Source organism: Cornus florida, unplaced genomic scaffold, assembly GCF_030987335.1.
Source record: "Cornus florida cultivar Cherokee Brave unplaced genomic scaffold, ASM3098733v1 CherokeeBrave_3.0.0_Hap2_Chr06, whole genome shotgun sequence".
NCBI lineage: Eukaryota > Viridiplantae > Streptophyta > Magnoliopsida > Cornales > Cornaceae > Cornus > Cornus florida.
In genome coordinates this window covers 98546621-98618709 of record NW_026775576.1, presented here as the reverse complement: position 1 = coordinate 98618709, position 72089 = coordinate 98546621, and the positions used below count along the sequence as shown (strand labels likewise).

At 34.2% G+C, this 72089-nt stretch overlaps 6 protein-coding genes across 6 annotated transcripts; 5 read left to right on the top strand and 1 right to left on the bottom strand.

The window, feature by feature from the left end:
- Positions 1 to 8770: 8770 nt before the first annotated feature.
- On the top strand, positions 8771 to 11290 carry LOC132313265 (glycerol-3-phosphate 2-O-acyltransferase 6). The gene is made up of 2 exons (XM_059811960.1): positions 8771 to 9527; positions 10278 to 11290. The coding sequence occupies exons 1-2, from the start codon at positions 8910 to 8912 to the stop codon at positions 11163 to 11165; spliced, it is 1506 nt and encodes a 501-aa protein (XP_059667943.1). The 5' UTR covers positions 8771 to 8909; the 3' UTR covers positions 11166 to 11290.
- A 5608-nt stretch (positions 11291 to 16898) lies between these two features.
- On the top strand, positions 16899 to 18952 carry LOC132313264 (protein ENDOPLASMIC RETICULUM-ARRESTED PEN3). The gene has a single exon (XM_059811959.1). The coding sequence runs from the start codon at positions 17205 to 17207 to the stop codon at positions 18606 to 18608; it is 1404 nt and encodes a 467-aa protein (XP_059667942.1). The 5' UTR covers positions 16899 to 17204; the 3' UTR covers positions 18609 to 18952.
- Positions 18953 to 34719: 15767 nt separating this feature from the next.
- Positions 34720 to 43745, top strand: LOC132313263 (26S proteasome non-ATPase regulatory subunit 7 homolog A-like). Its single transcript, XM_059811958.1, has 10 exons — positions 34720 to 35006; positions 37737 to 37829; positions 37934 to 38015; positions 40134 to 40230; positions 40497 to 40572; positions 40703 to 40761; positions 42363 to 42485; positions 42638 to 42695; positions 42816 to 42901; positions 43323 to 43745. The coding sequence occupies exons 1-10, from the start codon at positions 34820 to 34822 to the stop codon at positions 43392 to 43394; spliced, it is 933 nt and encodes a 310-aa protein (XP_059667941.1). The 5' UTR covers positions 34720 to 34819; the 3' UTR covers positions 43395 to 43745.
- Positions 43746 to 44906: 1161 nt separating this feature from the next.
- LOC132313261 (putative tRNA (cytidine(32)/guanosine(34)-2'-O)-methyltransferase) lies at positions 44907 to 53839 on the top strand. Its single transcript, XM_059811955.1, has 12 exons — positions 44907 to 45040; positions 45834 to 45870; positions 45963 to 46056; positions 47119 to 47168; positions 47689 to 47738; positions 48406 to 48514; positions 49106 to 49166; positions 49281 to 49333; positions 50501 to 50593; positions 51295 to 51358; positions 52551 to 52658; positions 53339 to 53839. Exons 2-12 carry the CDS (start codon positions 45844 to 45846, stop codon positions 53578 to 53580), a joined length of 951 nt encoding a protein of 316 aa, XP_059667938.1. The 5' UTR covers positions 44907 to 45040; positions 45834 to 45843; the 3' UTR covers positions 53581 to 53839.
- A 1070-nt stretch (positions 53840 to 54909) lies between these two features.
- LOC132313262 (josephin-like protein) lies at positions 54910 to 56081 on the bottom strand. The gene has a single exon (XM_059811957.1). The coding sequence runs from the start codon at positions 55419 to 55421 to the stop codon at positions 55047 to 55049; it is 375 nt and encodes a 124-aa protein (XP_059667940.1). The 5' UTR covers positions 55422 to 56081; the 3' UTR covers positions 54910 to 55046.
- A 3743-nt stretch (positions 56082 to 59824) lies between these two features.
- Positions 59825 to 67864, top strand: LOC132313260 (sulfoquinovosyl transferase SQD2). The gene is made up of 11 exons (XM_059811954.1): positions 59825 to 60384; positions 62706 to 62772; positions 63393 to 63463; positions 64616 to 64733; positions 64853 to 64926; positions 65147 to 65202; positions 65297 to 65380; positions 65644 to 65731; positions 65826 to 65903; positions 66505 to 66561; positions 67133 to 67864. The coding sequence occupies exons 1-11, from the start codon at positions 60017 to 60019 to the stop codon at positions 67626 to 67628; spliced, it is 1557 nt and encodes a 518-aa protein (XP_059667937.1). The 5' UTR covers positions 59825 to 60016; the 3' UTR covers positions 67629 to 67864.
- The last annotated feature ends 4225 nt before the right edge of the window (positions 67865 to 72089 follow it).

Sequence of the window (72089 nt, the reverse complement as noted above, 5' to 3'; positions counted from 1 at the left end):
ATAGAAAAAATAATTATGAGTAAATTGTGCTACTACGTAATTGTTTAATGCAAATTGACATCAGATCTCATATGGTACATATAAAGGAGAAAAAGAGTAAATGAAAGGGCATGCATGCTCATACACAAACACAAGTTCACAACTATATATGTATATATACATATATAAAGAGTACTTATGAAGGAGAAATAAATAAATAAAAAGATTGGAAGATTAAATGAGCCAACAACTTGTTGCTAAACGATTAGCAGTACACGTGGTTTTCGTTGGCAACATCTTATATTTAATGAAAAAAAATATGAAGAAGCGGAGAGTTCCTAATCTCAACTACAAAATCTACATGGTTTTCATCGTCTCTCATGGTCATTGTTTATTTCACACACACACACACACACGAGATATCTACTGTGAGAGAGAGAGAGAGAGAGAGAGAGAGATAGTTATTAAAGGGTAGTTGATGCTGATGTCTACCAGTTTGAAACTCTGGCGACAGGTAATTCCAAAGTCATTTATAGAAATTAACATATTACTATAAAACCACTGGAAGCTAGGAAGTTATCCATGGTTTTGTTCAAAGTCAAGCACCCATTTTATTTGTTAGGTCATTCATTAACTCGAGCCAAGACTCGGCCCGGCTACTAGCTCTCACTTGGCTCAACCCTCCTAGCTTTTTGGCTTTTGATTCAAATACAAACTAATTGCCCATTACTGTATATTCTTCGGATCATTGTTACATATATAAGATAACTGAATTCAGAAGATATATTTTACCATAATTATTAATTACCATCGAGATAAGGAAGTTATGAAATGTTGACCCTCATATCTTTCTGGTGAAAGTTAATTGTGCTTTTACTATGATTTTGCTTGCTGGTGAATCGGTGATGGAGTTATACATTTAGTATTGAATTCCCCCCAAAGCACTATTTAGTCAAGGTGGACCATATTACAAGGGAAATGGTTGGTATACAATTTATCACCTTCTTAGCAGCTCTTCATTATAGAAAAATATATATATTGCAATTTTTTAACTTAAGTGCTTGCCCTAGCCTTCAGGATAATTGTGACAGATGGACATTTGTCCATTTATTTAATAGTTTAAATTTTTCGACAGCGCCACATATTCATTCATTTATACTCAATCATTTTTTCATTCGAATCTAATTTGGGATAAATGACCCTTGTTATCTTCTCTTTCACCCAAACTCGCAACCCTCTCGTTGCGGCTCGAGCCACCCTGCCTATCTGAGTTGCAAACTCGGACACCCTCCGAACCAAACGCTTGGCGTGACACCGGATTAAGGATTGAGTCTAACTCTGATACTAATTGTAATGGGTGGGCGCTTACCCATTTACCCAAAATCTCAAGTTGTTGGATAGTACTGCATACCCATCCATTTACACCTAATCACTTTTCTATCCGGATCCGATGTGAAACAAATGACCCTTGTTACAATAATCCTTTGTAATATGTCGGGTTTGGAAGAATGGATCTAGTAGGATTCTCAAGAAATTCTCCAAGAAACAAATGATCTGATCACGTTCCGTGAATAGTTGAGTTGTCGAGGAATAAACAAAAGATTATTTCTGGAATCCATTTGATGATTATTGGCTACCTTGGAGTACAAATTGTGTAATACTACTTACCAATAAACACTTAATTATTTATTGAGAAAAAAATTAACACTAATTATTTTATTTGATGATAGGAAATAGTTACTCAATATTGATAGGACTATTATGTTGTTGTTACTCCTGAAATAATCTAATTCTTTGTCGTCACGGAGTGGGCTAGGTAGCTCAATTGACAGAAGTACTCTTCTGAATTGTGTGGAGTTCAAGTTCAACTCACTTCATCCTAACTCTCTCTAGACTCTAGCTCCTCCCCCACCTTGTCAAATAAAAAATTAAAATTAAAATAATTCCTCATTTGCAAGAAAATTAGTGCTACCCAATAATGTATATTGAAAGAGGAGAAGATCGAGGTTAAGAAGATAAAACAGTCTCCAATTTTGTTTGGCCTTGTTTCCATATTCGTGCGGTTCCAGTTACATTAATGTGAATCACATGCATCTAATTAAAGTGAATTAACTGCACTATAAATTAAAAAGGCCATTTAAAGTGTGATGAAGTATACCCACAGTCTTGTCACTCTTTAATACTTGATGAAAATCAGTGGTCCAGGTACGAAAAATGGCCTAGAAGGACAAGAGGATCATTTTAACAGAAATTGACTTATCGAATAGTAAGAAGTGGTGTGGATATATAAGTTTATCTATTTATTTTTTAAAAAATAGAGTGTTATATAAGCAAAAAAATAATGATGTAATACTCTAATGTTTTTTTATCTATTTCATAATGTGGAACCTAATTATTTCATTTTTTATTTTTTATTATTTTATTATTTTAATTTAAAAATAAAATAAAAAATTTGATACAAAACAATAGTCGCAGCCAATTAAACAAACAAAAAAAATTGTAGCGTATTCTCCAAAGCCCACTCCATCAGTAGACAATCTAATAGATAGTCATTGTAGGCAACACTCCACTTGTTTCTGCATACCGCCCCTCTCTCTTTTTACACTGACACACTATCTCTCTAAAACTACTTGCGCCGCCATGTTCTAAGAGGATTCAAAGCTTTCAATTCTTACAGCTTTTACTCTGGCTTTTTCCTATTTCTGAGAAAGGACTACCAATTTAATTGTAATGCATGATAAATCAATTACCTTCTTCTTTTTCTTTTTCTTTTTTCTTTTTTTTTTTTTTTTTGTCAATCAATCGGATCTCATTAAATCTTTCATTTAAACATGTACTATACATAACTGTCAAGAAATTATATATTTGCATCAATTAAGTGAAGCCACATTGAATGTGCGTGTACATGGCATGCCCATTTTGTGACTGAACATGCTGAAATGCATTTACTCATGGGGGCACTCAGATAAAAAGGAAAAAATATTTTTATACCATGACTTTTTACTATAAAAAAAAGGTCATGACTCTTTTACTTATATTGGGTATTAAAGTGCCAAAGCATTGTCACTTCATATTCATATATGGGTCAGGATCAATCAAGAAAACTAAGCGACCTAATCCATTAGCCCATTTTTAGATATAATCTTATACCCGGCCACTAATATTCATGCTGTGTTCAACTTTCGTATCTAGTAAATTAATATGTAGTATAAATTTTTAAGTCAATAAATTTCTAAGGACTTATTTTGTGAAAATGATACATCTTTCGGATTCAAAAATACAGAAATGCAGAAAGGAATAAATGTGATAAGAGAGCTCACCACTAACTCTAAAGTCATGTCATGAGTTAGGGCTCACACCCCATCTCACATATGCTATATGGTATGAGTTTGCAAGAAACACCTCCAATTTTTTTAAAATATATATAAATTTCTGTATTTTTTAAAATTTGTAGAAAATTGCCGTCTGATCGTTGAGTTTAAACAATTTTTTTATAAAAATCCGAAAATACCCTTAAGGGAATTTTAGATATTTTTTTAATAAATAAAAAAATAAAATTAAAGGGTTTTATAAATTAAAAATACCCTTTTATTGTTTTTGTTTTTGTCTTAAGAATATTTTAGGTATTTCAATCTTCAAATTGAAGAATTATCCTTATTCGCTCAATTTAAAAAATGTAAGAATTTTTTTAATCACCAATGGAGTATTTACAAATTCTATATCTATATATATATACATATATATATATGAATCATAATATGTATAATATTGAAGAGAGTAAAGTTGTGCTATTGAACTTTGATGTGTTTTTACTTACTCAATATTAACATAATTAACTTTCTATTTGTTTTGTTAAAAAAATCAATATATATATATATATTGAAAGGTTCTATATATCTATAGATTCCATAGTCATTTCTGTAACTTTCTACCGTTTACTTTTTACAGCCTTCAATATGTTTATGTTAAAAAGCCTTCAATGTGTTTTTTTTTTTTTTTTTTCTATATTCATGCAAGTCGTATTATGTTAGTGCCGATCACATGCATCAAAAAGTGGAGTATAAATAAGACTACAAATTTTAAAAAGGCTCCATATTCTCGAACCACCAGAGTGTTTGGATTTCTTTAATAGACTGAAAGTCGGGTTAATTTCTTAGAAAATAGATGAAATGACTTCTAAGAATAAAAAGAAGATTCAAAGCTTTCAGTTCTGGGGCTCTAGTTTTGTCCTCTACTCTGACGTGGCCCTGTAAAAACTTAACACCTGTCCCAAAAAAAATGGATCAAATTAGTTACCCGTTAGTTACCCGGATTAAGATCCATCACAGAAACCCATTTTCTCGCTCCTTCAGTCCTTTGTTTTTTTTGGGAAAGTCTCTCCTTCAGTACTTTCATCTTCGTCGGTCACCATTCTGAATCCTCCATTCCACCAGCCAAGTTCAACCCACCTTGCCGCAAGTCAGCCGCAGTTCATCCACAACCGAGCTTCTCCTTGCTCTCCGGCGTCGCGCCACAAACCCACATAAGAGTAGCCTCGTGATTTTTTTATTTTTGTCCCCAACAAACTCTTCTTCCCAACTAAAACTTTTCTATAACTGCTAGAAGAAGGCATGTGGGTCAGATGACGGCGAGAAGAACCCAGACAATATAGGAGCTAGAGTTGCCGGTGCCGACGACAAGATCACCGGATTCTGAGAGGATCCCCGGCTGAGATCGGGTCGGCGATGAAGTTAATCAACGGCGTGAAGATGATCCCTCTGGTGACTCCGACCCCTGAGTTTGGCGACGGCAGGGATGTCACCGTTGAAGACGGAGACAATGATTCTGTCGATGGTGGAGTTAGGCGATGCTGGAGTTAATGAAGGTAACAGATCTGGAAGCGGTGATGGATCCGGTAGAGATAACTGGTTCGGCCGGCTGTGATGATCTCTGTAGCCGGCAAAGATGGAGATGGTGGTTGAGACAGATCCGGTGACTAGATAGCGGGTCGTCGACTGAGCAAAGAGTTGAAGTGGCGAGGGTGTGAGAGAACAGATCACCGTTGGCGATGGCGACAGATCGCGACAGCTACACAAGCTCTGAATCCCTCGAATCCGACCAAGGTGGAGCCGGATCCCGGAACGATGGGGTTTTCTGGTGGTTCCTTCAACGGCGGTTGATATATATCAATCGGCAGCTAAGGCTCCGGAGCTGAGAGTTTGCGGCGGCTAATCGAGGTGGAGACGAGAGAGATCCGGCAGAGGGTTTTAAGATCGAAGGCTCGATCGTGATGGAGCCAGTCAGAGGTAAGCTTGCCGGTGGAGGGCTTGGCTTCGGATGATGGCGGCCATGATGGGAGTGGCTGACTGACAACGGCGGCGACGGGCTAACTTCGAACGGTGGCAAGGACGGTTCGGTTAAGGATAACTCGAATGTGGAGAGCTTAGCCATGAATAATCTGACCGGCGGTGGCGCTAGCAGACCGGCGAGGATGAAGATGGTGTGGGCTTGCAACGGTGCTTGGAGAGAAGAAAAGAGAGGAAGAACTGAAGGAGAGAAAATGGGTTTGTCTGATGGATCCTACCCAGATAACCCAATTTGATTCAGTATGATTCATTTTTTATATTTTGGATAGGTGTCAAGTTTTCATAGGGTAGAGGACAAAACTTGTCCCGATAGGGCAGAATCCAAGCATTGCTCTTCTTTTTACATCTTTTTCCATACCGTCGCAGCTCTTGTTTAACTGACAAGATTAGCTGTGAAGTGACATGGAATATGTGTGTACATGGAAATGATGTGATTTGAGCATCATGCATTTAGTCATGTAGGACACTCAAATATAAAGGATGTAAACTAAATTGCTCAATTCATGACTTTTCACCTAAATCATGAGATACTTTACCACTCTATTACTTTTCATTGTATCATAAAACCATGTCGTTTCGATACACGCTTAACTCCTTAATTATATTAAGACACAATAAATAAATAAATAATTTATAGGGCAAGATTGTTAGATTAGAAGTTACAGGTTCAAAGAGTCGAAGTCAAACTCACAAGGACAACGAAGAGCAACCCAATCGTTGGGCTACGAAGGTATTCACGAAGATACAATACTTTACCATCCAAAAAAAAAAAAAAAAAAAGAAGAAGAAGAAGAAGATACAATACTTTACTTATTACCGAGATGCAACATACCGCAATATCATTTTATCAAAAATTAATATAAGTATGAAATACTATTACACCGAAAATGTGATACTATTACATCGAGAAGGTTGCAAGCGTTACATTCTCAATATAATAGCATTGAGTGGGCTCATATAAATTCGTGATCATAGGGCTCGTATTGGCTCACAAAAGGGGATGGTCATTTTGTCCACTCTGCCCAGATTTACTCTTCTTGTCCTAATGGTGTATTTATGCTCTAAATATACTCGATCATAAAGAGGATATATATAATATATAAATTTTCATCTTCAATTGTTTAACAACTTTTGAGAAAATAAATAAAGGATTTTATGATGATGCAATAATTACAACTTCCTGTCAAATTTTATTTTTGAGGGTTAATTTAATAAATAAATAAATAACCTTTGCAAGCCTTAATTACTAAAATGTAAACGCTCAAAAATAACTCCCTCTAAAAACAATTTAGACAATAATTATTAGAAATATGTCAATTTTCACTGTTAGTGAATACATGAAGATCAGATTACTCATAAATACCTTCTTAAATTTACTAAATAACCATTATTTACATTATTACTTCTTTTTTTCATCTTATATCTCCTCCTTTAATTAGCAATCTCTTTGTCTTTCTTCTCCTTCTCTCTCTCTCTCTCTCTCTATCGATCGATCGATCTTGCGCACCGGCAAATACATGGAGACCTAGGGCACATCACTCAGTCGAGCAATTCCATCTCTCAAACCGGCAAAGGCACACCTAAGGCATATCACTCAGGCCGGCGAAGACACAACTAGGGCACATCACTCAGTCACTTTCCATTGCGCTGTCATCGCTCAAGTATATAGTTAAGATTTTATTTATTTAACCCTTTTGACACACACTACAACTCCTCTTTCCTCCGGCAAATTGTCTCCTTTCTCTTGCCGAAATTTACAGTATGACAGATTATTTTTTGTTACAATGCACCGACGTAGCAAAACCTGCATAATTTTTTTTTTTTTTCAATATTGTAGAATGTAAAACGTGTATTGCACTAATGTAAAACTTTTACTGCAATAAAGTAAAATGTTTACCGCATGTTGTCAAAGTTCAAAATATTTCATAGTATGGATACTCGGGTTTGAACGAGAGCAGAAAACGAAGACAAAGAGGAGTAATATTTGCCCTAGATGTGCCTTCGCGGGACCGCAAGGGAGAAGAAAACGAAGACAAAAGAGTAATGAGTTCTTAGATTGGTAAAGTGCACTGATGTAGGAAAACCGCAGAATTTTTTTTTTCAATGTTGTAGAATGTAAAACGTGAACTTCACTAATGTAAATCTTTTACTGCAATAGAGTAAAAAGTTTACTGCATGTTGTCAAATTTCAAAATATTTCACAGTATGGATACTCGGGTCTACAAGAGAGAAGAAAACGAAGACAGAGGACTAATACTTGCCCTAGTTGTGCCTTCGTGGGTCTGCACGAGAGAGAAAAAATGAAAACATGGATAGGAGTGGTGGGTTCTCGGATTGGTAAAGTGAAGTAATGATGTAAAGGGTTATTTAGTAAATCTCTTAAGGTATTAGTGGAGTAATTTGGTCTCTATGTTTTCATGAAAAGTGAAATTTGACATATTCGTAATAACTTTTGCCTAAATTATTTGTAATCACTCAGACCGGCGAGTAATTGTTGAGTGTTTATATTCTAGTAATTAAAGATTGCTAATGTGCTTTTTATTAAATTAACCCTATTTTTAATTGGTGCTACTTAGAATCATCTTACAAATATATTTATTCCTAGTTCTCTTCTTTCTTGATTTACCGATAACACATGTTCACAACCCTCCTTTTCTAGATTTGGAACCAACAATGTAAAGATAAAATTTTAAACATGATATGGTAGGTATTGGTCATCTCATTTGATATTTTAATACGACGATTTTTTTGGCCAAGGTAAATTTTAATTTGATGATTTTTGAAATGGGCCACTTAATATTCAACAACAAACAGTGTATTTATGATCACAAATGGTGTATTTATGCTCTAAATATACTCATAAAGAGGATGGTATTGTGGGTGTAATTAAGGTGATATACATAGTATGAGTATTAACTTATTATACTCCCCAAATTTCATTTGACTTTTCCATGTCCAAACCAAACCAATAAATGTCGCTATAATTTTACAAAAAGACCACTGACATTCGCATATAATATAAAGAAAACAACATAAAATTCACTAGGTACCATACACCCAAATATACTTAAAACTCAATAAAATCATTGTCTCACCATCCGTAATCAATCTTTTCATCATTCACATGCATAATAAATGGATATATATCTCAGTTGCTAGAACATCTTGGTTAGGATTAATTTATTCGGTGAAATTAGCTTCTTTCCAAGCCAAATACAATAAAACTTGGCCAAAGCCATAATGGAGCAGCAAGGGCGGCGCCTAAAAACTAAAATGTAGGCTAATTGAATGTACGTTGGGCGTTGGTATCGACTTTCAACTACTTGGACCCCTCTTCACAACTGCCCCTAATTGAACCGTCAAAACTATCTTGCTTATCTTACAAATTTTGTTACCCTCTCTCTCCTCTCTCTCTCTCTCTCTCTCTCACAACCACATGATACTATCATGCTATAGTGCCACCACCAACAACATGACCATCTTGCTCCATTCCTTTTTAAACCCCTCCTCCTTTCTCCATAACATAACACAGCTCACACCCGAAAAAAAAAAAAATTCCTCACACCACCTCTCTCTCTCTCCCTCATGGGTGCTCATCGCCATTTCGAACCGATCACAAAATGTAGCAATGAGGGACGATCCAATCAAACAGTGGCAGCAGACCTAGATGGCACACTTCTTGTGTCAAGAAGTGCTTTTCCCTGCTTCATGCTTGTTGCTCTCGAAGCCGGTAGCCTCCTAAGGGCATTAGTCCTTCTTGCATCGGTCCCATTCGTATATTTCATGTACTTGTTCGTATCAGAATCCATTGCCATCCAAACTTTTATCTTCATTTCATTCGCGGGCTTGAAAATCCGCAACATTGAGCTTGTTTCAAGGTCAGTCTTGCCCAAATTCTACGCGGAGGATGTTCATCCCCAGACTTGGAGAGTGTTCAATTCCTTTGGTAAGAGGTACATTATTACTGCGAGCCCTAGAATAATGGTGGAGCACTTCACAAAGAACTTTTTGGGGGCTGATAAGGTTCTTGGGACCGAGTTGGAAGTAACAAAATCAGGGAGAGCAACTGGATTTGTGAAGAAACCAGGTGTTCTTGCAGGAGAAAACAAAAGGGCGGCCATCCTAAGAGAATTTGGAACAAATTTGCCTGATTTAGGCCTGGGAGATAGAGAGACTGACCATGATTTCATGTCAATATGCAAGGTACAATGTCACAGATATAACTATTTTTATTTTATATCCTAATTTTTTTTATAAAAAAAAAAATTCTAATTAGTAGTTAAATATACAAGTAGAGCAGTACTTTACTACTTCTCCGTAAATGCATGTTCATATATATATATATATATATATATATATATATATATATATTGTGATACATTGATAGGCATGTGAATTCTTTTATGGTTAAAATTATTTGTCCATGAACATACATCTATCTTGTCACTTTTTACTGCCAAGCTGTTTCTTAGCTCAGTTTGGGTACAACAATTAAAACTTTTGTCATGACATATTTTTAATTGATATGGTTGGTGAGAGATTTATGAGCTAAATGCTTTGTTCATGAACTCTCTCTCTCTCTCTCTCTTGATGGAAACTTCATGCTTATTCTATTGGTCCACGTCTATTGCTTATTCTCCTCAATGGAAACTTCATGCTTATCCCATTGGAAACACAATTGGACAATGGATACCCACATGCACCTTCCATGACCAACCCACTTTTTCATTCAATCCAAGCCTTGGATTCTGTTTTTCGCTAAAAAAATGTTAAGAGAATAATAAATATTTTTTTTTCCCAAAATTTCTCTCCCCTTAATTAATTTAATTAATTGTGCATGAAGAAACACCTAATGGGTTTTATTTGAAAGAACTACATATATATTACATGCCTTGATTTATTTGTTCTTCTGAATGTTGATATATATATAGATGTTAATTTTGTTAATGACAGGAAGGATACATGGTGCCAAGAACAAAGTGTGAGCCACTACCAAGAAACAAGCTTCTAAGCCCTGTCATCTTTCATGAGGGCCGTTTGGTTCAAAGACCAACACCTCTTGTTGCTCTCTTGACCTTCTTATGGATGCCAATAGGCATCATTCTCTCCATCCTCAGAGTCTACCTCAACATTCCTTTGCCGGAGAGAATTGTCTGGTACAACTATAAGATCCTCGGAATTAAGCTCATCGTAAAGGGCAACCCTCCCCCCCCACCCAAGAAAGGCCAAAGCGGTGTCCTCTTAGTTTGCAACCACCGGACTGTCCTAGACCCCGTGGTCACTGCAGTCGCCCTAGGACGAAAAATTAGTTGTGTCACATATAGCATAAGCAAGTTTTCGGAGCTAATTTCGCCCATCAAAGCCGTGGCATTGTCAAGGGAGAGAGAGAGAGATGCAGCTCACATCAAGCAATTGCTCGAGGAAGGTGACTTGGTCATATGCCCCGAGGGGACTACTTGTCGCGAGCCATTTTTATTGAGATTTAGTGCACTTTTTGCTGAGCTCACGGATAGGATTGTCCCGGTAGCCATTAACACTAAGCAAAGTGTGTTTTATGGAACCACGGCTCGTGGGCATAAGTTTTTGGATCCATATTTTGTGTTCATGAATCCAATGCCAACTTATGAGATCACTTTCTTGAATCAACTACCCACTGAGCTGACTTGCAAAGGTGGTAAATCTGCAATTGAAGTTGCAAACTATATTCAAAGGGTGTTGGCTGGGACATTAGGGTTTGAGTGCACTAATTTGACTAGGAAGGACAAGTATGCGGTGATCGCCGGAACGGATGGCCGTGTTCCAAGCAAGAAGGAAAAGGATAACGAAAAGGAGAAGTCCTAATTAAGGAAAGACAGGAAGAAACTGGAAATTGAAACCATTGATTCTCTCTATTGTTTTCTCCGTGTGTTTTGAAAGTTTATCAAAACAATAAAATTAAGTATGGTCGATTGGGATGTTAATTATTACTCACTCCGTCCCTAAATAGAAGTTCATATTTAGAAATTAAAATTTTTAAGAGGACATACAATTAATGCATTATTTTTTTTTAAAAATTATCAAATTATCTTTTTTAATTTAAATATGTACAATTACAAAGTTTGAAATTTTTTCAAAAAAGTAAAGGACAATAAAGAAAATATAATGAAAAGATGTTTTGAGTTTTCAAAGACGACAATTAATTTGGGACATGTAAAAAGAAAAAATTGAACTACTAATATAGGACGGAGGGAACATACAATAACAGTTCTTGTAAATTGCCATTTGAAATATATAGATATATTAAATTAATGTGACTGAGAGTGAAAAATCTGAATGCTGTTTTTCTGATAAATGCTTTCCTGGTGGTTGCGATCGCGATAGATATATTGTTGGTGTGTGGTGGTTAAGACATAAATTCATACATATATAGAGACATGCCTATGTACAATCCAGTTGCAGTCTTAAATGTTTTGATTATGTAGGCATTTGAATAATTGATAATTTAACAGTAACCAAAAGCAATTGCTTTGTTTTTCTGCAGTGTCACCCCATTTTGGATCATATGTAGACCAAGAAGAGAAAAGATAAGATTAAATAAGAACCACACACTTAACTGCATGTGTTATGTTTCTAATTAACCAAGTCACCTTCTTCTCAGTGTAAGGACAAAATACGACGACTTTCAGTTTCAACTGCATGTTAAATTTGGCCCAAATAAAACATAAAATAAATGAACAAAAGTGGTCATATTTTGTTGCTTCAAAATTAGAGTTACACTAGCCTTGACTTTTCGCTTCAGATTGAGAATAACACTCAACCATAATTTGCAGAGTACGATTTCTTTTGATTTCGCCGGTAATAGGTTGCAGATGGTTGTACAAAACACAAAATAAATCTTCCCACCTAATTGTTTTAGGGGACAATTCGTTTCAATTACTTCTGTTTATTTAATGTCCCACGTTGTGTCAATTTATACGGAAGAAATTTTTTTTTCTCTCTTTTACTGAATCTCATTCGTCAAGGTTTGATTGCTATTAATTTCATTTTTTTTACTGAATTGTAAGAATAAACTTATAATGATAATGTGAAAAATTTATAAGAAGTAAATTTAAAAGCATTTAAAAAAATAAATAAATAATAAAAAATAAAATTAAAATTAATATTTTTGTAGGGTAATTATTCTCCACTTCCCAGGCAAGTTCTGGGATCAATCTTGTTTTGGTGAATAAAAAGGTTTTGATGAAGCTTATAGCAAAAGTACTGCTCTTCAATGGGTGAGGGACTTTCTTAATTCAAACAGCTCATCTTCGAGGGTCCCTCAATACGGACCCTCCTTTCTTGCCGAACAGCACGTGGTCCGACATCCGCACTCTGCTTGTATGTGTAGCTGTTGGGCCCAAATTGTCCTTATCATATCAAGGCTCTTAAATTGGACGCCGTATTTATCTATCAAATCAAGGCTCTGTTTAGATAGTGGACCCTATCGTCGCATGGGATTATCAACTGGTGGTTGAGTACGAATTATGGATCCAACGGTAAAAAGTTAAATTATTCAAATCTACGTAGAATCATCCGATGGTTAAAAATATCTCAATCTCATTCTGCCGCCTAAGTGTTGTAACGGACGAACGTTTATTTATTTATTTATTTAAAAATTTAAATTATTAAATAATATTACATATTTATTTATTTATACTCTTTTTAATTTTTATTCGAATTTGATATAGGACAGATACTCTTTATAATACTAAGAAACCATTTTTGTTAATACTCTTGGAGAATAGCGGCAGCGTAGAATCATAGCTAAAAAAATTTAATAGGCAAAAATTACTCTCAAACACCATGCTCATTTTTGTTCTTACTTTAAAAGATAATAATGTACATATACTACAAGAAGGCCCTTTATGGTTTTCATTCACTAATTTTTAAGTTCAAAAGAGATGTATAGTGTCTTTTATTAAATAAGAAATAGTAGGATACTACATAACCGTGATATTGAATATTTTTTCATTCTTGACATTAGACATCTATTTTTACCTATTTATTCAAATATTAAAAAACTTTAGAGTTGGTCATTTTAACATTATGACAATTATGATTGAAATTGAATCTATTGTTCCTTCTCAACCATGGATGAAATGAGTTTTGTTCCACCAAATATTAAGGTTAAAAATATAATTCTATTATTTAAATACATCAATTAATAAGTCAAGAGATAATAATGTCAATTTACTATGCACAAATGATCATTAGGTTAGTTAACTTTATCAAATTTAAGGGATGTCATTGTTAAAAAAGATCCAACTTATATATAATTATAATTATAACAAATTTTAGAGAACGTCAACATAATTTACCTAGTGTTTTATGTAAGTTGTTACATCAATTGATATCTGAAGATAGAAGAAAATTCTCTCTTTCTATTTTGACAGAGTATCATTACATTTTCAGATTTCTCCCCTTATTTTATGTCTATTTATAGAATGTTATAGGCGTTCCTGTAGTTTCATAATTTACCCCTCCTGTTGGACTCTATAATTGGGCTTCCCTTTGTTATGGGTTTAGTTCTTTCGTTATTAAGCTGGGCCTCACAATTGCTTTCTCTCTGTAATTGGGCCTGGTGATGAAAACTTAGTTTTGCCCAACTTCATTTGTTCGACCCGCTTCCAACCCGTTTATGACGATCTGGACCGTGTCCAACCCACGCCGATTTTGGCATCTTCAATATCACACAAAATTTAATATATTTTATTTTTATTGCTAGTGATAATAGTCGAATTTTTATATTCACTAATCCCTGCCCTTTAGATGTAAGTATGAATGGCCCAGTCACTATTTCATCTTGAGGAAGCCCAGCAGAACACATCCTGCTTCAGATTTGGTCTCAAAAGGTCCATCATTGGTTGTTTCATGGACGGCACCGTTGAAAGCGTTGCAAGTGTTGGAACGACCGTGCTAAAAAGGCTAATAAGGGTAATTTATCTTACATGCAATTCGGATAGGAAAGTAATTAAATATAAATGAGTAGATATGTAATATTATCCAAGAGTCAACCCATTACTGTTAATACCAGAGACAGACTCTGAGACTTAATTTTTGATCCGATATCAAGCCAAGCGTCCCGTCCAAAAGCCGTCCGGATGAGCCAGACTTAATAAGTAAGGTAACTCGAGTCGCAACGAGAGCGTTGCGAGTTTGAGTAGAAAATAATACATTTTGAAAGTTTGAATAAATGGGTAAACACCCACCCATTACACTAAAGTTTCATTTGTTTTGAAGCATCTAATCCACACATTACACTAGAGCTCCATCTTTTTTTGGAGCATCTAAATTAGAGATTTTCGGAAGTACTTTAGTTCTTAGCATACCCAAATAAAATCATTACATCACTCTGAACGTATTGTAGTGGTAGATGCAATTGGCCTCTAATACAAAAAAATAATTTATCTTTTTATTTTTAATTATATCAAAAAATTTGTCCCAATTAAAAAATTATGTAATATTATTATTATTAATTTTTTTTACATTATTCACCCTGAACCACCATAAATAAATTTAATAGTAATCCATTTGACTGACCGGACAAACTATTGAAAGAATATTTAATTTATCTTAGATTGAGACTGAGAGTTACCAAACTCAATATATTGAGATAGGGGGTGAATTTATTTGGGGTATAGTGCAGAAAACACCCCTAATATATATTTTTGGTAGCACTTTTACTTTTTGTTTGAAAAAGTGTGCAAATAACACTCTTAATCTTTTAATATGGTGCCAAAACACCCCTTAAATAAAAATCTGACTTAAAATTATGTTGTCATGCCCATTTTACCCTTTTAATTTTCCAAAAATACCCAAAAAAAAGTTTTGTGTATATTTTTTAACTTGATGGGTTGGCCCGTTTCAATCTGGGTCAGACCCAGATCAAAGTGGGCTTACCACATGAGATGGGATCTGTTTTGCTAACCAGAGAGCCCTCCCTCTCGGACATCAAGGTCGTCGCCGGAAACTGACCCAACACCACTGGCCTCATTCTCGGGCTGACAAACACCTCCCCTGTCACATTACTTCTCACAGCCTCCACGCCGGGAAAATCTTCGGACCCAGCAGAAACGTCCCAATCCTTCTAACCAGATCGTCGCCGCTGCCTCTGCCATTAGAGACTCCCAACACAACTCAAGCCTATTTATGACTCACTCATGGAACGATAACATCCCACCATCTATTAATCCTTCGTTGTCCTGGTACACCACCACGTATGGTGAAATTCGTTGGATATCAGTCAAAATTCCGATTCCGACAGTTGATTGGATAGTCGGAGAAAAAATAAAGACTGTTTTCTCACCATCCATGAGTCCGATTACTTTGAAAGATAAGAATTTAAAGGTACGAATCGAAACAAACTCGATATCGAACCCAATTTTCAACTCACAAACAAACTGACCTAGATTGTCTTTGACCAATCCCGATTCGATTCCCACTGTGAGCACCTCGCTACAATGTCTTCAATCTAACATTGTCGCCGATCAAGTCCAATACATTGCCGTAGAGAACAAAATCTTCCTCAAAGATCCATTTTTCACTCTACCAAACTCTTCAAATACCAAGTTGTGATAAGACAATCAAGCATTCCTCGCCCCATTCAGTGTGTCCATATTCAGATCCTGCCATCTTAAGCGTTGTTGTCCCTTTCTTCACTGTCTCATCGTTGTTGCCGGAGTATTCACTGGCCATCGTATTCTCTGACCGTCGTATTTGTCGTCATCAGAGCTTCCTTCAGTCACCGTCGGTTAGAGAGAGCAAGAAAGGGGAGAGATAAGGAGGCCCCAGTAACAAAAAAAAAAAAAACTCAGGTTGCTGTCACGTGGGCTAATGGACCAGTCCTCACTGGTTTTCATTTTTGTGTCCTTTTCTGTAATTTTACAAAATAATGTATTGTAAAATAATTTATTAAATGTCTCATAAAGGGCAATTTAGGCAAATTCTAACTTAAACTTGCAAGGGGGACTTATTTGCACCAAATCAATACTTTGAGGGTGTTTTGTGCACGTGAGGGGGTGTAATATGCACTGTAAACTTAGTATAGGGGTATTTTCTACACTTCACCTATTTACTTGTGCCAAAATAAGGAATATGTTACTTGTATTGGCAACATCAGACATTTTGAATTTGTTATTAACCCACAAATTCTGAAAGAAATGTAATATAATTGATTGTTGGAAAGGATTTATTATTCTCCGTTAGATGCGCCTATAATATTTGACATCATAATATAATACATAAAATGTAAGTCTATAATGAGATCTATTACAGTAATATGCTCTCTGTTAGATTTAGATTTAAATAATAAGCATCATCAAAAGGAGTGTATGTTGCGCAACACACGTACTTTGAGCATGAATACAATTATTTAAAAAAAAAAAAAAAATGAAACATGAATGTAATTTGTAAATGCAACATGAGGTTGTAACTTGTAACACGATTAACCGATTATGTACATTATTATTTTGCTCATCAATTGTGTTTAAACCTTGAAATAGTTGTGTTTTGTGTTAGAAATAAGTGTATAAAACACAAATACAAACACCGCGTTTTTTAAACAAAGACACTGCTGAGTGCTGTGTGACGATGATCCGAGTTCTCCAAACGACTGGGTGTCTTTTGTTCTTTCTACAAACAGGATAAGAAACCAGTTAAATTAAGCTTACCCATTTACCCTCCATTACCATCCCATGTAACCATCCATTGTCGCTACTCTCCACTTCAAAGTTTTTCAGCAAGATCGGGGCCACTTCAGTCATTAAACACAAAAATCATAGTCAGCTTCGACTGCCAAGTGTAACCCATCTTCTCTCACTCTCTGGCCATACATCCCTCCCCTTCCAATTGATCTTTTCCCCAATGGACGGAAATTCCAATATTGCCCTCGGGTCTCAACCAGCCGATCGTATCAAGCTCAACGTCGGCGGCAAACTCTTCGAAACTACCGTGTCGACTATCCAATCCGGCGGGCCGGACTCACTCCTCGCCGCCCTCTCCAACCGTCCGAGACAGAACCCTACCCCGGTCTTCATAGACCGCGACCCCGAGATCTTCTCCGTCCTTCTCTCTCTCCTCCGATCCAATCACCTGCCCTCCACCGCCTCCCGATTCTCCAAGCAAGAACTCGTCGACGAAGCTTCCTACTACGGTATCGAGTCACAGCTCAAATCGGCGATGTTGCCGTGTCCGCTCATGGGCATCGACGCCTCGTTAGTCGCCACCATCAAGCCCGCCTCCGACGGAATCGTCTCCACGTTCACTGCCGGCGACGAAGACGGATCGGTTTGGGCGGCGCACGGAGGTCAGATCACCGTCTACGATTGGAATCTGACTCACGCCGGTACAATCCGCACACACGTCGAGGATATAACCTCCATCCGCCGCGTCTGGCCGGACGTCGTTGCCGTCGGATCTGACATCTCCGCCGGCCTCCACTTCTACGACTTTTCTAACTGTAGTCGTGTCGGTTCAGCCCACTGGACTGATAAGTCGGATCCGAGGATCTACAAAGCTCGAGCGATGGCGATAGCCGATTCACCTTCTCAAGTCTTCGCGTCCTTCGATTGTCCCCACAGAGAGAACTGTATTCTCGTGATCGACAAATCAAATCTCAAGATTGTGTCAGAATTCGGCCGGCAAACCGGCGGTTCTGTGAAATCCATGGTCGCCGGGAAGCTGACGTACGTGCCGGACTCCGGTTTGCTCGTCGGAAGCGCCATCACGTCCGGTGCATTCGGTTACTCCGGTTACATCCGGTTGTGGGACCCTAGGTCCGGAGACATGGTGTGGGAAACGATTGAGCCAGGCTCGGGCCGAACCAGCAGGTTCGGGGACTCGTTCGCTGACATGGACGTCGACACGAACGAGTCGACTCTGGTCAAGATCTGTTCCAAATCGGGCGATTTGGCGATGGCAGATTTACGTAATTTAGGCGACGATCCGTGGGTGTATTTGAAAGAGAAGAATCCGAGCATGAGCAACGCGGGCGGCGGGGGTAACAATGTGATACATTGTTATAGAAAGCAAGTGTTTGTAAGCAGAGAGGGTGGGTTGGAGGTTTGGTCTAGAATGGATGAGAGAGACAGAGAGTTACTTGAAGGGTCATATAGGAGAAATTATGTGGACAAAGTGGAGGACTCAAAGAGAGGGATCATAAAGAAAATTGAAGGTGGTGGTGATAGGCTGTTTGTTTCCAGAGAAAATGTCGAAGGAATTGAGGTGTGGGAAAGCTCTAAATTTTCCGGTGCAGTTTCAATCTTGTGACCCCCAAATCTATAGATGTACCAAAATTCAATTTTCAATAGGATGAGACTTTATGTCCTCTACATTTTGTGATCTTCTGCAATTTAAATTTGGGTTCATGGTGACCAATTATGGGACATCTTATAAGTTTCAAGGGAAAAAGGGGGAAAGAAAAAGGTGTACAATAGAAAATTAAATTTCTTTATGTTTCGAGCCATTGATTGCATATGAGCATAGGTTCAATGATGTGAAATGAGGCTTTGTACCAAACTCTTATAGGAGTAATATAACACCATCTTTCATCCATCTCACAAGATATGTGATAATTCATCTCAAGTAATGGGATTATTCGTATTTCTTATTCATTTCATGTATTTCGTTGCTTTGTTTTTCATTATATTTTTTGTTTGCATATGTCTAGGTGGGTTAGTACTTTCAGTTGGTTAGTATTTTATTTCTGCTTCTATTAATTTAACTTTTAACATTTTTTTTCTTAAAATAATAATAATAATAATAATAAATTATATTTTGTATTTTCATGTTTGCTGGAAATAATGTTATGCGTTTATGGAATTAAGCCTGATTTTACGTTCCTAAGGTAAAATAAAAAAAATTCTTAGGGTCCATAAAATGAAGGAAAATAAAATTATTCTAAAATTTATTTGGTTAGTATGAATTTTTATTAATAAACTTATGTGAAAAAATCTCATTTCATAGTTTGGATAGTATGAAAGTTAAATACAAAATAGGGTAAAGTACAGAAACACCCCTTGAGGTTTGTTAAAAAGACACACAGAGAAAAGTTTACCTATTTTGAAACAATAACACCCCCTAAAGTTTGATACATCTACCAAAGAAACCCAATGGTATTTTACTTTTTGATTTTTATATTGACTAATTTAAATACTGAAATGACTTTTCTAACCTCATACCCATAACAATTTCTTTCCTTCTCTCCTCTTTATTTTCTCTTCCTCAACCCCCAACACCAACACACACTGTCACACATATACGCACATACTGTCACACAAATGATGCATTCATACTTATTTAAAAAATAATACATCAATTACTTGATACTTTTTCCGCTACTACTACAATAAAAATAAATAAATAAATAAAACAATTAAAACTCATTCTCTTAAAAAATTAGATTCTCCAAAAGAACGTTTAATTTAAAACCGATGGAGTCTAAATTTTTAGTTATATAACTTGTGCGAAAAATATTCTATGTAATTCTTATGATACTGCTTTATTGAGGTGCAAATTTTTCTCTTGACATTATTTTACACGAGTCGAAAAGATACCCACCCAAAATATTTAAAAAAAAATAGTGTTTGCACTAACTTTTTTTTTTTTTTTTTTGGCTCTAACTTCAATATTCTAATTTAGGTCAAATTTCATTGTGTCAAAATATATATTTTTTTAAAGCAACATTATGTCAAATGATTCTACAATAATTAAGTACGATTTTGTACCTGTGAATGGGTGCGGGCCAAAGATGTAATCTATTGTTTTGTTCATTTGATTGATTGAGCACATAAAAAAATTGACATAATGAAATTTGACCTAAATTAGAACATTGAAGTTAGAGCAAAAAAAAACAGTAAACACTATTTTTTTAAAAAAAATATTTTTGGTGGGTATATTTTTTACACGTGTAAAATGATGTCAAGAGGAAAATTTGCACCTCAATAAAGCAATATCATAAGAATTACATATAATATTTTTCGCACAAGTTATACAACTAAAAATTTAAACTCCATTGGTCTTAAATTAAACGTTTTTTTTTTTTGGAGAATCTAATTTTTTAAGAGAATGAGTTTTAATTGTTTTTTTTTTCTATTATTATAGTAGTAGCGAAAAAAATATCAAATAATTGATATATTATTTATTAAATAAGTATGAATACATTATTTGTGTGATAGTATGTGTGTATATGTGTGACATTGTGTGTTGGTATTGGGGGCTGAGGAAGAGAAAATAGAGATGAGAGAATGAAAGAAATTGTTATGGGTATGAGGTTAGAAAAGTCATTTCAGCATTTAAATTAGTCAATATAAAAGTCAAAGGGTAAAAATGTCAATTTATTACTATTGGGGTGTCTTTGATAGATGTATCAAACTTTAGAGGGTGTCATTGTCCCAAAATAGGCAAACTTTCCTCTGAGTGTCCTTTTGGCAAACCTCAGGAGGTGTTACTGTACTTTACCCTACAAAATAATATGATTTACCTAAATTGTCCATTTTATATTAAATATGACATCAGGTCTAAATAAATTTATATTTAATAATTTCTTTTTATATTTTAAAATATAAACATAATATAAGAATTTAAATAATAAAATTTTGTGATACTTAGAGAGACAGGGGTAACTATTACCTATAACATTCTTACCAAAAATCATGCATAAACATAATTTATTTTAGAAATTGAAAAGGGGAATTGGGAGTTCGTACAGTTTTTTTTCAAGAAAACAAAATTTCCTAGTGTTTTTTTGTAGAAAAATTTTGTGGTAAAGTTGTTGGTTATGGAAAGGGTAAAGTGTAAAAAACACCCCTGAAGTATGCTTACAGTGCATATCACACCCCTCACGTGCAAAAAACACCCTTCAAGTTTCAATTTGGTGCAATTAGGTCCCCCTGACACATTTAAAATATAAATTGACCAAATTACCCTTATTAAATAATTTTATAAAATATAGAAAAATATTTTTTTTGTAAGAAGACCAAAAAGGATAATGCTTTTCCCTTATCATCTCTTCAACTCTGCCGCCGCCTCCTCTTCCTGCTCCTCCACATAAGACTGGTTCTTCTTTGCGATGGTGATATTGACTTTATAAAAAGTCCAAAGAGGTGGAAAGGGTAAGAAGAAAAGGCTTCTTTTGCTGTTTGTAGCAGCAATTCTAGATAATTGTTGAAATTCACCTTCGGAAACGACGACGCCTTCGGAAACGGCGTGAGGACTCATGCCGTTGAAATTCACCCCGGCGTGACCAAGATTATGGTCAAAGGCGGTGGCGACAGGGGCGAATTGTTGTTGGATGAGCTGGTGGTGAATGAGTGGAGGTACCGGCTTCTGGCGTCCGTGAGGCGGGAGTTAGCCAGTGCTGTCAGTGCCAACGATGAGCTCGTCATGACGGTGCCGAAGGCCGGAAGGGAATTTGGAGACAGAGGAGAGGGTTGGGGAGGATTAGGCCGGCTCGTCCTTGTACAGTAATCAAATTTAATTTTCTTTTTTATTGCCTGAAATGTGGGTTTTTTTTTTTTTTTTTTTTTTTTTTGTGCATTTTTTTGTTTTTGAACTCTATTTTTATAGAACGCATGAATTGGGTTCTAATGTTTTTCTTGTGTTTCTATCAAGAAACATAGTTTAGTTATCTATAGATATTTAATGTCTTTCAAAAGTGATATTTTTTTACAATTTCAATTCCAAACACCATTCTTAGAATCATTAATGTGTCAGTCAATTAGTTCTTTTTTTATTCATAATTAACTTGGTTTGTGAAGTTAATGTGCGGCTTTCCTTGATATTATTATTATTATTAAATAGTGCTAATGAATCTATGAGTCTATATTAGCATAAACAGAGATAAGAAAATTGGATCTCAGAGACGCAGCAGTAGAATTTGGAATAAACCAATCAATGAATGAACTGACAGAATAAAAGCTACCAACACTTAGGTCCTGTTTGGATTGGCTTTTCAAACGCTGCTTTTGACTTTCTGGGCTTAGAAGTTATTATGAAGGGTGTTTGAATAATTTTATAGAAGAGCGTTTTGGAGAAGCTGGGGACCCCCAGCTTTGGTAAAACGCTCTTCTAGATACACACGGGAAGCCGTTTATGGATTTAATGAATCTTTCAATATGAAAAGCGTACCCTTTTCTTTTAGGCATTGAGAAAATAAAATTGCAACATCTACCATTATAAAAGATATCGTATTATTCCTAAACCCTAAGGACAACTCAAACGAGGAAGATAGTCACTTTCCTTAGATCGTCATTTTCCTTCTAAACCCTAACGACAACTCGCTTTAAGGATTTCTTTCGTTTCAGGCAAGGATACAACATCTTTTCGCTTTAAGGATCTCTTTCGTTTCAGGCAAGGATACGACATCTTTTACTTTGTTGTATATGAATGATTGATTATATTTTGTATATAAATGTTGGATTGAATGTATGGTGTGAAGTTTGGAGTGACCAAAATTTTGAACTAATTAATCGTACTGTTTTTCTTAATCAATTTTTTATTTATGCCCTAATCGATCACGTGAATGTTGTATTATTAAACCTTCATTTTTGTATTAACAATCATTTTTCCATGATATATGGATGCATATACATATACAACATTATAACATTTGTTATAAATATGTTTTTTATACTGTATTTGACATATTATTATAAGTATGCTTTTTATACTGTGACTGAAATATTGGAGAAAACTTTAATAATAATTAAAGTATCGAGTACTGTATTCTTTTACTTTGTTGTATATGAATGATTGGCTCGACTTTGTATATGAATGTTGGATTGAATATATGGTGTGATGTTTGGAGTTACCAAAATTTTGAACTAATTAATCGTACTGTTTTTCTTAACCCATTTTTTATTTATGCTCCTGATCCATATGTTGCATCATTAAATAACCATTTTTGTATGAACAACCATTTTTCCATGATATATGGATACATATACATATACAACATTATAACATTTGTTATAATTATGCTTTTTATACTGTGTTTGACATATTGATATGAGTGTTTGTGATTGAAATATTGGAGAAAACTTTAATAAGAATAATTGTAATCTTTTACTTTATTGTATATATGAATGATTGATTATATTTTGTATATGAATGTTGGATTGAATATATGGTGTGAAGTTTGGAATGACCAAAATTTTGAACTAATTAATCATATTGTTTTTCTTAACCCAATTTTTTTTTTTAATTTATGCCCTAATTGATCACGTGTATCATTCACGTATGAACATTGCTGTATGGATACACATACATACATATATGTGTGAACACTTAAACAATCATTTTTGTATGAACAACCATTTTCCCATGATATATGGATACATATACAACATTATAACATTTGTTATACTTATGTTTTTTATACTATGTTTGAGATATTGTTATGAGTATACTTTTTATATTGTGTTTGAGATATTGGAAAGAACTTTAATAATAATTAAAGTATCTAGTCCAATGCGTAATCACCTTTCATTCTTTATTAATCACCTCTCATTTTTTATTATTTAATTTTTGTTTTGTTTTGATTTTTTTTTTTTTTTTTTTGTTTTTTCAGTTTTGTGATGGAGAATGATAGTGATATTGAGAAAGACATATATGAGGGGATTTTAGAACGTGTTAAAAGAGATGATATAGAGCTCAATCAAATCATCATTACAGCATCATGTGTGGTAGTGCTACGAAACTCATGATTGTATAAATATTTTGTTAGTTGATATTATGACATTTTGTATTATTTGATTATATTGAATGGGTTGTTACTTTGTTAGTTAATACTTAATACAGTGTAATATTTTATATACGGTATGAATTATTTGATTATATTGAATGAGTTGTTTGTATATATCATGTTGGATTATTTGATTATAGTGAAATGTTAACTACTTTATGTTACCAAACAGTCCAAAAAACACTTAATTCAGGGGCAAAATAGTTATTTTAGCATTAAAAGAGCTTCAGCAAATGATTTGCCAAACATACATTAAAAACTTTTCTGGCCTTAAAAGCTCTTCCAAACTATAACTTAGATGCGGTTTAGCAAACAGCTCATTCTAAACTAGGTTTTACAACAAGGCAGGTTTAGCAAACAACTCATTATATTTAGTCTTCTATTGGAGAGTAAATTGAGCCAATTAGATTTATCGGTAACAAGGCAGGTGACTGATATTGAAATTTTCGACATGTGGTGGAGACGGCGAGCACTGATGGCATAGGATGATTGCAGTGGAGAGATAATTGCATGGGCATTTTGGAAAAAATAAAAGGGTAAAATGGGTATTACAACACTAATATATGTCAGATTTATGACAGAGGAGTAATTTTGAATAATATCAAAAGATTAGGGGTGTTTATTGCACACTTTTTCAAATAGGGGTAAAAATGCTACAAAAAGTATACTTCAGGGTGTTTTTTGTACTTACCCCCTATGGAAAATTACTTTCTCACAAAAATTTTATTTTTATGCTAACCAAACTCTTAAAAAGTTTGAAAATTTTCATTTATTTTCCTTTCTTAATATTTCCATCTAATCAAACTCTTAAAAAGTTTGAAAATTTTCATTTATTTTCTTTCTTAATATTTCTATCTAACCAAACTAAGCCTTAGTAAAATACATTTTTGAAAAAAAAAAAAAAACAACCTATATAATATGATACATGTGAAATATGTTATTCTTTCTGTCCCATACTAGATATCTATTTTGGAGAGTATAACTTATTATATACTAGTATCAATTTTGGGGAGAATAACCTTTTAAGGGGACATTCAATTATTGCATTGTCCCCTTTGAAAATTACTATGTTGCCCTTTCAAGTTTGAATATATTCATAATCAAGTTTTTTTTTTTTTTTTTTTTTTTGAAGTTTAAGGGTATTTTATGGAAATATTTGAAATGTGTTGTTTGAATTTAGAAACTCAAAAAGTAAAGATGGACAACTAAATTGGGACAGTGGGAGCATATGGTTTAATAACTCTTTATTTATTTATTAATTATTATTATTATTATTTGATCAATATTAGGATAAGTTTATACCCCGCAAGCAAATTACAAATCAGTATAATATGAGAACAACAATCATCAAGTTTTTTTTTTTACTTATGTTTGTATTCTAATTTATTTGAAGTTATAACTTCAGTTAATCCATGTGATATCATATCATTTTTTATCAATTTTACCACGTTAACTTTGGTCTTTCTCTTTTCCTAGTATTGTTGTCTTCAATTTAGACTATCATTTTTTCTAACTAACGATTATAAAGTTATTACATGTCCAAACCTTCTTAATTGATTTTATCTTTAATTTGTGTTACTCTAACCATTTTCACAATGTGATCATTTCTAATTATATCCTTTATAATGTTATCACACATCAAACATTTGTATTTCCGTCATGACGTCACCCCTACTTTTATGCATGCGTTGTTGTTTTCTAACTGTCTAACATTTTGTGCCATAAGAGTACGAGTAGTTTAAAAATTGTTCGGTAGAACTTCTCTTTTAATCATATATATATATATATAATATATTAGATGCACTCATCCATTTAACCACAATTTCATAATTATAATAATTAACAAGATATTAAAATAATATTTACACTTCATTTTTCTACACTTAAATTCATGTGTATACTTTTTCTAATGAAAAGTACCAATTAATCACACCCTGTGAACTAGAATAATTGCAAAAAAATAAAATAAAAATTGGACATATAAAATTGAGAATATGAGACTGAGAGCTAGGGCTGTAAACGAGCCGAGCCGAGCCGAGTAATGGTGTGCTCAAGCTCGACTCATCAAGTAATAAAATGCTCAAGCTCGGCTTGAGCTCGAGCTAAGCCAAGAAAATTTAGTTCAAGCTCGGCTCGGCTATGTTCGACGAGCCTCGAGCTGAGCTCGATAGCTCGTTTGTTTATTTATTATTTATTATTATTATTTTTTGGTGGTACTTCGTGACACACCCCAACCCAATCTATAATATTTAATAAATTGAACAATTGGAATGTATTTAACCGTTTGCATTAACCTCACACATACGTGACGTCGTCATACATCAGAGTGTCTGTTTAACAGTTTAGAAATTAAAAATAACTATAAATCCATTATGCAAGTTCCGATAACACTAAACTATTAATCATCTTATACAAAAGACGTTCCATTATTCTTTTCCTCCTTCACACTCAAGACTCTAGACCTGGCAGTAGTAATCCAACCTTATACCTGAAAAAAAGTATAAATATGGAAAGAGTGAGCTTAAAGCCCAGTGAATGCAACACTACTATATCAGAATAATATAAATAAATATTATCTGATAACTTCAATTTAAACTTCATCAACATATAACTTTCAGCTTTACATGCATTAAAATATATTACTCTCCTTCTAGGCCAGAGTATGGACTTTCTATAATATAACACTCTCATTCGAGACTAGAATATGGACTTTATATAATATAGTACTCTCCTTCCAGGCCAGAGTATGAACCTTATATAATATAATACTCTCTTTCCAAGCCAAAGAGTATGGACCTTATATGATATAGTATTCTCTTTCCAGGGCAGAATATGGACCTTATATAATATAGTACTCTCCTTTCAGTGCAGAGTATGGACCTTATATAATATATATATATAAGCACTTCCATATTAATTAAACATCTTCGATACTTCAACATACACATTCAAGTATAAACTTCCAGTGAGTACACTCACCTTGGTTACTTCCCGAATTATTTACTTATCCCTTAGTAATGTCAAAGTTATCAACTCCTTCTCCTTGCCTGTACTTGAATTTAACAACGATTGTAGAGAATTTCCTTTCCTTTTCTATTTTTCTTTTTTTTCTTTCCCACACGGCTGCACCTTCTTTTCCCCTGTGTTTTCCCTTTCAAAACTTTCTGTACTTCTTTTTTTTCTCTGTCTTTTCTTCTTCTCCAGCCGAAAACCCCTCATCTCTTTCTATTTTTTTCTTTTTGTTTTCCATGTTTATCTATAGATACACGTGTTATGTGCATATGTGTTGTGTTAGCATCAATTGCCTTTTAGTAAGCCTAAATCTTTACGCCAATTATAATATCATATTAAATATATGCTAGTCAACTTTCCTTAGACCTTCAAATCAGCTTAGTATAATTGATATAAAATATATATATAAAACTGTAAGCATTATCCAGAATAGTTTGGAACTTCCACATATATCTTCATTTGGTAATATCTACAACACGCACACATAGATCTTCAAACTAACAAACACCATGCTACATGCAATCCACGCACAATTTAATCCTATCAGCCACCAACCTTACCACCTCCATGTACAGTTTCTGTACACTATGTGATACCCCCGAATTTTCAGATGCGGGTTGGCCAGGCCACGCTCGAATACCCGAGGATATCAAAAAAAATGGTAATAATCGAACACAGAATACAAATATGATAAATAGGAATAAATAAAATTTGCTAGAAGAAACTAAAATGATAATCCATTAATAAAACCTCAGAGTAAATTTTTATAAATAAACTCTTCTGATACAAATAATCCTTCAACTTATACAACTCGAGAATATACTATGTAGACCCCTAAAAAACCAAACTAACCAAACAACAGCAATAACTGTCTACATCAGAAAACTGAAACATAAAGAAACTCCTAAGTAACCCAATCTGGAAGAGTGAAATAGATGATCCCTGCTCAGCATGAACAATCCCTACTCCCGATGAATACCTGAAAAATGATGGTGGGTCAGGCCCACAAACAAGTTCTACTCTAACTGCAATCCATGCAATCCAAACAGAGACCTGATACGCAGATACATTCTAGATAACTCAACAATAACTATCTAGTCCATAAATATATATATTCACACTAAATGACTCTCACTGGACTACAGACCGGTCTTAACCTGATTAGTAGGTAACATGCAAAACGCACCTGAAGTAGGCATGAGTACCTAGACCTAGTAGGGTACATCTCAAACCATCATAGCCAGCTATACATCCCAATGCATCTACGCTCCCTAACCGTCGATCTTGAGACTCAAGCTCATAACGAGGTACCATAAACATATATATATAAATCATATCCTATCCATTCATAAGAAATCCAGTTAGTCATTTTGATCTGACTTAAATATAAGTAGCAAGTAATCCAGTTAGTTATTCAACTTGTTCAGCTGATCTGACTTAAATATAAGTAGGATTTAATTTTATAATCCATTCCCTTATTCCAGAATAGGTAGGAATTAGTATTTTGAACTAATTCGTCCCTAGTATGCCACCGTCCCATACCGGAGCATACAATCCATAACATAAACCAATAACTATTGAAACAGATAAAACAGTTCAACAATTAAAATCCAGAATAGGTAGGAGTTAGCATTTTGATCTAATCCATACCTAATATGCCACCGTCCCATACCGGTGCATATAATCCACAATCAATCCAATAATTGATAAAATAGATAAAGCAGTTCATCAATTTAAAATCCAGAATGACATTCATGTAATTGACAGAATAGAATTTCATGGTTCATCAATTAAAATCCAGAATAAGTATAATAAAATCCAATAAGTATATAACCCTATTATGCATCCAATACTGTAATACCCCTAGTTTTCAAAAGGATAAAATGGGAATTTAATTTTGATTATCTAAGTGACTTATGTACTTATTTGACTAGTTGTGTTTATTGTATTTGTTTAAATTAATTGCTTGATTAATTGTGTGTTTAAATTAATATTGTTTAAGTGTGTTTTATTTTGTTTTTCATTTGACTTGAAATTTTATGTGTGTTCTGTGTGGTTTTTAGTCATAATTATTTATTTATTTTCCTTAATTATGTTTAAGGGTAATTAATTAATTAGTTAGTTAATTTTATTCCAGATATATGTATAATGAACGTAACTGTTGTGGTCACTTGTTTATTACCATGTTGGGTGATAATTAGGTTTAGGGTGTTATGATTAAGTAATTAGGTAGCCGACTTGTAGTTGGGCTGGACTTAGGGTTAGGATTACTGGATTTGGGATTAGGGTTTCAGAGGAGTCTATATATATATAACGATATATGTTGCAAGGGTTTTTGGGAGAAAACCCTATTCACGTAGGAGTAATTTAAGAGGAAAAACAGAGATACATAGAGAGGGTTGTATACACTTCAATGTGTATATTCTTGTATAGTCTGCAAGGGTTAAAATAAAACATTATTCACGTAGTATTGATCTATGAAGCTAAGGAGGAAGAACAGAGGAATGGAACAATGGTCAGAGGTGGGAGCAGTATAAGAGAATTCTGAAACTTAGAGACGATGCGGCTGTAAGGTTTCAAAACGAAATCTAAAGGCAAGTTTCATTCTCTCTTTCCTGTAAACTTGTGTTCTGTGCATTCTAAATAGACTCCAGGAATTTAATTAAAACTTTTAAAACAAATTTTATGCATATTAGTTTAGTCTGAAATTTGGTTAACGTATAATAACTGAAGATGGCTTTCCTTGCATAAATTGTTAGATTATGTATTAAACCTCTGTAAATTAATTCATAATGCAATGTGAGGTGTTGTTAGGATGGTTAGGAAGTTAATTAACCTTTATAATGGAATTTTGACACATGTGATCAGACTTTAGATTGTTCATATGTTCAGTTAACTGTGATTGGCGTTTTTGGATACAGTTTTGTTTTTGTTTTAGATTTTTGTCAATTAATGCATGCTGGATGGTGAGAAGTTTCTAGGGCTTTAAGGATTTAAATTGAATCCTAGGAATGTTAAAATACTTGGGACAGGAACGTCGGACTTCGCCGGAAACGCAGAAAAATCATCGGACGAAGTAGAGACGAGGCAGAGGGGCTCTCAGGGGTGAGAGTCGGCTTCTAAATGGTGAGAGCCGGCTCCCATGAAGAGAGAGCCGGCTCTCCATGAGGGAGAGCCGGCTCTAGAAGCCTAGGAGCCGGCTTCAATAAAGGGGAGCCGGCTCCCATGGGAAAAAAACCCATACGGGGTGTTTTCTGTAATTTTTTCGGAGTTCTGGGGTGAAACGCAAATACTGAAAATTAAAGGGGGTTTCAAATATGTTAAAATTAACCTATTAAGACCCTTAAATAGTTGGTTTATGCTAGGGTGCTAATCTTAAGGGGCATCAGGAAACAGAAACGTGGAATATGCATGCTGTCAAGGAAGGATGAATGTTTAAGTTAATAAGTTTGTTTTAATAACTTAAACTGACTGGTATCGAATTACTTTTGGGATGTTATATAAATTATTTATATACTTTAATGGAGGCCAGAAAGTTCGGTGTAGGATATGGGCATAGACAGTATTAACTTAGATATTAAATGGTATGCTGTCAGGAGTGGTAGGAATTTTAGTTGCTAGTTTTGGTTTAGCGAACTAAATGGACTAGTATGGGAATACTGTTGGGGTTTTATATAATGAGCAGTTTGGAATTCAGAGTGTCATATTATATCAGGCACAGGTTTTGGAGTGGAGGATCAAAGGGACGTCATGTGGTGTAAATGCTAACTTTTATGCTGTTAAGGATTGTGGAGGATTTCATTACTTGTCTTTGTTTTGGCAATTTAAATAATATAGTATGAGAGGATGGTTTGGGATATCTAGTATAATGTATTTAGTTCATATTTCTGACTGATCATTATAACAGGTTATGGATGTTAATTGATGAACTATTTTATCAATTGTATGGATGTGGATAATATAAATTGTTTATCAATACTTTAACAATTTATTTGGAGGATTAATGATTATAATCATATACTGGATGCATAATAGAATCTTAATAATATCTGTTTTCTATTATGCTGGTTTCTGGATTTATTTGATGTTCTAATGAATGTGCATCATTTGTGGATCATTTGCATTATATGTACCGGTATGGGACGGTGACATATCAGGGATGGATTAGATCAAAAAGCTAAGTCCTACCCCTTTCATACATACGGAATGGATTAACTAAAATAGTTAAATCCTACATGGATGCATGTCCTGTCAATTAAAACAGTTGAACGACATAACGGATGTTTGTTTTATTTTTCTGCATTAGGAAAAAATTTATATATATATTTATGATACCGTGATACGAGCTTGAGTCTCCTGATCACGGTTAGGGTGTGTATATTGCAAAGGTTGAGTAGCTATATATAGCTAATGTTCCCTGGTAGGTCTAGGTACTTGGCCGCTAAAAAGCGTGTTTTATATGTCACCTTCTACCCAGGCTGAACTATGTTATAGGCTAGTGAACATCCTATAGTGTGTATATATATATTTATGGACTATTGTAGATATTGCCGAGCTATCTAGGATGTATCTGCGTATCGGGTTTATGTACGGATTGTAGTAGGATGGAACTTGCATGTGGGCCTGACCCACCTTTATTTTTCAGGTGTTCGTGAGTACCAGGCTTAGGGTTTGATCGTGGTGATACAGATACAGTCACTCACTCTTCCGACTACATAGGATTTTCTTTCTTATTTTGGTTTTGGATTTTAATTCTGTAAATGTTTTACCAGTTGGAATTATTAGGGGTCCACTAGATGGATTCCCGAGTTGTACGGATTTGAAGGATTTAAATGTTATTAATTTATTATTTTTAAGTTGAGGATTTTTTTATTTTAGAATTCTTTCAGCGTTTTGTTATTTTATTCTTAATTCAAATTTTATTCCTGCTTGTTTATATATTGATTGTCTGGTATCCTTCGGATCTGTGCCCGGACTTGATCACCCGTGGTTCTAGAATTGAGGGGTATCACAAATACAGATTTAAAAATCATGTTACAGTCCGTTAAATTGCTAAAATAAAATTAAGCAATTATATCATGTATATCCGTTAACAACATGCACAATTGTTTAAACTTTCATACTGTTAAATCCATTAGCATATCAATAAAAAATTATGCATCATAGGGTTTTAATACACCATGAATTAACATTTAGAACCCTCATTAATATCCCAAAACAGTTCGATAAACCCAAATTATCCAAACAGTGCCCAAATTAACTCCAGTACGCACTAAAACAAGAGAGCAGGCTTAATATACCCTTGGAGTCGGCTCCCTAGACCTTGGAGCCAGCTCTACACTTAGGGGAGCAGGCTCCTCATCACCTGGAGTCGGCTCTTCAGTTGAGGGGCTGGCTTCCACTTCCATGTAGTCAGCTCTCTCCCCCTTTAAGAGCCCTGAACCCGTTTTTTCCTGTTTTACTCCTTCGTCCCCGTCTCCGGCATGTATAAACACCTCTGTAATTTTTTAACAGGGTTCCTAGGAGTTCAATTTATGCCCGAATTTATTCCAGAACAATTAAAAACACAGTATGTTTCATAAACAACAATTCAGAGTACATAAAACAAAACAATTTATGTAATAACTAATTTCAATTCATAGAAGACAATACAGTTAAATATCTGAATTAATAAACATACAAGTTCCGTTTTAAGATCTAATTTAGTCTTGGAGATTATCTAAGCATGCACAAAACACAAGTCAAAGGAAAATAGCAAGAAATAGAATTTGCCTCTGATTTCAGTTTTGAAACCTTAACGTCATCTTCCTAATTTTTCCGGCAATCTGGGACTGTTCTCAACTCCTTTATTGCTCCTGGTTCAACCCACAAGCAAGCGTCCAATACCCCTCCTCGGTTTAGCCCTTGTTCTTGGCCAAATCTTAACTCGTTCTCTTTGTTTTCTCTCAAACCTCACTGTTCGTGAATAGGGTTTGTGTTTTTTACCCTAAGCAAACATAATACGATATATATATATATATATAGGCAAAATAGTTTTAACCTAATTCTATTCATGTGAGGAGTCGGCAAAGAAAACACAGCAATAAAATATAAAATACACATATGTATATAAATCGACAATTTTAATGAATATATCTAAAATCCTAAAACTTGATAATACATATAATAATAATAATAATAATAATAATAATAATAAAGAAGCAAATTTAATTATTAACAATTACTAATAATTAAACTAACCCAAAATACATATATATCCATATATACATGTATATCCATCCATGGGTAAAAACTGTACCCATTTACACTATTCAAATAGTCCATTGATCCTATCCAAGTCCAACTCCGTTTAAAAATAAAAATAATATAAACATTTATTTCAATTAAATAAGTAAAACAATTTAAACAATTATACAAAATAACAATTAAACAATTAAATAATTACAACTAACCAAATAATCAATTAAACACCTACCATCAAGCCACATAAACCATTAAAATACACAAGAAAATAAAAATTAAATTTCAATTATATCATTTTGAAAACTAGGGGTATTACACACTAATATATATATATATATATATATATATAGACTACTAGCTTACTTAGTAGTTTTAACACACAACAAGAATTTTATGAAACAACCACTCCTTAAAATATTCATATATAAATCATGTTTAATTAAATTTAAATAATGCTAATGTAATTAATTTTGTATTAGGGTCTTACACTTCGCATCTAATAGATATGGAACAAAAGATAAAAAATAAAAAAAAAGTTTGAGAGAGATATAGATTTGCAGCATTAAAAAGAGAGAAGTTTGAGAGAAAAAGATAAATAAAGTGATAAATTTGATTGAAACTTAAATTTAGTAGAGTTGATTTTGATAGAAGAAGTTGAGAGATGCACAGATCAATAGTAAACCCTAAAATTTATACTAAAAATCAGTTTGGATGAAAGACGATTAATACATAAGTGTGTTGCCGCTTCTGTTTGATAAGATGGTAAAATATAAGAAGAGAAAGAGAGAGAAGTAAGATTCGATGACAGAAAGCAGATTGTTGAGTGTGTTGCCGCTGCTGTTTGGGCTACTAATAATTTTAGAAAAAGGGAAGATGATTAGGGTTAGACATAAGACATGGGCTTGGGTTGGATTGCACGGATGGATTTGATAAAATTAGGTCTAAAACAAAAAGAACTAAAAAGTTTAATGGGCCTGTAGACTAAGCCTTTATAACATAAAACTATATATTATAATTGGATATGTATGCAGATATACATTATAATCGAGTATGTTCGTGAATGCCTTATCGAGCTCAGTTCTTGAACGGTTCATGAACAAACGAGTTGAGCCTATTGATGTTTAAACTCGTTTTGTTTATAAATCGAGTCTCATAATTTGGCTCGAACTCGAATAATTTATAAATGAACCGAGTTCGAGTCGAGTAATTCACGAGCCGAGCCCGAACCGTTCGCGAACGGCTAGGCTCGTTTGCAGCCCTACTGAGAGCAACCATGCAAACATACCCGTATTAAATTCGGGTCAAACACTCTAAGCCCGACACATGTGTGTGTAATATAATGTACAGCTGCGTATATATACTTTTTAAAACACGAGTGTTGAAGGTTCCTTTCTTGAACAAAACTCAAAACTCAGGAAGAGGAAAGGGAAAAACCACATAGGGTTTTGTCAGAGAAGACGACGATTCGTTCGATTAACCAGCGATGGACGTGATAAAGTCGCAGCAGATATCGGCGAGGCCGATCGAGAAGGTGATAGTGCACCCTCTGGTGCTGCTCAGCATTGTCGACAACTACAATAGAGTCGCCAAGGACACTCGCAAGCGCGTCATCGGAGTCCTCCTCGGCAGTTCCTTCAAAGGAACCGTCGATGTCACCAACAGCTACGCTGGTTCGTCCTCTCCACTATTATCGCCTTTTGTCCCTAATTGTTTTCATTCTATTCAGATCTGAACTCATTGCTTCCAATTTAACTCCGTATTCTTGTATTTTAAATTTCTATTATTTATATTTATGTATGTATATCTTTATGTATATGTTTGAACTGTGATGATAACACTGAGAAATACCCGTTATTGTATTTGTATAGTTTAATGAAAATGCCTTGAATTCTTTTTGGCTATTATAAAGCATAACCTGACAAATTTGCTTATATAGAACTAAATTAGGGTTTTTGCCGCTGGTTTTATTACATAATGTGAAGGAGAAGGATGGTTGAGTTATATTCCTAATGGTAAATTTGAAACTATTGCCAAACTCCTTTGAATTATAAACATGATTACTAAGAATTTTGGTGTTTGTGTGTCTATATATATGTATATGTAAAGGAGGATGAAGGTTGTGCTAAGTAGCTCTAAGCATGAAACCATTGCCAATATACTATGAGTTAAGAACATGACTTGGAGTAAATAGTAGGGTAGTGATGTGATGCATCAACTCTTTGGTGTTTCTTAAGAGATGTAAGGGATGCACATCAGTGTCCAGACGCGGTAAGCTTTCTTCCTATTCTTGATGTTTGTAGTTAAAGAAGTTACTCCAATATAGTAGTATTAGTTTAGCACCTTTTGGAACATAAAATGTAAAAGGATACAATTGTTAGATACTATTATTAGAAGTGTTGGCAAGTAGGCCAGAAAATGAGGCAAATTGAAAATAAAGGACATAAACTCTTATCAAAATGTCATTATCATCATTGCCTTTTCCCACATGAATGGGTCAGCCACGAGTTCTCTTTTCCATTTTATTCTATTATATTCATGTCACTTCTAATATTTAATTTTTTGAGGTCATTTTTAATTACTTCATTCCATGTTAGTTTTGATTGGCTTCGTTGTCTTTCACCTTCTATGCAAACTAATGTTCCTTTCCTCACGGGCACATCAATGGGTTTAAGCTCTATACGTCCATACCACCTAAGTCTAGTTTCTCTTATTTCGTCACTAATTGCTGCGCTATTCCTAAACTCTATCAAAATATGGACATAAAAATGGAGCATTTATAGTAGTAGATAAAAATTTAAAGGTAAGCTTTCTTCCTATTCTTGATGTTTGTAGTTAAAGAAGTTACTCCAATATAGTAGTATTAGTTTAGCACCTTTTGGAACATAAAATGTAAAAGGATACAATTGTTAGATACTATTATTAGAAGTGTTGGCAAGTAGGCCAGAAAATGAGGCAAATTGAAAATAAAGGACATAAACTCTTAGCAAAATGTCATTATCATCATTGCCTTTTCCCACATGAATGGGTCAGCCACGAGTTCTCTTTTCCATTTTATTCTATTATATTCATGTCACTTCTAATATTTAATTTTTTGAGGTCATTTTTAATTACTTCATTCCATGTTAGTTTTGATTGGCTTCGTTGTCTTTCACCTTCTATGCAAACTAATGTTCCTTTCCTCACGGGCACATCAATGGGTTTAAGCTCTATACGTCCATACCGCCTAAGTCTAGTTTCTCTTATTTCGTCACTAATTGCTGCGCTATTCCTAAACTCTATCAAAATATGGACATAAAAATGGAGCATTTGTGGTAGTAGATAAAAATTTAAAGGAGCAAGTTGTTAAATTCAGAATTTGCTGAGATGAATGATGAACAACATCATACTTTTGGGGCTTGTTGGGAGTAGTGTGCACTGGAACAATAGTTTTGACTTGGTCTTCGCTTATGATATTATCACGTCTTATGATATTGGTCAAAATTTTGTCTTAGCCCCAACTCAGATGGTGTTGACTTGAGCAACCCATAAATCATTGTACCAAGTCAAACAATGAAAGGCAGCTTTCTGCAAAATCTCATTTCTACTGAGATCCTTGTCATTCTTCCACTATTCTTTAGAAACAAGCAAAGCAGGTCTGGGCAACATCCAACTTATGTGAAGCAAGGAAAATAGTAAAGAACCAATCAATTCCATTCCACATTGTGACAAATCACCACAATCACCCATTAAAAACCATGGCAAATTATTTGTTTGCGTTCCATATAGTGGCCCATATTTAATTGGTTAACATATGTTTATTCCAGAAGTGGATTTTTTGGATTATTTTTAATGTTCTTGCGGTTGTGCATCTTATGCTCTAAGATTAACCAGTGATAATTGGCTCCATTACCTTTTTCCTCATTCTAATAGTAATATGATATGTCTAACTCTCAAGCTGCTATTGATTCACATCCAAAATGAGGTGGTATGCACCGTTGCTTACTGTGTTAACTGGTTAGATATTATATGATCTTATCTTGACCTTGTGAACTTGTTCTTTATCTTATCTTGACCTTGTGAACTTGTTTTCTTATGCGCTACCTTGTACAGAATTTTCTTTTACCATTTTTGTTTTTTCACCTTTTCATGTAATTTGTTGCTTTTTATCTTTGTATGTCAATAACATGAAAGTGAAACATAAATTATATTTTTTAGATTTTGTTTGTTTTAATATGTGATTGCAAATTCACGTGATGGGGATTTTTGTAGAATGAGATATGATAAAAAGTAGGTTGCAGTGGCATCCAGGGTAATAGCTGTTTCCTGTTATGGTTGTACTTTGGTTTCTGAAATCTGATCACTCATGTGATAACTTGTGTTAATTTCTTCGTACTTCTAAATGGAGAATTTTATATTTGCAGTGCCTTTTGAAGAAGACGACAAGGATCCAAGCATATGGTTTCTTGACCACAACTACCATGAAGCAATGTTTTCCATGTTCAAGAGAATAAATGGTATATCTTGTTCAGATTTGTGTCAGTAATGAAGTATCTCCTTAATGATATTTTTAGAATGTGGTAAATTTCAAATTTATGGAATTGGTTTTTAATTGTTACAGCCAAAGAGCATGTCGTTGGTTGGTACAGTACAGGCCCTAAGCTGCGGGAGAATGACCTGGATATTCATGGCTTATTTAATGAGTAAGATCACCTATTATTGTTTTTGAATAAGCCTAGACTTGTGTTGAAAAAATTTTTATGAATGTGTTTAGAAGTACCTTGCATTTTTTAATTTTCCTTTCTCTGATCCATCCAATCTTTGGGTCTTCCTATTTTGCCATTTATATATGGATGGGTTCCCACTTGCCAACAACATAATCCTTTTAGGATGCCTCTTCTCTTTACAGTTTTTTTACCTAATAAAACGCCATCACTCTGATCCATGTAAGGTAGTTGTATAATGGTATTGGCCAGTCTGGAATATAAGTTGTTTATTTATTTTTGTTTTCACCCATTTCTTTGTTCCCCAAATTCTCTTAAATTTCAGCTTTTGCATAGGACTGAATAGGTTCTGTGCTCAATCTGCTAGTTAGCCATCTCGTTAGGTTGGTTTTGCATGGAGAATGATGACTGCCATGAGCAGCCATTTGATTTTTGCATTAATATTTCAATTTGTATATCTATAGAAATTTATGATGTTTTGTTCAGCAAGGAGCCACAAAGGGTCCACTTTTTTTGCATGTGAGATCCAAAAAGGGGCCATACGGATGAGTGATAAATCCACTGTTTGTTAGTAATGACTTAAAAGTTTCCTTAACAGTTATGTTCCCACAAATGAAGTAATATCACAAGGGATATTAAATTTCTAGTGCGCAGTCTTCCATGAACCCCCCAAAGAGTAAGAGATGAACCACACAGAAGTTGATGAAGCTTTGCTAGTCAACCTAATCCACATATTTGCAATAGGTCTATAATGGCAAACAATTAAACCGTCATTCGATCATCTCGGTCATCAAAGATCTGCTTGCTAGATGATTTCGAAGATTAAAACTAAAATTACATATTATTTGTTATCGTGTTATGGTTGTTTAAAATGTTCCTTAATTTGTAGTTAGTGAGTCAGTTGATGTTTCTAACATAAACCATGCCAAAGACATGGTACAAGTCCTGTGTGAGCCTCACACTTGAGGTTGAAATCTGGTAACATGAATATTGCGAGTCTCTGCCACAGATGTTCTCTTTAGCCCTTTTAATACTTTTTAAAGCCTTTTTCTTGAATTTTATGATATTATGCTATGTTTGGTTCGAAGGAATGATTGAGGAAGGATGGAAGAGAGGAGGGATAAAAGAAGCTTCCCTTGTTTGGTTGGTTGGAAGGAAGAGAAGAAGGAAGCAAGGAGGGGTGCCATAGTTTTTTTTTTTTTTTTCTCATCCGCCTGAAATTGGGCGGAAGAGAGGAGGGAAATATAGAAAAAATAATCTATAAATATAAAATACCTTTTCTAGCAGTCGGTTATCTACAAAATTATAAAAACTCTCCTTCCCTTCCTTCCAACCGAACAAAATAAGGTGTCACATTGTCTGTCATTTCATTATCCCTTCCACCCAACCCAAAAAAAAGTGAGTGAGACACCATCCCTTCCCTGGGGATGCCTCATCCATCCCTCCCCCTCTCCCTTCCATTCAATTTCTCCATCCCTCCTACCAAACGGAGCATTAGAAAAATGAAAAATCCTGCATAGAGCAAACAACCTGACCTAATTGGTTTTGATGACTTTCTCTGGTTTGTTGATTGCCCAGACTGTTTCCAAATTACTGCGTACTGTCACCACTATACTAACAACGAATCCTTTAAACTGTTTCTTACTCTAAATATCAGAAACATTCCTTCCTATTTTAGCAATTTTCCAATGGTTCAGAATTATATCAATTTAGTTGAGCAATATGTATGGTGCCGTCTAGGATAGTGCTTTTCTTGCCAGTTCAGGTTTTAATAATACGACAGTAAGTGAGTGTGGAAAACTTACATATTAATTATTGGTCTCTCTGTTAATACTTGGACAAAGTATAGCGTTTAGAAGAGTACATGGCTACTGGGTAGCTAAGCTTAATTGAAGTATAGGCTCAAGATTAAACAGAACTTGATGATTAATAGAATAATGTCATTCTGAAGCACAATCCTGGAGCTGTAAATGAATATTGTCAGTTCAATTGTTGTGAATATGTATTTCTCCCTCCCTCTATTATAATCTGTTTATTGTGGCTTTCTTTTTTATCTTGTCTGTGTCCCTTCTTGGTCAAGCTTCCTTGTTGTTGCAGTTATGTTCCGAATCCTGTCTTGGTGATAATTGATGTCCAACCTAAGGAGCTTGGAATTCCCACCAAGGCTTATTATGCCGTTGAAGAGGTTAAAGAGGTAATATTATTTGGCTTTCACTTACTCCAATATATATAAATATATATGTATATTATTGGGCTTTCTTCTCAATCTAATAAGCCTAGTCTATCAGTTGTGTTATAAAGGAGAGATTAGTTATCAGACTTGCATAATCCAGGCTGGCTCTTTGAATCCCAAGGAGAAACTATTATAAAGTCACAATGTTGTCTCCTCTGCTTTTAATTGATAAAAAATCCTCCATCACTTTTAAGTTAAACTGAACTATTGTTTGATTGTGGTTATAGAATGCAACTCAGAAAAGCCAGAAGGTTTTTGTCCACGTGCCTTCAGAAATTGCTGCTCATGAAGTTGAGGAAATTGGTATTAAATGAGATGAAAAACTACTTATCCTTCTAGCAAATTTTCCCTCTTTGAATTATTGAGGATGATTCAAATTGATTTTTGCTGTGGATTGTCTGTTCTTCATACTTGTTATGTCACTTGTTGACAGGAGTGGAGCACCTGCTGAGGGATGTGAAGGATACAACAATTAGCACACTTGCAAATGAGGTTTTATTTGCTTATTTAAGTTTTTAATATATATATGTATATATTTTCAAACTGTCTTCACCATTTTAATTGTAGCTTTTTGTTTATGTTAGAAAGGACTTATTTGAGTTTAGCTGTAGACTTGTAGCTTTTCATTCATGAATGCTCCTTTTCTATTTTCTCTTAATTTGGGTCTTTGGCTACATTTGTGTGTGCTTACAAAAAATTATTTTTTATTTATAAAAGCAGAGAAGTTGTTTTTGAGTCAAAAATAGTGTTTGGATTGTTCTAGTATTTTTAATTTTTAAGAAATAAAACTACCAACTTTTTTTTTGAATAATTCCCCACACAACCACCCCCCCCCCCCCCCCCCCCCAAAAAAAAAAAAAAAAAGCAACAAAATTGGAGATGAACAGGGGCGGAGCTAGGGTTGGGCCCCACCCACCCCACACGCACACAAATTTTCTTGACGTGAGGAAAAAAAACGACTGACACTTGTAATTTTTTTCAATACATTGGAAAACAAGATCCACGTCACTGTATAAAAGGTCCTGCAGTTGTTGTTGGATTGAGATATTTTTATTTTATATTTTTTTGTTATTCAAAACCTCCTAGGGTGTGTGCGTGTTATTAGGTTAGGCTCATAGAATTCATGTCTCTAAGCAATCGATTCTGTATCTCAGATCTTATTTTTTTTAAAAATTAATCTGATTATGTGGTGCTACGTCTTGGTTTGGTTCATCTTTCCTTCAATTATGAATTTTTCTTCTTTCCTTCATAGTTCTATGGTGATGACGATTTAGTATACACATTGATTTAGCTACCAGCGCACACAATTTTTTTTCAAATTTCTTCTTATACACCCACAAAAATGTTATTTTATATAAATAGCCCTATTTGAACCCACAAAATTCATAGAAATTTTTACTCCCCACCACACTAAAATATATATATATACATATATATATATTCCAAAACACTTTTATTTTTTGGCCCCAATAATTATAGAAATAAATATAACTTGTGTCATCTCAAAACACATAATTTTTTTTAATCTGGACATTTTTATCCTACTTTTGAAAGCTTAGATCTTGTCAAATAAAAATATAAAGTTCATTGATGGTAGTTTCTCTCCAATATATCATTGTTTTATTTTCTTATTTTCTTTTATATTTTTTTTTCTCAATTTTTTGGATTGTATTTTCCTCAGTAAATATACTAATAAGAAGAATATTATAAAGAAAATCATATTACAATTTATTTATAAATATCTCAATTTTTAATCACATAGTACTAGTTTGCCCCCCCAACTCCGCAATGACAGTAGTTTCACGTGCACTGAGTTAGCCTTTTTTTTAGCTCCCCAAAAAAACCAAAATTTCAGTACGTGTCTTGTAATCCTCAAAAAGTTTTGTTTAGAACCCCAAAAGAATTTACCTGTTTTAAACTTTTATTGTTTCCTGTGGGTTACCAATTGATCTTGATTTTTATAAAATATTAGACAATTCTTTTGTTTATAAATAAAACACTAAATTGAAATGCAATTTTAGTTCATGTAAATGTAAATTTAAGCTACTTCTGATTGAAAGGAGACTAATGAGAATTACTCCATTTCTGCACAGGTCACTGGAAAACTTGCAGCCTTGAAGGGTTTGGATGCACGATTACGAGAAATGCGTGGTTATCTTGATCTTGTGATTGATGGGAAGCTTCCTTTAAATCACGAGATTCTTTACCATTTACAAGTACTCTTGGCTGTTTACATTTATTCATTTATCCTTTATTTTAAGGCTTCCTTCATCAACACATCTTATATTCTGCTTGAACAATTGCTGTCCTCATTGATTATTAATCTATCTTCTTACGTTTCTGTGCTTGGATCCTATAAAAACTGCAGGATGTATTCAACCTTCTCCCAAATCTGAATGTCACAGAGTTAATCAAGGCATTTGCAGGTGAATAATTTGTTACTACTGATAGTGTAAAAAGAAAGCAAAAATTTATTTGGTTCTAGTATCTTCAGGTCGGTTAACTTTCACGTCTCTGTCGATGTTCACCCACCCGTTTTTGTGCAGTGAAAACAAACGATATGATGTTGGTCATTTATCTTTCATCGCTGATCAGAAGTGTGATAGCACTCCACAACTTGATCAATAACAAGGTGACATGCTATTGTCTATCAAATTCATTTTATGCTAAAGTAACGATTTTTGTACTAAAATAACTTTATGGCCGTATGGATGTGTTTTCAAGTTGAATGTGTAGATAAATTGCAATAAAATTGTTTGTGGGTTATACAATTTACTTTGTGGTGTTCTATTTCATGTTAAGGACGCATGTTATTTAAGGTTTTAGATCGGCATGTCTTCATCTCTCTCCTGCATGGATGTCTTTGTCATACTGAATGGGTGATGCCAAGCAATGCACAATAAATTGCTATTGGTTTGTTTCCGGTGGGAACACCCGCATGGATTTTGGAGTTATCTTGATGTTACTCTAAATGGTTAAAATGTTAATGCAACTGCTTTCATATATTCAGATGATATTTAAGTTTTCAATTTATTTATTCTTCTTCCCTCCAGATGCTTAACAAAGAACACGAAAAAGCTGAGGATTCCAAGCCGGCAACGGTACCACCAGTCGCTGGAAGCTGAACTTAGGTTATGCGATTAGGATTTTCTGGTATGACAAAAGCTCAGGTTTTGAGTGCGGGATAACCTGTGTTATATACTTCTTCAGAGAGTTCCTGAGCTTGAGAATTTTGGATTCTAATAGTCCAGCTGGAGATAACAGGGTCTCCAAACCTGGGATTCATCATTTCTGTTGATTTGTCATGATGTTGAACTGTAATATGCTTAGGTTATGTTCCATACTAAATGGCCATCTGATATAGGATTTTATCTTCTTTTTATTCAGTATGCGGACTACACTGCCATCACGATGATTTGCGCCTCACTTTCTTGTTTGCGCCTCACCAAAGAAATTATATGGTTTTATGTCTCAAATTTCTTTTTATTATATTTATTTTTGTGTTCTCTTGCTCAGAAAAAAGGATAGTGTAAAATATAATGATTTTTCAAAAATAGCATTTATTTTGGAACATCCACGGGTGAAAAGCATTTATTTTTCAAAAATAGCATTTATTTTGGGCGTTTGGCAGCTACCTTTTTTTTTCCTTTTCAACTGATGGTGTACTTTGGAACTTTAGTAACCCTTTAAAAAAAAAAAGGGCCAAAATTGAAAGCATAATATATACATTATGAAATGGCAATATTTTTAACTTTTTATATTTTTGCTTGTAAAAATTTTGTAACAAATTTACGGTACTAACTCAACAAGTTTTATAGTGTTGAACACATTTTGGGTCAAAGTAAAAGTATAAAGCAAGTTCAATTGTGCCCGAAGTTTGATGGACCATTTCATCATTGTTTTTGAAATCAAATATAGTTTTGTGACAAATAAATTGGAGTAAAGAAGATTAGAAATAAAATTACATACTGTTGTGTAAAATCTAAAATTTTTCTCAGTAAATAACCATTTTTGTTAGATTATTATTATTAAATTTTTGTCATATAAAATCATTTAACTCTAGAGATATTAGTAATATGGGGAAGACAAAATTGTTTCTAGCACTGATAGAACAAAATGCTATAATCTTTTTAAATTTTAATTTTTTATCTCAAATTTATACCTATCCAATCTCATTCTTAATTTTGCTACTTCATTCCAAACAATAAAAATTCATTTGAAAATTTTAAACCCCATCAAATTCTATAAGCATCTATTAGATACATAAAAAAAACTCTATAGCTTCTATAGAAGCCTTCTAATAAAGCGTAAATGATACATAAAAAGGTGTTTTGATTTCTGAAATTATGAATTATGATGGTGTGTGAGAGGGGTGGACAAATTGGTGAGCATGGTTGAACAGGATGCTAAAAAAAAATAAATTCAAGAGTAAATTCCTTTGATTCTAATTTCAAATACAACATTATATTTTTTATTTTTTTGATATTTGAATTAAGAGAAAAAGAAAATTTTCTGTTATAACGAGGACAGCATGATAATTTATTTTTGACGTCACTCAATTAATTTATCTTAACTAGGAAAAATATATAGTATATCTTTTCCAGGACGGAAAAAAAAAAAAAAAAATCATCCTTTTCTATTAAGGAAAACGACGTCGCAGCAATACTAGCGAATTAGTTCTTTAACATTGTCGTCAAATTCTGAAGCCCACCTCCGTCCCCGCACTTTGGAACACCTCCGAGTTCTGGTTCATATTGGAGCTAAAACCCAGGTAAAAAATTTATCAATTGTACCTCTTACCTTCAAAAATCTTTATTCTTTTCCGTCTCTTTATATGTACCCTCTTTTCCTAAGAAGCTGCGAATTTGATACTCTCTTTCTCTACGTGCCGTTGTTCACGTGAATTTGACTATCTCTCTATTGTATGTGTGTGTGTGTATATATATATTTATGTATTTGTTTCATTGTTCCCTTGGGAAAAAAAAAACTTTTGTTTTATGGCTCCCTCTGACTATATCGCCGTTAGGGTAGCTATCATGTGGCTGAAAATGGGAATGCACACCAGGTGTTTGAAAAAAGGTTGAAGAGAAGTTGGATTCTTAGATACCATAATTTGTGGAATTGGGATAGTGCATGTTTGAGAAGTCATTGACGGCAAGTGCCTAGCTGCCAATCGGATTAGATACGATTAGGAGCTTTTGTCAATAAATGATGTGATTGTATATGTATGTGCATGTTTAGTTAAAAGAAAAGGGTGATAGAAGGTTGGATTTTGTGGAGCTACTGAGGAAATTCTCGTGTTATGTGGCCCACATTTAAGTCCGGTTGGAACTTATGACTAGCAACAAATCTGTGTGATGCATGGGTTAATTCATGATAGGACAATTATATAATGTAAAGGAAACATATGGTGCCTGGAAGAAGAGAGACTTTGGTATATTGGTTTTATTTATTTTAGAATTTGGTTTAATTATACATATACATCTATATATAATTTGTATTAATTAATTGATGATATAAATGGAATATTTCATGTGTATTTTTTTTTCCTTTACTTCCTACAGGGTTCAAAAGATGGGAAAAGCTTCAAGAGATAAAAGGGTAAGGTCATATTTTTGTCAGTTGATTTCCTTTGTTTCAATTTTTGGGGTTGTCTCATGTTGCAGTTTCTGAAAATGTATTCATGTTTGCAGGATATCTACTATCGAAAAGCAAAAGAAGAAGGCTGGCGTGCTCGAAGTGCCTTCAAGCTCCTTCAGATTGATGAGGAATTCAACATATTTGAAGGTGTGACCTGACTTGTCTTTGTAATATTGGTTACTTTCCATCATTTACTATTTGAAGGAATTAGGTTATGAAAATTCATTGCTTATCATCAGGGACAGAGCCAGGAATTTTTGTTGTTGTTGTTGGGGGAGGGGTTGTAGTGGAATATCTAATAAAAGGATGGGTGTGGGTGGTTGTGTTGGTTGTGGGGGCTAATTCTTTAATATAATTTTGGGCACATTGGTTTGATTATCGTCACAGAACTCAATCCAGGTCGTGCTATACATTTTGTTCTTTATTGCAAATCACCGCAAATTTGTAAAAATCATACCTACAATCACATACCTGAAAATGGAGTTTGTTGGAATATTGCATATGTAGGGTTAATTTTGGAAGACTATCTGTAAGCATTTATGGTCAAAATAACATGTTAAAAAAAAAAAGGATTTAATTGAATAAAGGTAATCAGGGACAGACCTTATGTACACGATATATATATATTTTTTACTAATATGCCTTACTATATTATTCTTTTTTAGTTATATACCCTTAAAATATTACTTTTGCCCCCCCCTGAAATTACTAAAAAATTGCCCCCCCCCCTTCCCCCCTCCGCACTTCATGGTTTGGGTCCTTCCCTGAAGGGGATGGAAATTTATTTGAAGAGAATAAAAAATAAAAATAAAAATAGAAATTAAAAAGGAAGAATAAGAGTAAGAAGGATGAGGGAGAAATAATTAGAGAGCTTTTTAGAAAGAAAAAACAAATTTTTTTTTTTTTTTTGGGGGGGGGGGGGGGGGACGCACTATGTAATATTTTATAAACTATGTAAATATATATAAGTATAAAATTTAATGGGCCCAAGTCGGCTCCATCCCTGCTTATTATTTCATATGTATTTATACTTAAAGGTGTCTAACCATCCTAGAAGTCTACTGATTTCATTGCTCTCATGAAGCACAGATTTTCTGTAATTTTGCAAATAGGAATTCCTTGCTGTGACACTTGTAATTGAAATTATCTATTTATTTAAGGTCTAATAAATTCTCACCTTTACTTGTTCAATAACAATCTGATTTGCAGGGGTGAAGCGTGTGGTCGATCTATGTGCAGCACCTGGTAGCTGGAGTCAGGTATCTTTTATTTGGGACTATTGCTTGTCTTTTCCTTTTTTATTTTAAAAAAAAGCTGAAGCAGTTATAGAGAATTATGCATTGATACAGATGAAACCAATTGTCTCTTTGATATCTTTGTTTTATCCGACTGGCTAGAGACGAGTTGTGATACAATAACGTGTTGACACTGAAATGAAATTATTCAACTCTATGGCTTTCTTTTATACTATTTTACATTCACTACAGGGTAGATGTGGAATATGTGTGTAAGCCAGTTACATGCAACTAGAATTAATGAATAGTTTTGGCAGTCTTCATTTAATTTCATTTGAATTTGGCATTTATTATTTCCTGTTGAAGGGCTGATACATAATGATCAAGACACCAATGGTTTAAAAACCCCTTCCCTCAACCAAAAATAAAAATCAAAATAAGAACTGGAGCTGAAGAGGACAATATACTTTATATTCATGCTGTTTGAGAAAGTGACATGCAAAGCATTTTGACCAGTCTCTAACACTTCTGATCTCATATGTAGGTTTTGAGTCGTAAGTTGTATCTACCGGCAAAGCTGTCACCTGATTCAAAGTGAGTTCTATTGTTTTAATTTAAGTTTCCTTAAGAATAATATAGGGTTTGTTATTTTCAGTTTCCACAAGTATGCCATTTTTAATTTTTAATATTTTATAATAGAAAAGTGGATGGGAGCTTGCAAATACTACTAAACTATGTTCAAGCTCCCTCTTGAGCTTGAATGTCAGTTCACCTCCTCACCTATCAACCAGGGTCTGGGGAAAAAAAAGTAATAAAAAGGTTGAATAAACAGCAGTACCATAAAATCATTGTGCTGCAGTATGCTTAACTTGAATTTGTTGTATTCATTTGTTTCTAGGCTGTTGCTCCAAGCTTTTGATTCATTGAGAAAAAGCTCCCACAGAACAAGCTTTCTTATTTTATTTTAGCATCATTATCTTCATCACTACTATTGTTACTGCTGAGGTGAATTCTACGGAAATGTGTTTGAAAATGTAGTTGTGAGCCTAGTTGCATTGGTTTATGAGCTTTTGCACATTAAACTTCCTTCTTATTCCTTTTCCCCGCTTGTATTATTTTAAGGTAGTGGTCTCAAACTTGTGCAAATTCTTATCTTCTAAGAATTATAGTTATCATAATATTTTCATTTGTATCATCATTTTCATGGATATTGTTGGATGGTGAACAGTATAAGTCCTTTTCTTTTCATCGTAATTTGCAGGGATGGTGATCTTCCTCTAATTGTGGCAATTGATTTGCAGCCCATGGCTCCAATTGAAGGTGTTATTCAAGTGCAGGGTGACATAACAAATGCTCGGACAGCTGAAGTGGTATGATCAGAGATTTTTTATTATATATATATATATATATGTGCTTACTTTCCTTATTGTCTGCTTTTTGTTTGACGCTAGTCACGGTACTAAAACAAACCAATTCTGATGCTTGTTCTGAAATATTTAATTAACTATACACATTATGCCCAGTCTCATAGTGGGTATAGTATGCAACCTTGTTTCCTTTTGGAACTTGAAAGTTGCTGTCAGTTTAGAATGGAGTGATTGTTTTTCATTGTTAGTGCCTTTTGACAAGGTCCAAAGCAGGGATAAACGTTTAACTAGGGGTTTGGAGAGACTTTCTAGAATCAAGGGAGTTTAGAATAAGTAGGATAAAAAATGAATATATGGAATATAATTTTAGCAAAACTATAGAAGGAGATGTTGTAAAAGTCAAGACTAAAAAGAGAACATTTTTGTTATTAAAACTTCATTAGTTCTGAATATGTGTAATACATATATTTGACTTGAAAATTGGGGGCTGCTTCATGGTCCTTTTCCTTATGTGTTTTGTGTGTTGTGTTCAACTCATCTGCTATACACAATTGATGCACTGCCATTCATCATTATGTGCATTTTCTTTCTCAGGTCATTAGACACTTCGATGGATGCAAGGCTGACCTGGTTGTATGTGATGGTGCTCCTGATGGTTAGGCAAAACAAATATGATTTTCAATTCATATTGATGGGCCCATCCTCGTGGTCTACTTAGTCATATTCTAACTATATTTTTCTGAAACGTTCTTTCCATGTTGCTTTGCAGTTACTGGACTTCATGACATGGATGAATTTGTTCAGTCCCAACTCATATTGGCAGTAAGTATTCAGATTCCTCTGATGGATATTCATTAAGGGCATAGTTTAGTTGTGTAAACATTGGATGGTATTTCCCATGTATAAAACATGCATTCTATTGTGCTTTACAATATACAGTGTCAAATTCCAAAATAATGATGATCATGGTTATTTCACATACGTTCTATATTATTTTCTGGATAAACATTATTTTGGATTCTTAACTCACAGCACCTACAGTACATATTCTCTGATAAGAGTATTGCTGCTCCTGCATATACACTAGGGATCTTCTGAATCTGGAAGACATAAAAAATGATAATGACCCTTAACTTGGTGTGGTTCTACATTTGTGGGATAAAGTAAATCAGTCCAGTTTGAATATCATGCAACTGTAATAGTAAACACTTCTGTTTTCTTTCCCTTTCATTTTCATTGTAACTTTGATTGCTCTTTGCTGTTGAAGAATAGGAGACAATAAATGAAACTATTTCATTATTTGGTTGCTATACATTAAGAAAAAAATTATTGATAACGAAAGATCATATACCTAGAAAGCCTAACGCCATGGGGCTTCCTAGAAAGGCATACATTCCCTGACCAGGTTAATTAAAACAAGACAAATATAATCATAGAAGCATCAAAACCCACTGGTTCTCAGAAGAAAAAAAAAAAAAAAATGCACTGACCAGGTTAACTACAACAAAATTGATTTATCACCAATGACAACTCCTTGCCAACAATTTTCCTGCGAACTAAAAAGTTTGATTCTTAGCAAAATTAGCAAGAGAGTTTTTACATTCTAAACCTCTGAGAATCAACTCTTGCATCTCTTGCAATTTCACCTGGTATAGCTGCCTTATCTTCATAGTCAAATTACTAGATATCTATGGCACAGAGTTCTCTCAAAATGTGAGCTAGTTGAACTTCTTGGGAGTTGACAACAAGTAATGTTATGGGATAGTGAGTGTTAAAATGAAGGGCAAACCTTTTCCTGGCAATGTTTCATAGAGCGGTGTTTTCTGCTCTAATATATTGTTGCATATATTTTTGTGTAGTCTTAAATATTAATGGTCAAAATTGAATTCCATTTGATTTATGTTCAGAGAGCAATTTGGATTAGTTATTTGGAGATATTCATGGATACAATTTAATTAAGTTCTGTTATTTGGTCCAACTTGCTTGCAGGGTTTAACCATAGTTAGTCACATACTTAAAAAAGGTGGGAAATTTATTGCGAAGATATTCCGGGGAAAAGATACAAGTCTTCTTTACTGTCAGGTAAATGATATACTTGCTAAAATTCCCAATTCTCAGAATTAGTTTCTTCACATTGATTGCTGCTTGCATTAGGATAGTTCTGACTTTAGTCTCAAAGTTTTCTTTGCATCTTTTATATATATCTCAGTTTGGCCTTCCTTTGGCATTTTGAATATGTACATGGTCTTGCAAGGTGTGCCAATGGTACATAATCCTCTGAACTTTAGAGTTGCCAAACCAGAACAACAAATTTATCTGGTCACAATCTAGTGGTACATGTTGAATTTATGTCAAAATTACTCTTAAAAAGTTATCTGGTGTGAGGGATAACAATAACCTGATTTTTTACCAGTTCGAAAGCAAGCTCATCACACAAGATTGGCTTTAGAAATCTAAAATCAAAATATGCCCCTACGGACAACCACAATTGGTCTTTATCACATATGCTGTCAGTCCATATTTTCTCAGGAATTTATAAATATATATATATATATATCCATATGATACTCTACAATTGATTTTGTTTTCTGGCTAAAGAATGTGAAAGTAGCCAATAGAAAATGTTTTGAATTGATAACATGTATTCCTTATTAGAGGATTTGGTGATTGTAAATTACTTAGAATATTTTTTGATTCAGGGTTGCATATTTATATGCGTAGCAATAATTTTGATTTGGTATTTTCAAACTTGTGGAATCATCTATATTACTTATTTTTTGCAGCTAAAACTATTTTTCACAGAAGTGACATTTGCAAAACCGAAAAGCAGCCGTAATTCAAGCATAGGTAAATGTAGCTTATTGTCTTTCGGCCAATTTCTCTTAGTACTTTACAAGTTAGTGCAGTGTAATGTGGTGATCTAATTCAGATAATCTTCACAATGGGCAACAGTCACTTCTTTGTTAGACTTAAACTTGTCTTAGTCAACAAAGTATTTGAGCTTATATTTATGGGGATATGGTTAAATTCAGTGGCTCAAATCCATCCTTCTGGATGAACTATGACAAAACAAAAATAATATCATTGCAAAATTTTGTTAGTCATTCTGAAAAACGGTGATTAAAATTGCAAAAGCCGTAATTTCTTTATATCTGAAATGATAATTCGATATATAATACAGGTTATATTCATCTCTCTGTCTGCCTCTCTCTCTCTTCCCCCCCCCCCCCCCTCCCCTCTCTCTCTCTCACACACACACGCGCGCGCACACAAAGTAGTAGTTAATTGTCATTGGGTTTGAAAGAAAATGTACATGAGCACTAGAATAGTCTCCTGAAGGCCACCAAGAATCATCTGGGAAAAAAAAGGGAAAATGGAACTGTGAATCCACAAGTCAGTCTAGTGTCACGCCCCGACTCTAGGCCCGTGACACTAGGCTCTATGGAAGCTGCTATATTGTGCCTCTAAATATTAAATTGCAAGGGCAGAGACCTACTAAATTAATAATTTAATCTTCCACTTATTTACATCCTATTTGACAAAACCCCTCCCCCCCTTTCTCCTCTTTTTTTCCCCAGATTGACCTAAAAATAGCTAGCAGGAAGAGGTAACATCTGTATCACTTTCTCATTCTTATTATAAGAAGATAAATGACTAAGCATCCATGAAGTTATGAATGGGATTGAGCTTCAGCTATGGCATCCATTGGTGTGGTCTTAGCACTTTATTTTGTTGGTTAAGTGTCTATGCTCTCATATGGCAGTCTGGGGAGCTTCGCTGTATTTCCTAATTATTTTGGCCAAATAATAATAATAAATATGTTTGTGTTTATTCTCTTTTATTTGGTGAACATGATTTTTGACGTGGTCAATGAGCTTTCACTGCTGGTGGAGAGGGCACCAGCTCATTTTATTTTATTATTATTTTTAATTTTTTTTCTCCTTTTAGACAAAATATATTTATTTTGAAAGTTGAGTGCCATGTGAAGATTTTTTTTTTTTTTGATAGTTAGCTAATTCCATTATTGTTTGTAATTCAGAGGCATTTGCAGTTTGTGAGAATTATTCCCCTCCTGAAGGATTTAATGAGAAAGATTTGCGTCGCCTCCTAGAAAAGGTTGGGAGTCCATCTGGTGGAGATGATCTAGGTAATTGTTATACATTACTTTCTTTTTTTTCAATTGGTAAGACATTTTTTAGAATGACTCTATCTATAAGTATGTCTTTTTTATTTTTATTTTTATTTTATAAGAAATCTTATGAGTCATCCTCATTTCATTCTTCAATTAATTTCTCTAATTTGAAATATTCAACCTGGTATAAGTTGCAGACAGTTTGTTAAAACTAAAAACCTTCTCTCTCAGCCTCTCTCTCTCTCACTCACACGTGCGCGCGCGCGCGCACACATACACATACACACACAGGCTTATTTAGTATTCTCACTCCCAAAGTTTGCAACTATCATTTATTTTCCATGGTAGTTAGGGAATGGAACCAATCTTTGCCTCTTTATAAACATATTTTATTCTCTGAAAATTTTATGGGATGATATAAGAACATACTTTTACGTGCAACAAGAACATGAAAAATAAGTTTGGCTTCATTTGCAGGACAGTGACAGTGCATTGTTGTTTTTGTTAGTTGACTGATAAGAAGGTTTAAAGCAAAGTTATTTCACAATTTGGTTTTTGCCGACTTAGATAAGGAATCTCACAATGCTGGTTCTACTTTTGAATGGGCATATTGTTATGAGATATTTCTTTGTTTAAATGTGATTAGTGGTGTTATGACCGGCTTTTTACTTTCTCCTGTATTTGTTGCATGACAGATTGCAGTAGTGGATGGTTGGAAGGGCCAAACAAGGTGTATATCCCATTTTTGGCTTGTGGAGATCTGAGTGGATATGATTCAGATCGTTCCTATCCACTTCCTAAAGTTGCAGAGGGGACATACCAGAGCTTGGATCCTGTACAGCCCCCTATTGCTCCCCCTTATAAAACAGCCCTTGAACTGAAAAAAGCTTCTACTCAAGGAACTCGAGAACTTGAGAGGTTATCGCTTGATTCTTGATCATACTATTTAATACTACTTTTCCCATGGACATGCATTTTCCAATTCAAAAATATTTAGAATAGAGAGATTTTATATAATTAAAATATCGGTTGATCTTGTTAGCTCGGCAATGGCCTTTTTATGATTATTTTGGGAAGTTTTTTTTTTTTTCTTTCCCTCTCCTCTCTCCTGACAAAGAGATTACTTCTGGACGATTGTGCTTCCTGTTGTAATTCAATTTTTTTGCTTTAATTTTTGAAAAGGACATGACCCCCCATTCTGTGATTTTTATTTTTATTTTTACGAATTCGTCTAATTAGGTGATCCATTGAGTTAACTACAAAAAAATAAGGCTTATCAATAGAATGATGGTTTATGCATTGGAAATGGTGATTAGTTTAGTGATCACAGTAGATTGATTATGAATGTTAGTTCCTTAGCTACACATGCGAGAGTTGGGTGATATTTACGGAAGTCAGGAAAACTAAAGCTGCCATGGGTCCAGGTTGTCATTGAAAAGTGATATCCGAAAGATTATTTCATGATCTCAGGACCATTAGTCCACAAAGCACTAGCTGACCCAAGACCAGCTTTGTTTATGCGTTATTTAACTTTTTTCTTGATCAATGATTTTGGGATCATACAATAATTTCTGATCCATTGGAAACATTGACGTGCCCTTTGTGCTATGCATTTTTTAAAAAAATCAGACAAAAGATGAAACTTGTAAATCACTATTTCTTAGCAAGCCTTTTCTTCTCAATGTTGAATAATCAGACTAGACGCTCTCACCGTGGCCCACCTACCTTAGAGTGGTCCGTTTCTATGAGTTGGATGTTGGTGATATATCATACAAGAAGTTTCCTACCTAATAACTGTACACACGGAGGATGTGTGTGTGTGTGTGTGTGTGTGTGTGTGTGAGTGTGGCTACTCTCTGTACATGGAAGGTGCTTACTCGAAATTGGATCCTCATATTTGTAATTTTAAACTTTTGTACCAAACAGTGAGCAATAAATAGAAAAAGAAATAAAACAAAACAATCAAAAAGTTCATTTGTATATACATATATATCAATGCAAGTTTAACAATGCCAAAGCGAGGCAATTAAAAAGAAGTATAACAATGGCCAATGGATATATATAACCAACTTGTGTTTCACAACATTCTGTGCTAACACAGAACCTTTTGCTATATATCCAACTTCTTCATCATTCCCCCAACCCCCCCCCCCCCCCCAAAAAAAAAAAAAAAAAAAAAAAAAAAAAGAAAAACAAAAAAAAATGAAATTTAGTAATACTAGCCAACCTCAGAATATATTAGTCCATCCCATTATGCATTTCTGGATTCGCTGAATCATCAACAAATGAAGTTCTTACGATATTGAGGGAAAAAAAGTTGTTATGATCAATGAATCACAGAACCTTTCTTTCTTTCTTTTCATTTACATCTTCTCCTTCCACCATGCAAAAAAAAACTTTTACCTAGCAACAGGAAGTTGAAGAAACAGAACTCGATCTCTGCAAAGAAGAAGAATTCAAGAATTCAATACAGTCCTCAATAGCTTCAGCTCGATGAGAATCAATCTGGTCCAAGTATGACTGTGACCTTGCCAAGCTCGATGAAGAGACCTTGCATGGAGACCTGCTCTTCCGCGTGGACACCAGACGTAGAACTCTGGCCACCTTAGCTCCAATAAGCTTTAGAAATGAGAAGCTGGAGGTTTTGGAGAGCCTGAAAGTAGTCCATATACGAATGGCCCTCTTCTTGTTTATGGTAATTTTGATACCACCACCATGCTTGTGAAAGAAGGTTGGTTTGTCATTGACATCAAGACTAAAACCTACTCGCTTCCTCATTTCTATTGATATATTATCATCATATACTTGTTATATATATGTGTGTATAACAGAGAGAGAGAGAGAGGGTGAAGAGAAGATTTATGAGGATGGAAGAAGGGGCAGTTGGAGAGGTTGTGGGGAGTATTTATTGATGAATTGGAGAAAGGGAAAGAAGAAGATAAAGGAGTTGAGGTTCTTACTGTATTTGAGAAATTTACACTGTTTAGGTTTCTTCAATTGGAACCAAACAAGCGTTTCCATTCACACACTCGCTACTTGTTATATATATTGAGTGAGCTAGCCATGTGCAATGTCTCACACACAACACACACACACACAGGAAAATGGTACTTATTTTTATGCTATACATTACAACAATTTCTACCAACTCATACATAAAATTTTCTTTACCACGTACATTGACTGAATAAACCGAAAGGAAATTGATAGTTTCACCGATTTTTATGGTAATGTTTTGGGTTTAGAATTGAAAGTGTATTGATGAGTGAACCAAACTCTATGAAGTCAAATAAAACTTGGAAGGAATCTATCCAAGAAATATTCTTTTAATTCACAAGACTTATAGTGGTGTGCAAACAGTGCAATGTTTAAGGTTTAGAATTGAAGTGTGTTGATGAGTGAACCAAACTTTAAGATGTCAAATAAAACTTGAAGGACTCTAAAAAATGTGGTTGCTTAATTTGTATATGTAGCATAAATATAGTAGATTGATCAAGTATGAAAATGAGGTATATCATTTAAAAAGAAGAAAGTGTGTGGTCAAAAGGAAAGAGGAATGGTGGAGCCCTAAAAGAGGAAGGTAGAGGGTAAAGGAAAGGAGGAAGGAAAAATGGAGGAAACACTTTAGACTTGAGACTCTTCTCTTCTCTTCTCTTCTCATCAATGTTTCTTTTTATGTGCTCTCAATGGCCTACCCTCTCCCTTTTGTGTGTGTGTGTGTGTGTGTGAGAGAGAGAGAGAGAGATAAGAGAGTTTGAATTTTGGTGGGGATAGGGCGTTGAGGTGAATACTAGGAAACCATCCATCCATCTTATCTTTATTTACCTACTTTATTTATTTGTCAAAAGAAATCATTTGCATTTTTGGTGGGAATTGGTAAGTTCTTTGCATAGGAGCAAGGGTATATTCTATAATATCATTCATTCACCTAACTGTTTTATGATAGTAACACTACCACATGCTTTCTATGGTATGAGATCAATTTTGGGTTTTGTTTGTTTGGGAATTAAGTTGGAAAATTCAAGCACCAAAAGTGGTAGTTGCAGATTCATTATGTGTAGACTAGTGTTTTGGTTTATGTATCCCCAAATTTTTGGGTATAAATGTCATTGTACATGGGCCGAAACTTCACAAAGTCCATTGAAGTTGGGGCTATACACCGCATTGATGGTTACCAAGTTCAGGCACACCGGCCCATACTTGGCCTTTTCCTTTGGCAAATGATATACTACATATATTTGTGGAGAATAATATTTATGACCATCAAATGTTGTAGTCCGGTTGTAATTCATTGTCTTCCAAAATAGGATGTTGGGGGGTTAAAGTCCTCCTAAGGAGTAGATATTGGGCTCACCCAGTGCATTGTGTGCACGCGTTAGCACCTATTGATATCTTTTCAAATTTTCAGTGTTTAATATTTAGTTATAAGTAATGTCTATATTACCTAAAATTTTACTTCATTTTAGTGTCACTTATCGTTTCAATGATGTTCAAATTACATTATCAAACATAATTAATTGAATAAGCACTTAATCCATTTAGAATTAAGGGTTGGATAGTGTTGCAAGCAAACCATTTTGGCCAGCCATCTCAAGCCAAATAGAATAGTTCATATATTTTAAGTTTTATTTGATTTGTATGGATAGTTCATATATATATATATTTTTTAATAAAAATATGTATATCTTTTAGTCATTTTTGTTTTTTGGTTGGTAGTAGGGTGGAGCCAGGATAATTTATTTAGGGGGCCAAACTTGTAATATAAAATTAAAATTTAAAAATAAAATAATTATAATAAAATAAATTAAAATAAAATTTTAATATATATTTTAATAGCATGTTTACAAATGATTTGAAAAAAAAAAAATTGGAGAGAAGAATTGTTGATAGATGGTATATGAGGTTGTCCTGTGGTATGTTTTTTCTTCTCTTTTAATTCATAACAAATAATATAAATGTACATGAATAATATATATATATATATATAAAGTCTTAACACCTTTTTTTTATAACTAAATTTAAAATTTTAAAAACAAAACTAATAATATTTATTCAAAGTTCCAAACCACCTTTAATACATATAATTAAGAAACCATAAAAAGAATTTTTTTAAATTTTTTTTGAGGTGGCTAACTTTATTTTTTTTCTAAAAAAAGAAAAGCAGCATTAATATTGGTAGTGCACGCTTGCGTCTTGTTGTCTCGTCATGCCACTTTTTGTAAAGTTAAGATTTTTAGCTGGGGTTTGATTGCATCATATTGGATAATCATATCGACAAACTGTAAGAAGATACACAAATGGTGGACCAACAATGGTCTCGAAAGGACAAACAATGACTCAGTGAGACATTTTCTTAGAGACTCACACTGGAAGGAATATCACGAATCTATATATATATATATCGACCGACATAAGGGATCTCAAACATAATCATTTGTCATTAGTCCCGTCTCCATATGTGACGTGGGTGTAAATAACTGCCTTTAATATTAATATATAGTAATTTATTAAACTACTATATTTTTCTTTTATAATTAATTGAAAATCTCTTTCTCCAAGTATTTAAGGAAAACCAATCAAAGTTTTCTTGTAATATTCCTACTCATCCCAAGCTTTGAATTCTGTATTCCCAGCATATTCTTTACATTTAGACTCATATGCTAAATTATATTCTTCTAATTTATTTTAGTCATTATACTCTGACATTAATTATTTTGAGTCATTCATGGCAAGTAAAAAACACTGGCAACTTATTTAAAAAAATGAAAAAGAAGGGTTTGTGTATGAAAATAATCACTTTGTGTAAAAATAATATCCAATTTTATAATAATCACATTTAACCCTTACTTGAGATAGAGAGAATAGAAAGTCAAAGGATGTAACAAAATATTGGTTCTCTCATTCTTCTTTTCCGCAATATTCTACTGGGGTGAAGGGCAATATTGGCATTTTGAATTTTTAATACATAAGAAATAGAGTGACTGAGGTGCTTTCCACCTTAAATTAATCACTCATGGCCCAAAAGAAAAGTCACGTTAGGATTAGATCTATATATGATTCGTCATGTGACCGCAAGAATACGAATCATTATGAATAGGATATCCAATCGAATATCTTACATTATTCTAAGATATTTTTACACTCCAATTTTAAGTCTCATTTTATATTCGATTGGGCTAACAACAATGAATAAACAAACTCATCAATTGTTTTTTTTTTTTTTGGAATATATATTTTTGGATTGTTCCTAAGTTTCAATCAAACCTAAATGTCTATTTAGAAAACATCCAATATAAGAAATGATTTTCTGAAAAAACTGAGAATTAGTACAGGTATAAAAGATGATGACAAACCATATATAGTGACTAATTCAATAAAAAGGAAAAAAATGTTCCCAACAATCCTCTTTTAGAAGTCATCTCAATACCTTTTAAATGTATTTAATAATTTGACATGAGCAATTTATACTCAAATATGGAGTTCAAAAGAGCTCTACGACTACAATGGTAGGGTAGAATGAATGGGTCGAGAAATTATTCAGTGCAACTATAGTAACGGTGACGTGATGCAACCATGTATTAGTTTTTTGGTTTTATTGTAAGTCCACTTAGTTTTGGTGGAATATTTGTAAGTTGTAACTGTCCATTATATTACGTCATCGTTACAACAATCGTAATGAATAAATAATTTTTTGAGTTTTAGACAACCATATCTCTAGATGTGTTGTCACAATTTCATTGGATACTGAGATTTCACTTTACACATCAATGGGTATAATGTAAAAAGCTTGAAGCTGAATCCTTTTCATAAGGGTAAATTTGTCTTTTGCCTTTTCTAGCATCAGCAAGTGAGTTCGTGAGGTAAAATGCAATCAAACATTAGTTTCGGGGAATTTTTTATAATTTAGGAAGATTTCTTACAAATATTATGATAGTTTCGAGGAATTTTTTACATTTTATCCCTATATATGTATATAATATATAAAAAAAATGATTGTTACATTGAATTACCAGAGTTGAAATTTCTTAATTAATTTTATGTGATATAAATAATCGATTAAAATTATTCAATTATACCATTCACTCTTTAAGATATTGAGCGTAAAAACGTTATCACTACGTTGACCCCACCTTTGTAAGAAAAGAAGTTCGACCTCCAATGGGAGTAGTAGCATATACTTTGAAGAGCTTCCATTTATTCCACGAGTTTGATAAAGAATATCCATTGAGAGTCTTCTCTCATGGCCTCTTGGATACCTTCCTACTTTACACGCATACTTCCCGGAATAATAAACCAAAAACCCAACTCATCTCTTTCCTACAAGCCACCATTATTAATGTAGTAGTATTTAACTTCACCCCCAATCAATCATCATGTCCATTTCTTCTCTCTCTATAAATCTCACTCTCTCTCCTCCTTTCTTCTACGCCTCTTCCTCTCCCTTTCCCTCCGCCGTTGCTTCTTCTTCAGATACACCACCATTTTTTCTGAGAGTCTCTTGTCTGTGTCCTTCCAGAACACAACCCATTAGCCTACTATGCACACAGACTCGATCTTTGCAATCTAGAAGAAAACCCAAGAGTGGGAGGTTGAGACAGAGACCTTTTATTGCAGCTAGCAACATGACCATCACAGAGGTCAGGGAAGAAGAAGAAGAGGAAAATCCTCCTCCATTGCTTGAATCGGAAATCAATTCAAAGCCTCGGCGTATCGCTCTCTTTGTCGAGCCCTCTCCCTTTTCGTGAGTGTCTAATTTTACTTCTCAATTTGTTATGCAAGAAGGTTACTGTATATAGTGTTGTACAACTCCAACTCCAACTCTTACAACTGAATTTGGCTGATTTCTCTGTTTCTTTTTCTTTGTCAATTTGATGGTTTTGGGTTTGATTAGTTATGCCTTCTTTGTATTTGACGAGTTGACTCTGACAGTGTGAGTTGCTAATGTTAGCTGTAAAAGAATTGATTAGTCTCAATGTAAATTGTGAATTTAGTGGCTTTCTATGGTAGAATCCGGATCTCCTCCTGTGGAGGGGATCCCGTGCCGCTAGTATATACCTAGCACAACGCACTACCTGGTAGTTTAAAAATTGCATAAGCTATTTGAAGTTGTTTTATAAGGACGTCGAGGCATGAGCTATGTAATGACACATGATGTGACATAGGATGAAATGGCACAGGAGAATATCCGGGTTAGGGTTTCTATAGCTTGGCTAACATTCTATGGTGCTTATAGAGGCTTTTCTTCTTATTATAAAGTAACTTGCTATGCCAGCTGTTGTTGTTTTATCCAATGAACAATTGACATTTTTTTGACTATTTTATTTATCTCAAGACTATTTTTGTATGTGTTTTCTGACTTGCGCTTATTGCTGTATCCGTCTTCCATGATTGGGCCAACTGTCGAACTTAGTTTCTAGTTGACGTGTGGATGTCATGACATAAATTTCATGATTTTAATTTTTAGCTTCAATGGTATTCTTAGCTTGGCTGCAATTCTAGCATATGTTAATATGATTGTCAAATTTGGCTTATTTCATTGGAACTGTTACAAATGCTAGTTTTTTCTGTCAATCTAATCTCATGGGTTTTATGGTTTATATTGTTATTGATCAGTTTTTTTAATCTATGTGCTATTTGTATTGTGTTCTCTTTTTCTTTTTTGATATATATATATTTATATATTTATTTAAATATGTATTTTATGGTAGGGTGCATCTTGATTTTATAAGTTTGATTACCTCCTTAGTTGTTTTCTGTAATTTGGCAATTTTTGCTTCTATTCTAGTAAATTGTCACTAATAGGTTTCTCAAGTGTTTTTTTATTCTTTGGACAGTAAGTTGTCAGCTTGTTAACGTGTTATTTACGTGCGTTTTGATTATCAGGAGTCTATTAAGTGGCTCTCTTACTTTGACATATTCTTGGCTCAATAAGTTAATTTGGATATATTATTTTATATGTTTGGTGGATTTATAATGTTGCCTTAGATTTTAGAGCTTTACGAACTAGTTTTTTTAGGTGGATTTCATAAAAGTAGCTGTTGGCTTACTGGTAAATCTGTTAAAGTCAATGCAGGCATCTTAAAATTGCTCGTGTTTACCTACACTGTGAATTTAATTAAATTTTATTACTTTCGCTTTTGTTCCGTTACCTGCTTATTAAAACTTATGTTTTTATTATTGTTTGATATCTCTTTTGATTTTTTTGTTTTTTCTTTATTCCTGTTTGTTGCCTACATTAACTTTTTTCAAGTTATGTTTTGTCAATGTGACAACTAAAAATTTACCCCAATAGAGAACATGATATCCATGAAACAACACTAAATATCCATGTAAAATGCAATTTTTTACTTGATGTTCATCTTGGACTTGCATATAATAAAATAATGCACACAAGTAATGCCTTAATTCATACCACCTAATTATTAATTTATCTCTTAGATGTCTATAACCAGTTACAACTAGATTGGCTGGGTTTATGCAATCAAAAGTTTCATTTATGCTTTTAGTTCTAGATGTGAATGCACAAATAAGGTGGATAATTGTGAAGAAGGAAGATGGGCGGTCCCTGATGAAACTCAGGCTGACGTATTATGGAAACATTACATAGTCGAATTGGCCCATCTTGAGAATATACTAAAAATTAAATTCAGTTTTATGTTTGCATGTTTTATTTGTAAGTTCACCTTCCTTATTGTAGGAAGTAACTAATTTCTATGTCAACTTGTACAAAAAAAGAAGATATTGCCACCTTAAAGCATGGCAGAGACCAAATATACTGAGTCTTCAGCATAAGAATCCTGTTAACATTTTATGGACAAGTCAATGATGGTCATGTAGAAGCCATTTTTTAATGTAAAATATGCTTCTAATGGACAGTATTTGAAAATTTAAAACAAAGAAAGAAAAAAAAAAATTGTAATTCTCTGCTCTGTTCATGTCTAACTTGTTATTAAGAAGAAAATGTAGACATGAAACTATAAATTTATGTTGAGATTTGCATAAAAATCCTGCCTAGCCTGGTGGGTGTTCATTAATTGCCTCCTCTTTTCTGTCTTTTTGCAGTTATGTGTCTGGGTATAAAAATCGGTTCCAGAATTTTATTAGGTATCTGCGCGAAATGGGGGATGAGGTACATTCTTTATCTATCTGCAGATATATATTTTATTCATTAGTGATGTGTAGGAGCTGAGGTTCTTAATTCTTGAACATGCAAGCATCATCTTGTCCTCACTGCAAGAATGTGGAGCTTGACAACCTTTAGCTAATTTATGGTTGACATGACTTGGTCCTTTGGTTTATATCTATCCATAAACTTTTTTTTTATCCATTTTGGACTACACCTTTGAGCTGCATCAGATGAACAACACAATAAGCTGACCCAGGATAGACTGAACTTAAGCTCCTTTTTGCTATTATTATTATAATTATTGTTGATTACTTTTAGCCTGCTGCCCTGCTCATGTTATCCATGTTATAGATGATATACTTTTTATCTTAGCTTGAATGGTCCTTGGATATAGGAAACACAATCAGGAGAATGGATGTTTGAATCTTGTTGTCACTTGGCCAAAATCCTACTTTATATATATATATATATATATATTGGAGAGTGTGTGTGTTACCTCAAATACTTGAGAGGGAGAGTCAAAAGCTAAAATTTTGAATAGTTTTCATTCTTTCTTTTTCTTTTTATATATAGATTCTGGAAATGTCTTGAAAAAACTGATGGTTAATGGACAAATGGTGTAGGTGATGGTTGTGACAACGCATGAAGGAGTTCCTCAGGAATTTTATGGAGCAAAACTGATTGGATCACGAAGGTTTTTATTTATTTAATTAATTATTTTTATTAACTTGCATTTTTCCCTTTGGGTTTTGAGGCAAAGGAAAATACTATCTTCTAATAAAATCCTTTTTTTATACTGAACTAAGGTTCCATTTGGATGGATGGATTTCAATCGAAGGGATTTAAAAATCCAAATCACAAATATATAGTAGGTTGACTATTGGATTTGGATTGAGTGATGCAATTTGAGAATGAGTAGAGGATCATTAATGTTGAGGATATATATTACAAGGATTTATGTGCTATTGAATTCCTTCATATCATGGATTTCAAGTAAAACTTTTGGCATTGTTTTTCCAAATCCACACGTACGAGGCTCTCAATTTCAGTACATGCATCTTTATAAAACCCAAGTTTAAGCTCAAATTTTAAAATTTAAACTGAACTCCTGAAATTAATAAAATGAAAACCATTCATTTTATATATATCCATCCAAATGGGGCCTTGGCTTCAGCTTTTTGCTATCTAGTCAAGTTAATGATGACTTGTCAGTTGTAAATCAAGACCTACTACGTCAAGCATTTGAAGAAGAAGTCTTGAGCATGTGGAAATTATAAAATCAGGTGAAAAACAAAGTAACGGCGAAACTCAAACAATTTTGTGATCATGGAAAGGTATTTGACCAGGTTTTGTGTTGACCTTGAGTTCTATTCACAATTAGGTATAGGTTCATAAACCTCAACTAAAATGTTACTCTTTTTTTTTTTTTTTGTTTTGTTTTGTTTTGTTAATAAGTATGCTGTATTGTCTTCTTCTGCCATTCTTAATAATAATTTTTGGAAATTTCTAGATTAGGGGGTTTTCATTACTTCACATCTTCTCACGTTGTTTCTTATTATAGTTAAATCCGAACTTTACTTCACATATTACTGCAGTAATTTTTGTTTATAAATATATCTTAATTGACGTGTTTCTTAGTTAATGACTTATTGATTTCGCATTACAAAAATCTTTCTAATAAGTAGTCTTAATTTGGTATTGTTCTTACAATGTTCAACTTATAGCTTTTTCTTTCATGGGACAGTAAAACCATATCAATCTGGTTGCTGTCTTGTACTGTTTGGTTTGTGGTCTAGGTCTAGAAGCATTGCATTGTTCTACTGATGGCTCTCTGTTCTTTTTGCAGCTTCCCTTGTCCATGGTACTCAAAGGTGCCCCTTTCCCTAGCACTAAGCCCTAGAATAATCTCAGCAGTTGCTGAGTTCAAGCCTGACATAATACACGCATCATCCCCTGGTATTATGGTAAGTTCTTAGCTGCTCCTCTTTTCTTGCTCAATGAAATATTTCGCGTTCTTTCCTTAAAAGTCATGGAACAAAAATTAGCTTGTGTTGCATCATTGACAATTTTGCTTTTGTTATAGGTGTTTGGTGCTCTCATTATTGCAAAACTATTGTGTGTCCCTTTAGTTATGTCTTATCACACACACGTTCCAGTGTAAGTTCGATTTTTAATAGATCTTCCTGACAAAGTTCTTTGCTTGCACCAAATAAAGACATATCATGGATTTCATACCCTGCTTTTTAATGACATATAACAATTCATGAACTATAAATCTGCACTACTACTACTACTACATCAATATGATGCCATACCACTGTAACAACAGGTAAATTTAATGGCTTGGTCTGAGCCTTTCTTTTGTCTTGGTCCACAGGTACATACCAAGATACACTTTTAGTTGGCTGGTCAAACCTATGTGGTTGGTCATAAGTATGTGAACTTTAACTTTCTTGTCCCCAATTCAATTGCTTCCAGGTTTTCTTTTTGTTAACTAATAAATAAACGCTTGCTCTTTCCTTGTCAGAATTTCTTCACCGAGCAGCTGATCTAACGCTGGTGCCATCAGCTGCCATTGGAAAGGATCTTGAAGCAGCTAGGGTAACGGCAGGTGAAAATAAACATCTGTGCCCAGTGAATCACTTTAAGAAAATGGTCTGAGTCACAGCAGAAAATGATTTAACATTTACCCTTTCGCCTCAGATGTGTTTTCTATATATTTTTTTAAAGCTCTTTCCCAAAAATTAGTAAAATCATTTTGTGCTTAACTTCCACAATTATATATTGTGCAAATGGTGATTAAACAGCTCATTTCCATGCCCATGCAGCAATCTTGAAAACTGAACAGCTGTTATTTCTTTTGCTCATTTTCAGCTAATAAGATTCGTCTCTGGAATAAGGGTGTTGATTCTGAAAGCTTCCACCCCAGATATCGGTCTCATGAAATGCGAGTAAGACTAAGGTAGGGCCTTTCTCCCCTCCTTCAAATTCCATTGCCAAGTAGCACAAGTTTTCTCCAAAGTTCCAAATGTAACATGTCTTTCTTTCTAAATCAGCAATGGTGAACCTGAGAGACCATTAATAGTCCATGTTGGACGGATAGGAGTTGAGAAGAGTTTGGATTTCCTTAAAAGGTATTGTTCTTCTTCTATTCTAATGGAGAAAATATTTGGTTGTGCATCTTGGAATTGGATGGCTAGGTTTCCCAAGTTTTTTGTTTTTTGTATCTAAGCCAAAATGTGATTTAGTAACCAAATGTTTTTCCTAGCACATCAAATTTAAATATTCAGAAAATGACTTGGACTAGATGAGGGCCTGAATTGAGGGAGCTCCAGGTTCGGTTAAGTGGGTAAAAGTACGCCAAGTTTTTGAAAGCCTTTACCACTGGAACCTTTTATTTTCTCAGCTAACCCATCAAGATTTTCAACAATTGGAATTCCATCATTGGATTTTCGTGTGCATACTGCAATATTAGAGTTGATGGAAAAATTAAAAAAAAATAAAAAAAAAAAAAAAAAAAACAAAAACAAAGGAAAAAAATAGCAGCTTGATGAATTTTTTGTTCTTCAGTATCATTTTCTCTGTAATGCATGAAATTTTGCATAAAATTTGAAGTAACACTTCCATTTATGAAATCATTTGTCGGTATAATATACCAATGAGCGATAATAGTGCTTTTGTGGATCACTTTATGTGTATTGCAACCTTTGACATCTTAAATACATGATTGAACAGCGTCATGGATAGGCTTCCGGATGCACGAATTGCTTTTATTGGGGATGGTCCATACAGGTAATGTACTACAATACTTATCTGGTGCTTAATTTCTTATCATGTTACAAACATTCTCTGAGATATAATTTAGTATAATATCTATGAAGTCACTTTCTCCTAACAATAGCTACCACCCACCCTCCTGGAGATCAATGGCATATATGGTATTAGACAAAGTAATTATCAGATTGCTTTGGGTGGTAGATATTCAAGAGACGTATTATCATCTAATGGAAAGTAGATAACATGTTTTAATGGGCGAGTCAGAGAGATCTTCAGTCTTGCTTGCCTGTCAGTGCTCGCAGCTATTGAAAAATTTTGCTTTGGTTTTACAAACTGAATACACATCATTTTCTTAAATTTGGAGTGAAAAATGCTGGTGATCATAAAACTCAAAACACGGAGGAATGCCTGAACACACACATACACTGCTATGGCACTAGTACAACAATAAGAAGCCCTCCCAAGATAAAAAAATGAACACAGTGATGATCACCTGACCTTTGTATTTTTGTTTCTTGCCTTTTGTTTTTCCCTGATAAGCTGTCACGTGCATATCTGCTTATGAGGCATGGTTTCTTTCTGGCAGGGAAGAGCTGGAAAAACTATTTCGTGGCATGCCTGCAGTATTCACAGGAACGTTACAAGGTGAGGAGCTCTCTGAAGCATATGCCAGTGGTGATGTTTTTGTAATGCCCTCAGAATCGGAAACGCTTGGGCTTGTTGTTTTGGAGGCCATGTCCTCGGGACTTCCTGTGGTGGCTGCTCGAGCAGGGGGAATCCCAGATATCATTCCTGAAGATCACGAGGATAAAACTGGGTATCTCTTTAAACCTGGAGATCTTGATGACTGCTTAAGCAAATTGGCTCCTCTTTTACGTGACCGTCAATTAAGAGAAACTATTGGCAAAGCTGCACGGCTGGAGATGGAGAAGTATGATTGGAAGGCAGCCACCAAAGTAATACGCAATGAACAATACAATGCTGCCATTTGGTTCTGGCGGAAGAAGAGAGCACAGTTACTGAGACCTTTCCAGTGGTTGGCAAAGCGTATTTTCCAGTCACCAGAGGTTAACTACAGGTGATGCATTTATGTCGTGGTGTTCCAACACTGGTAGTTCATTAAGTAATTTTGGGCTCGCTTCTGGGAATATTGTGTGATTGATTGGTTACTCATGTCAATATGTCAATTTGTTTAATAGGGACCACAAAATTTGGTCACTGTTGTTTCATTTCATTGGAAATTCATTGATTTAAAAGTAATTTCTGTGTAATAAACATTGGAACTTTAGCATTTATATAAATTGTTTTTGGCATGCAACATCCCCTTTTACCGTAACAACCATTTATTTGGTACAACCATCGCTGATCAGTGAAAGAGGTAGGTGTTCAAACAACTCTTCTATGCTCTTTAACCATGGCCTTAGAGTTGCAAATTTCTGAAGTGCGAGTTTTCTTTTCCCACTTCTAACCAAAATTAATTTGCAAGGCTGAATTTGTAGTCAAATTCATGCAAAAGAGCATAAAATGTAGGACACTTACTTCTGTGTCATTTAGCACAAAATGATGTTATTAAACACCTTTTAATTTTGACCACAGCTTCCAAAATTTAGTCCCTTAATTTAAGATGAAAAACGCTGTCCTGGGTAGCGTTTGGATGAGCTTTGGAGGCTCTAAATGGCTTCCAACCTCAAAAAGTTTCTTAAGAAAATAGGGATATTTCATGCTTGATGAGGCTAATTGTATGAGTAATCAATTTATATACAAAGTGATTGCTTTCAAAATACAGCAGTGATACTGAAGATTTTTAATGAATTATCTAACCGAATGATTTTTGATTAATTTTTATATCAAATATAAGTAAGCAAATTTAACAATTTACTGCAAATGCTCTGTACAAAACTCATTTTCTTTCATAATATGAACGCATGTTCTCGTACACTTATAAACCGGGACTTCTATTATCTCATATACCTCTATACCTATATCATTTGGGCAAAGAGGAACTAATTTTTATTTATTTATTTTTGTTGTTAATGTTGTAAATGGATCCGATTATTCCTGATTTGATGGAAAGAAGAGTCAACGATTCACTGTTCATGTGCATGCCAAACTCAGCCACCCCACTATAACCCTAGATAAAATTGATTAGGTTTAGGGCTGGCTACAAACATACATGCCCACAAACTATACTTTTATGGTGCACCCAACTTCCACAAAAACTTCCAAACAAAAAACTTCCACAGATGCCTACCCTATAAATTGTCTTTAAGGATGAAAATATGTGGTGAATCCATTTAGGTCAATTCTGGGGGCTTCTTATAGACAACACCCGGCATAGATATCTTGACCTAATTCCAATCATTTTAGGTTCTAATTAGCCTTTGAGAAATGAAAACTGTTTTATTTATGGTTGTCATTATGCAAGCTTAGTCCTTAAATCTAACGATTTGTTTAATATATATGAATGAAATGAATTGTAAGTGGAAATGGTTAGTGGGAATGGAATATGGAATGTGTCGAAATGGAATGGTAAATTGATAATAACTATTCTAGTATTTGGTAGGATCAATTTTATTTTATTTTATTTTTTTCTTAGTTGATGCTGATACACTCATGCATTCACTTAGGCTTGAATCATACTCTTCCTTTGACAAGTAAGGGCTTGTACCATTGAGTCAAGCCCGATGGTAGATCAATTTAAAATTTAGAATGGAATAAATTTCAAATGGAATTCTCCAAAATACCCCTTAGTGGCAAATAAAAAAAATATTCTTTTATAATTTTTTTAAAAGAAATGACCGCGGTGGTAAATGGTAGTGACGATGGTAGTGAAGGTGAAAAGCGATAGTAGTGTAGATGGTGGTGTTGGAAGGCGGCAGTGGCAAAAGACAGTTATGGTGGTGGCGACGGCGGAAGTGGTGTTGGTGGAAGGAGGTGGGAGAGGCAGTGTGTAATGATCCTAAATTGATACCAATTATATATAAAAAATTCGGCATGACCTCTGCTAAAAAGGAGTCCTACGATAACCTACTTAAATGCATAAAAATGCAAAAGCCTCTCTTGAACTTTTGAAATTTACCTAACCTGTTCCAACACAATGCAAATAATACATTTCAATATTTCCTTCATCTATTCATTATGCTTCAACATAGTTCAGCTCATGGTGGAACAATTACAGGCTATTTAATCCAAATATCTTAATTACAGTCTCAAAAATATAATTAAGATCAAAAGTCCATATCTTACAACGTTTAGACAACTTATATTAAAATTTCAGTCCATGAATATAACTATAATAACAAGAGTCCATAAGTCTCAGTACATAATACAATATGCTAAGTTTTACAAAAATAGTGAAACTTAGGTACAAAAACAGCAAAAAGATCTTCTAATTCATGCTAGGCCTGTGGTGGAACGTCATCCGCCACTACATTCCCTTTTCCTGAAAAATGTTAAAATGAAGGGGTGAGTATAAGCTCAGTAGGAAGTGCCTAAGACACACCTCTTAAGACCCCGTGAATCCACACAATAAATAGGAATAAAGAAATTGGGATCATACCATACCAGGGAAAAAATATAACCACAATACCACATCATTAATCCGATATCACAAATGAAAATGCCGTGCAATGATATGCCATGCTATGCAATGTTACTCCCCATTTTCCAAAACCATTTCCATCATCATTTTCAAAACGTTAGTGAACCCGTCCCATGGCAACTCCATGGCAGCATAAGAGGAGGATTGGTCACTGTCCCTGACCCATGGCAACTCCATGGCGTCATTTGGGGCCAAGGTAATTCAATCACACTAGGGCGATCTCCCTAGTCCCGTCTAGGCCTCACTAACGCCGCGGTCCCTAGTCAACTTCTAGGCGACCGGGTTTTTTTCACAAAAACCTTTTCAAAATCTTTCCCAAAAGCCTATTTCTTTATTTCAAAACAACATTCCCAATTTCTTCCCAATGAAGTGCATGTATGTTTCATATTTTCATGCCATGCCAATATTTATCAACACACATGTAATTTCAAACTCATGCCATGTTACATGCTTTACAAGAATTTCAAAGAAATTATCACATTACTTACATTCAACAATAAACTAGCAGGATTAAACATGTAAGATATGAATTTTATATCATTCAAGCATGTTATTACACATAATGTCAATTAAAACACATAGTCATGTAATTCATTTAGAACAATTTAATCATTTACAAGAAGATCAACACAAAATAGCATGTTAAGTAGCAAAATCAAGAAGGAAATTTACTAAGGTGCAAGAAATTGTACATTAAGAACCCCTACCTCAAAGGAGGGAAAAAAATCGCAATTTTATGCCCTAGATTTTGAATTTCCTATAGTGCACCAATCAAGGAATTGCTCCTATCAACTTGTAGACCTCGTCGTGAGCTTCAATTTGCCGCAAATAGCATTCAAAAATACCAAGTATTGAAGAAGGAATCGAGGATTGAAGCCTTGAATTGAAAAAAAAAAAAGAAAAAAAAAAAAAAAAGAAAGCTGAGAGGAAAAGAGAAGCAAACCAGTAGGGAGAGAGAGTGAGGAAACAGAGACCAAAATGTGGTCTCATGACCACTTAAAAAACATTGTGGGTCCCACAGCTAAAATAAAAAAAATCCTCTTAACACACACATATATATAAGAAAACCTCAAACATTACACAGTGGTAGAAGTAGTGGTGGTGGTAATGGTGATGGTGGTGAAAGGCGGTATTGATGGAAGGTGGTGATGGTGGCAGCAATAGTGTGGTCGTGGAAGGCAGTGGAGCATCAACGGTTTGGTGGTTGAAGGCGGCAACCATGGTGACAATGGCAGTGACAGTAGTAGAAGGCAATGTGTAGAGGTGGCAGGGGTGAAAAACGGCGGTGGTGATAACAGAAGGTGGTGGTGGAAAGTTGTTGGTGGTGGTGGTGGTGACAATAATTTTTGGACTTGGGATATAAGGGTATTTTGGAAACTAAATTTTTTTTAAAAAAATTTAGTTGGGAATGAAATGGCCATTCAACAGGTGTAGTTGTGAAATGAATTTTTATTCTAATAGAATGACCATTCACACTTTAAATTGAATACAAAATAATAATAATAATAATAATTAAAATGAATATTCCATTTAATATTTTTATAGTTTTGTACGTTGATTAAATCAAACCCTTTAGCCCCGACCCTCTATTTCAAATGATTTTATAACACCTTTTAAATGAAAAGTTGATTATAGCAGTTCCAATATTGCTTTACAATTTGATCAAAATTTTAGAAATTTGATGACTTGTGCCTCATAAAACAGTGGTAGATGAACAACGTATGCACATGAGAAACAAATATGTACATTCTTTTCAATATGTTTTTTTTGGTGAACCACCACATAAATTGTTGTTGTATTTTTCATCCATGATTTGATAAAAGTTGAATTCACTTGGACATGCCAATTGACTTGGGATTTACAATTTCTATTCCCATAAAAGGAAAGGACAACTAACTAAATTATGTTTCTCCCTAATTGTTTATGCTAATGATTGAAAATG

Excerpts from the sequence above, each read along its gene's own strand:
- LOC132313262 (XM_059811957.1), bottom strand. The coding sequence starts at position 55,421 with ATGAGGAAGCGAGTAGGTTTTAGTCTTGATGTCAATGACAAACCAACC.
- LOC132313264 (XM_059811959.1), top strand. The coding sequence starts at position 17,205 with ATGGACGGAAATTCCAATATTGCCCTCGGGTCTCAACCAGCCGATCGT.
- LOC132313260 (XM_059811954.1), top strand. The coding sequence starts at position 60,017 with ATGTCCATTTCTTCTCTCTCTATAAATCTCACTCTCTCTCCTCCTTTC. Across the intron at positions 60,385-62,705 it reads GTCGAGCCCTCTCCCTTTTC|TTATGTGTCTGGGTATAAAA; the intron begins GTGAGTGTCTAA and ends GTCTTTTTGCAG. Across the intron at positions 65,904-66,504 it reads AGTTTGGATTTCCTTAAAAG|CGTCATGGATAGGCTTCCGG; the intron begins GTATTGTTCTTC and ends ATGATTGAACAG.
- LOC132313265 (XM_059811960.1), top strand. The coding sequence starts at position 8,910 with ATGGGTGCTCATCGCCATTTCGAACCGATCACAAAATGTAGCAATGAG. Across the intron at positions 9,528-10,277 it reads ATTTCATGTCAATATGCAAG|GAAGGATACATGGTGCCAAG; the intron begins GTACAATGTCAC and ends TGTTAATGACAG.
- LOC132313263 (XM_059811958.1), top strand. The coding sequence starts at position 34,820 with ATGGACGTGATAAAGTCGCAGCAGATATCGGCGAGGCCGATCGAGAAG. Across the intron at positions 37,830-37,933 it reads CATGTTCAAGAGAATAAATG|CCAAAGAGCATGTCGTTGGT; the intron begins GTATATCTTGTT and ends TAATTGTTACAG. Across the intron at positions 42,902-43,322 it reads ACAACTTGATCAATAACAAG|ATGCTTAACAAAGAACACGA; the intron begins GTGACATGCTAT and ends TCTTCCCTCCAG.
- LOC132313261 (XM_059811955.1), top strand. The coding sequence starts at position 45,844 with ATGGGAAAAGCTTCAAGAGATAAAAGG. Across the intron at positions 46,057-47,118 it reads GGAATTCAACATATTTGAAG|GGGTGAAGCGTGTGGTCGAT; the intron begins GTGTGACCTGAC and ends TCTGATTTGCAG. Across the intron at positions 47,169-47,688 it reads CACCTGGTAGCTGGAGTCAG|GTTTTGAGTCGTAAGTTGTA; the intron begins GTATCTTTTATT and ends TCTCATATGTAG.